This window comes from Globicephala melas, chromosome 14, assembly GCF_963455315.2.
Source record: "Globicephala melas chromosome 14, mGloMel1.2, whole genome shotgun sequence".
Classification (NCBI taxonomy): Eukaryota; Metazoa; Chordata; class Mammalia; order Artiodactyla; family Delphinidae; genus Globicephala; species Globicephala melas.
Window position 1 is genome coordinate 3,203,212 of NC_083327.1, and position 72,089 is coordinate 3,275,300.

The following is a 72,089-nucleotide window of genomic DNA, read 5'->3' on the forward strand; positions in this document are numbered from 1 at the left end:
AAGAAGAGAAATCAAATTACCATATACAATGATTACTATTTTAATGTGCCTCCTCTAGGTTCTTATATTTGTACAATTTTATTTTATTTTTTTAAACCCCACATTTGTTTATTTTTTTGGCTGTGTTGGGTCTTTGTTTCTGTGTGAGGGCTTTCTCTAGTTGTGGCAAGTAGGGGCCACTCTTCATTGCGGTGCACGGGCCTCTCACTATCGTGGCCTCTCTTGTTGCAGAGCACAGGCTCCAGACGAGCAGGCTCAGTAGTTGTGGCTCACGGGCCTAGTTGCTCCGCAGCATGTGGGATCTTCCCAGACCAGGGCTCGAACCCGTGTCCCCTGCATTAGCAGGAAGATTCTCAACCACTGTGCCACCAGGGAAGCCCCTGTACAATTTTATAAACATAAGCAGCACTATATACATGTTTTGTATTTATATCTAATATATCTAATATTACAACATATCCTTGTATAATTTTTAGGTAAATTATGAAGATGTAATTTATTAACACATGTTGGATAAGTTAAAGTTTTCAGAAAAGTTAAATGGTAGCAACTCAGATGAATTTCCATGACTATCTTAAGAAAAAATGGATCTTAGCATAGCATTGATTCTCTTGATTTAGTATACAGACCATTTCTTCACTTGTTAATTTAAAAACTGAATAAATTTTTAAAGGTTTCTATATAATGGCACATTATGTGTCAATTAATCCAGGCAGTTCCTTGTATGGAAGAGAAATTTAGTAAGTGCCCCCTGCTTTCCCCACCCCACCCCCCCTGACTATCCCTTCCTCTTCTAAAGGAATAAACTCTGAGAATTATATTTTTCAGATTAGGAAAATATAATCACCCATGGATTTTTACATTGTCAAACACATGCTTCATAGCTGATCATTTTGTTTTTCTGCCTCTGCAATGTGACAAAAAAAAATAAGTGTTGGATTAAAGAAAATCTCTGGTAATAGAATGATCTATTTGTTTAGCTGATTAGAATCATGAAAAACAGGCAAAACTAAGAATGTAGGAAGGCAAAAAGGACCTCTTATAACTGAGTTTGAGATAAACACTGAAGAAAGCTGCACAGAGACATTTTCAATTGAATATAAATGAAAGAAAATGCTGGTGATAAAGGAGACAAAACATGACCTGGAAAAAGTTGGCCCATGATAGGTTAAGCAGATAATTATAATTATTACCAGTTACTGAGTAACTAACATAAGCCAGGTACTAAGTATATCTCATATATTATCTAATTTAGTCTTTACAACAGCCCTATGGTACAAGCCCTGTTAATCCAAAATTATATGAGAAATGAAGCCTGACAGTAATTTGTCGAAGATCACTGTTAGCATTTAGCAGACTAGGGTTGAAATGTAGGTCTGATTGTGTTAGCAGACAGGTCTCTTAAGCACAGTATTCTATTTCCCTTCAAAGGAGCAATGAGAGTTGGTGTCCCAGGAAAAAAAAACAAGGAGTGATAACAGTAAGAATTGTTACCTGAAACATTAATCGTTGTTCAAAAACATGTTTAAATATAGTTCTATTTAATGTACATTTTAGCTGTTTTCCTAAGTTAAAAAATAACTTCCCTTGTAGCACAGTGGTTGAGAGTCCGCACAAACACGGCTTCGTGCCCTGGTCCGGGAAGATCCCACATGCAGCAGAGTGGCTAGGCCCATGAGCCATGGCCGCTGAGCCTCGCGTGCGTGTCCGGAGCCTGTGCTCCGCAACGGGAGAGGCCACAACAGTAAGAGGTCAGCGTACCGCAAAAAAAAAAAAAAAAAAAAAAATTGTTTTAAAGAAATAAAACAAATATTTCCTCTTCTAAAAAACAGGAGGGATATTGCTCATCTCATAACATTATAGTAAAAATAAAACATGGAAATGGAGGTAAATTGCTAACTCCAAGTCCCAATCCAAACTAAGTACTTACAAAGTCATTAATGTAATGATATCACTGTTATAATTACACTGGCTTTGATACATCAATGACTTTTTGCTGTAATTTTATACAAGTTTGCCTAGGAATGTTTAACTTCTTGAAAACTGAATTGTTCATGAACAAATAAGCCTAGTGTTCTGCAGATGTTTCACAATAATAGATTTTTTATTATATTTCATTTTTTTGGAGATTTGTCAGTTTCATTACATATTTTCCTACACGATAATTTAAATATAAAGGCAGTTTCTTAAGTTATCCCCTCCCCTTTGAAAATAACATATATATATATAGCTCTGTTATTTATACATATTAATATTCTTACTTATGAAACCAAATGCCTCTCATGTATCTACCAATGGATATTTACATTGAAATTTTTACTGACCAATGCAGTCAGTGATTCAAGTTTATACATTATCAAGATGTCATTAGAATATTCCTTATTGTCATCAATCAACAAAACATTAACCTAAATCAGTTATATAGTTGATTTTTGAGATCTTTTCAGGGAAAATAGATAATAAGAAGCAAGCAATTGAAAATTCAAAATGAATTAAGAAAAATTCATTCAAATAAAGTTAATTAAGAAATAGAAAACACCTATGAGAAAAAGTAAATAGAGGTTAAAATGGCAGAGGTAATAAAGACAGGCAAGAACAAAAGTTACGGTCGAAAAAATCAGACAAAAACTAAATTATGTAATTATTTCAAGAGCTCATTTAGAGACAAAGGTTTATATAAGTTCAAGTCAAAAACAACTATAATTTTGAAAATAACTCTGTAAAATAAATTCTTCACCAGAAATAACATTTAGTAGTTAATAATACTACTAAACAAGACTTCCTTCTAGAAACCCATATCTAAGGTTTCTGATCCTTGTGGAGTCTGGTAACTATAGAAACAAATTCATCTAATTTTTAACATTAGATAGCATAAAGTAGGAGAGTTGCCACATAAAATACAGGGTTCCCAGTTAAATATGAATTTCAGATAAACGAAGAATACTATTTTACTATGAGTAAATAGGAATGCACTATGGGGACATATGTAACTGAGTGTACTGAATTTTTATTTGCTATATCCAGCAATCCCATACAAGAGTCAGGCTTCACAGCAGTGAGTTATTTTTGAGTATATATTTAATGTTTAACTAATGGTCAAGAACCATATTGCATTCTTTTTTGTTCATTTTTCACACGTTGCCATCTGAAAATGAAATGAGGCATCATATACTAAAAGTATTGAAGAGTATTAGTTTCCTCTTTACCAGAAAACCTAAACTATATTATTAGGAACCAGATGCATAATATAATTTAGAGAAATACAAGATACCAGAGATTGAGGCCAAATTACATAAGGCAAAGTGAACACTGCTGTGAATATTAGAACTCAAGTCAAAGGGGACCCATATTACATGCTAAGCAAGTTAGGAGGTCAAGTATCAGAGCAGACAGCGAAGCACGAAATACCCACAGAGGGTATGATGAGAAAACTGACTTACTCCACCGGAATGAAACTCCAGAACTTGGGCAAATAAATCAGGCCAGCAAAGTCGTCAGAGCCAAAGGAAGCAGCAGGAATAGCAGGAGTCAACATTGCCGAATCTTGACAATTCCAAACCTAAAACCAACCTCAGGCTATCTGCCAATTGCACTCCCAAGTGAAAGCACATAGGTACAATAATTAGACTTAAGGGCAAGAGTCTGAGTGGTAAAAAAAAAAAAAAAAGAGGTAGAATTCTGAAGGGAAGAATCAGTCCTTACAGTACCAGGATTAAAGTTAACAATTTAAGTTTATGCAGCATAATAGTTTATATCTAAATACAATGACATAATCCAGACTGGAAATATGAAAAATATGACCACGTTTTGAAAGAAAAAATAAATACCAAACCAGTCATTATTTTAAAAATACATAATTTGGTACCAGCTATATTCTGCAAAGGGCTAGAAATATATTGGTGAGCAAAACAAATGTGACCCCAGATTCTATAGCTTACAGCTTAATATTTACAAGCAATAGCAAGTGTCAGAAAGGAAAATTACAGAGTGGTAACTTAGGGTTCAAGTCAGAAGGCTACTATGAGTTGGAAGATAGCAGAGAGGAATTGTGTGTGTGTGTGTGCGTGTGTGTGTGTACAGAGGTCAACATAGGCTTAACCATAAAACATCTTACAGGCCATGCTAAGGATTGTTAAGGGTTTATCCTAAAAACAACGAACGATCTTTGGAGAATGATGAGGAAATTATACATAGTCATATAGAGGTGAGAATCAGAGCTGGAGGGCAAGGGTTTGATCAAATGTGCAGTTTTAAGTGACCAGATATACCTACAGAAACATCAAAAAAAGTATTTCAGGGCTTCCCTCGTGGCGCAGTGGTTGAGAATCTGCCTGCTAATGCAGGGGACACGGGTTCGAGCCCTGGTCTGGGAGGATCCCACATGCCACGGAGCAACTAGGCCCGTGAGCCACAACTACTGAGCCTGCGCGTCTGGAGCCTGTGCTCCGCAGCAAGAGAGGCCACGATAGTGAGAGGCCCATGCACCTCGATGAAGAGTGGCCGCCGCTTGCCACAACTAGAGAAAGCCCTCGCACAGAAATGAAGATGCAACACAGCAAAAATAAATAAATTAATTAATAAACTCCTACCCCCAACATCTCCTTTAAAAAAAAATACTATCAGTTTGAAACAATAGATATAGTTATAAGTCAACATATATGAACCCCATAGTAACCACAAATCAAAAACCTACAATAGATACACAAAAACTAGAAAGAAAGGAACACAAACATAACACTAAAGAAAATCATCAAATCACGAGGGAAGAGACTAAAAGGAGAAAAGAACAGAAAAACTACAAACGCAACTGGAAAATAAATAACAAAATGGCAATAAGAACATATCTATCAATAATCACTTTTATGTCAATGGGATAAATGATCAAATCAAAAGACATAAGGTGGCTGATTGGATTAAAAAAAAGACTAAATCTATATGCTGCCTACAAAAGGATCACATCAGAGCTAAAGACACAACAGACTGAAAGTGAGGTTATGGAAAAAGATATTTCTTGCAAATGGCAATGACAAGAAAACGGGTAGAAACACTCATCAGACAAAGCATACTTTAAAACAAAGTCTATAGCAAAAGACAAAAAATGGCATTATATAATGATAAGGGGGTCAATACAAAAATAGGAAATAACACTTGTAAACATATACACACCTAATATAGGAGCACCTAAATATATAAAACAAACATTGACAGACATCAAAAGAGATATTGACAGCAATACATTAACAGTAGGGGACTTTAATACCCCACTTACATCAACTGTCAGATCATTCAGACAGAAAATCAATAAGGCAACAGTGGTCTTAAATGACACAACAGACCAGTTAGACTTAATAGATACCTACAGGACATTACATCCCCAAACAGCAGAATACACATTCTTTTCAAGTGCACATACAGCATTCTCTAGGATAAAATACATGCTAAGCCACAAAAGTAGTCTAACAAATTTAAGAAGATAGAAATTATATCGAGCACTTTTTTCCAACCACAACAGTATGAAACTAGAAATCAATTATAGGAAGAAAAATGGGAAAAGCAGAAACATATGGAGACTAAAGAACATGCTATTAAAAATCCAGTGGGTCAGGACTTCCCTGGTGGTGCAGTGGTTAAGAATCCGCCTGCCAATGCAGGGGACACGGGTTCGAGACCTGGTCTGGGAAGATCCCACATGCCGCAGAGAAAATAGGCCCATGAGCCACAACTACTGAGCCTGCACATCTGGAGCCCGTAAGCCACAACTACTGAAGCCTGTGAGCCACAACTACTGAGCCTGCGTGTCTGGAGTCTGTGCTCCACAACAAAAGAGGCCGCAATAGTGAGAGGCCCGTGCTCTGTGATGAAGAGTGGCCCCCACTTGCCACAAATAGAGAAAGCCCTCCCACAGAAACAAAAATAAAATAAATAAATAGCAAAAATAAATTAATTAATTAATAAACTCCTACCTCCAACACCTTTTTTTTTAAAAAAAAGTATTTCATACTTGGCTCAAACATGTGCAGGTCCGAAATTATTCTGAAGCCATTTCTCCCTTTCAGTCACTTTCACTGAGGAAGAATGAAGGAAATCCCCCTCAGTGATCACTGGAAGGAGTCCTGCAACTATCTAAATAGAAATATTAGAAGCCATGTGTTATATTGCTTTGTCTGTGTGTGCATAGAACATGGTTTTCAATATTAGAATAAAAATAGAAAACCTTGGGGCTTCCCTGGTGGCGCAGTGGTTGAGAGTCCGCCTGCCGATGCAGGGGACACGGGTTCGTGCCCCGGTCCGGGAGGATCCCACATGCCGCGGGGCGGCTGGGCCCGTGAGCCATGGCCGCTGAGCCTGCACGTCCGGAGCCTGTGCTCCGCAACGGGAGAGGCCACAACAGTGAGAGGCCCGAGTACCGCAAAAAAAAAAAAAAAAAAAAGAAAACCTTTAAGGAAAAAAAATCCATTTTTAGTAAATCTAAACACTTCAGAAGCACTGGTGATATATTAGTCAGTATGATTTTTTCTAAGATACGTAGCGTACTCTGAACACATTTCCTACTCAGAAAAAAACCTACAAATATTAGAGTTTCTTTTACATTCAAATGAGGACATATTTTTCTAAAGGAATTATCACAGATAACTGGTTACAATGAAAAGACAGAATTAGAAAAGCAAGAGAGGGAGGGAAGGATGGAGGCAGGAAGGGTAAAGCATGAGACATTTAAAAAGTATTTGGTTACCTTCCGCTAGTCTAAATGTTGTGCTTTGTTTCTTTCTTTTTTAAGATCTTTCTCCGAGTATAACTGCTTTACCATGTTGTGTTAGTTTCTGCTGTATAACAAAGTGAATCATATATATATATATATATATATATATATATCCCTGTATCCACTCCCTCTTGCATCTCCCTGCCACCCTCCCTATCTCACCCCTCTAGGTGGTCACAAAGCACAGAGATGTTCTCCCTGTGCTATGAGGCTGCTTCCCACTAGCTATCTAAGTTACATTTGGTAGTGTATATATGTCCATGCCACTATCTCACTTTGTCCCAGCTTACCCTTCCCCATCCCCATATCCTCAACTCCATTTTCTATATCTGCATCTTTATTCCTGTCCTGCCCCTAGTTTTTTCAGAACCTTTTTTTTTTTTTTAGATTCCATATATATGTGTTAGCATACGGTATTGTTTTTCTCTTTCTGACTTACTTCATTCTGTATGACAGACTCTGTGTCCATCCACCTCACTACAAATAACTCAATTTTGTTTCTTTTTATGGCTGAGTAATATTCCACTGTATATATGTGCCACATCTTCTTTATCCATTCATCTGTTGATGGACACTTAGGTTGCTTCCATGTCCTGGCTACTGTAAATATAGCTGCAATGAACATTGTGGTATATGACTCTTTCTGAGTTATGGTTTTCTCAGGTTATATGTCCAGTAATGGAATGGCTGGGTCATATTGTAGTTCTATTTTTAGTTTTTTAAGGAACCTCCATATTGTTCTCCATAGTGGAAGTATCAATTTACATTCCCACCAACAGTGCAAGAGGGTTCCCTTTTCTCCACACCCTCTCCAGCATTTGTTGTTTGTAGATTTTTTTGATGAAGACAAATCTGACCAGTGTGAAGTGACACCTCATTGTGGTTTTGATTGGCATTTCTCTAACAATTAGTGATCTTGAGCATCCTTTCATATGTTTGTTGGCAATCTCCTTTGGAGAAATGTCTATTTAGGTAGACATTTCTTTGTATGTCTTCTTTGGAGAAATGTCTATTTAGGTCTTCCTCCCATTTTTGGATTGTGTTGTTTGTTTTTTTGATATTGAGCTGCATGAGCTTCTTATATATTATGGAGATTAATCCTTTGTCAGTTGCTTCATTTGCCAATATTTTCTCCCAATCTGAGGGTTGTCTTTTTGTCTTTCTTATGGTTTCCTTTGCTGTTCAAAAGCTTCTAAGTTTCATTAGGTCCCATTTGTTTATTTTTGTTTTTATTTCCATTTCTCTTGGAGGTGGGTTAAAAAGGATCTTGCTGTGATTTATGTCATAGAGCGTTCTGCCTGTAGTTTTCTCTAAGAGATTTATAGTGTCTGGCCTTACAATTAGGTCTTTAATTCATTTTGAGTTTATTTTTATGTATGGTGTTAGGAAGTATTCTAATTTCATTCTGATTCTCACTGCACTTGGCTAACTCTCATGACAGAGGTTGTTGTATGTCTTAAATTGCAATCACCTATCTCTTGAAGACCTATCTTTGAGAACACGGGACAATTGTGAGAAGAGTTTCTGATAGCTGAGTAAGGGTGAGAATTGGGAATAAATATTTTAATGTCAGAATTTCCAGTGGATATTTCTGCATCTAAATCCAATGAGCTACACCCTAGGCTTGAAGTTTTACATTAATAAGTTTGTATAGCATGCAACCATACAAAAACTAGAACAAATCTAGTAAAATATATACAAGGTAAGTTAAATTGATTACTCTTTTCTCCAAAATGCCAAAAAGTAGAAGTAAACATCAAGTAAAATAAAATCTCCAAAGATTATTTTCTCCATTACATGAAACAAGATTACATAGTAAATGAAAATTAATTACTTGTTTCTTGTGAGATTTTCCCTTATATATAATGTCCTCATTCCTCTCTGCATGTACCAGATGTTCTGTAGACATTTTTCAGGGCTAATGATTTAATAGACCACCTCCTCTCCTGTCAGATGTTTTTACATGATTAGCAGTTATAAAGTGTTATTTTGATTCTCCCCAAATTTACATTTCTCCAATATAGTGGATATTTTGGGACACCAAGTTTCATAAAAACTTGTTCCAATTTTTTTTTTTTTTTTTTCAGTACGCAGGCCTCTCACTGTTGTGGCCTCTCCCGCTGCGGAGCACAGGCTCCGGACGCACAGGCTCAGCGGCCATGGCGCACGGGCCCAGCCGCTCCGCGGCATGTGGGACCTTCCCGGACCAGGACGCTAACCCGTGTCCCCTGCATCGGCAGGCGGACTCTCAACCACTGCGCCACCAGGGAAGCCCCGATTTTTTTTGAAGGCAACCCTCCCGTTCCCTTGATTTTCTAGTTCATTTTTGAAGATACACATTTTAACAGGTAAGTCAAAATGAGAAAATGAAATTAAAAGATAAAATTACGCAGAAAATTTTGGAGTCAAAATAGCATTTATTTTTAAAATGTATGTTGAGTTTCTGGACATCATATTTGACTACTTAAATCTCTAAGTTGCCCTCATCCTTGAAGAAGTAGTCCAGTTTGTACTTTCACATTGCCTGTATAGTTAAAACCTAAAATCTACTGTGAGATATGATTTTGTTCTTAATTTCTGTAAACTGATTCTAAGATTGATGAATTTTTTGTTAAGTTCTTTAACTCTTATATTCATTAGATTTTTTATTAGTGCTACTCAGAGATGCTTTTGCTTTCAAGTTAGTTTAAATTAAACCCTAAGAACTTAAGCAGTGAGACAGTAGAATAAATCTCATGTCTGTTTGGCCAATATTATGTCTCCCTCAGTGGTTCAAAGGAGTATTATAAGGGAGGGGTGGAAATGCTCTTTAAGGAAACATTTTTAGAATTGTAGAGGGTACAAAGAGTTATGCTGTCTCATGAGTTAGTACAGCTTAGTGTTAAGGCTTCATTAATCTATTTACATTTTATCTCACATGAGGTCACATCTTTACAATTAACACAGTGAAGTAGTTTATATTATTCCAATTTGTTATATTATTCCAATTTTGTCTGTATTTTTGCTCTATTCAGACCTGTAACAGATTGAATAATGCCAACTCTATTTGGTGGGGGAGATCTTTATGTAGTCAGCTGATTTAAGTACTAATCTCTTCTAGAAACACCATCACAGACCTGACACACCCAAAATTAATGTTTTATCAATTATCCGTGCATCCGTTAGCCCAGTCAAGTTGGCACATAAAATTAACAGAGCAGTTGTCCAAATTTACGTGGTGTGATGTTATTTATACATTGTATAATCTTTTCAGATTTCTCAATACAATTCTGAAGATAAAAAGCAAAATTCTAAGCATAGCTTCTTTGGGAAACTCTCAACTAATGAATCTACTAATGGATTTGAATGAGACATAAAGGTAGGTCCTATAAATAAATAACCCACTGACCAGAATAGTACAACACTTGAGAAACAGCAAGGAAGAGGTTTAAGCTTACTGCAGACACTATGGTAAAGGAAAACACTAATGACTGGAAAAACGGGCAGTTGTCTGTGTGTGAACCTCCCACCCCACCCCAGTCAGGGACTCTACTACTAAATCCATTCAGAAGGTATCAGAACTCAGCTGAGGCAGAGAAAAGGGCTAAGATATAATGCAGAGATGTGCATTATATCCTGAAATGTGTAAGGCACCTTGGGTAACTGTTACAAGTGGTTTCAGTGACAAAAAGAGCCTGCCAAGAAGCATGGCCAGGAGAGTAAGAATAGTTTTAAATTCACAATAGAAAGATACAGAAAAGAATAAGATTTTATCTCATGTGTTTTAATATAATTAAATAATTTAGTTCTGAAGGGGAAAAAAGAGTCCAAATATATTACAGAGAATATTAAATGAATGGTCATAATACACTAAATATTGGCTAAAATCTGTGCACTGATACTTTTACAGACTGTGACGTACAAGGAAGTATTTCACCAGAAAACCTGTGTGTACAAAGGGATGATAACAACTGTGCTCAGAAAAATATCTAAACCTATTTCTCCTAATTCAAGGGTAAGTAATCAGGAAACAAAACAGCACCTGAAAAAACCTGCAACACAGAAATCTGAGAAAATCCTAGAGACCAAATCAAAGCAGATATCCGGAAATAGTTGTTGCACATAATAGAAGTAATTATTAAAACACCTATCTATATTTGCTGCTTTTTTCCAATATTTAACTAAACTTTATTGAATGACTAACAGTTGATAGATATTGTAGGACACAGTGAGGAAGACCATCTAAATCTCATCCCTCACAGGGCTTACTGTCCAGTATCTCTGTAAGCTCTAGGAAGACAGATATTCCCAAGAAACAAAAGTAAATCCATGGTGAGGAGATGCTAAATTAAAAAGATGGAGATAAAATACTGTCTGGCTCAGTGAGGAGCAGAGAACAGTGAGTTAACATCAGCAAGATGGTAGAATCAGAGGCTCCAGCTCTCTTTCCTTGCCCCCTCTAAAAACACCAATTTTAATAACTGCCGATGAACAAGAATTACCTTCACGGAAGCCCAGAGGTCCCAGCACCTTAGGAGGAAAACATCTGAGAACAGACGCACTGAAGAGAGTAAAGTTTCACTTGGCCTGTGTGACCCCATCCCCCAAGAGCCAAGGAAGGTCTTTTTGGTTCACACTTATTTCCATCTGGAAAGTGAGAGTGAAGTGACCACCCAGCTTCCCCAGCCCTGTGGGACTTTGCTGCATTGGTCCAATTCTGTGTCACCCCACCTAAAATACTAAGCATAACAGAGTAGTCTGGGAACAACCAGAGACAGAGAAAAAGGGCAAAGGCTCAGAGTAGAGAGCACATGGATCTCAACAACTGGCCACAGATCCTACTGACTTGTGGGCTCCCCAGAGAACTGCACATAAATTTCACAGGACCGCCCACCTGAGGATACCTGCAGCCAGCCATCAATCCCCCCAGCATCTTGCACTGCCCACAGTTGCAGTTCGACGCCCGCAGGCTGCACCAGGGCAGCCTCTGCCTAGGCACGCGTGAACTCCTTCAGAGAGCACACGAATAGCACCAGCCAGCTGGACTTTGCTGCACTGGGAGAAGATGCACAAATGGGACACTTCAGGGCACTGACCTAGAGAAAACAAACCAGAGGCTCTCAGAGCCAGGTCTGACTTCACGGGATGCAGAAGAGACGCAAGATCCTAGAACTTCTTCCCCAAGACAAAGAAAGAGGAGCAGAGGGGACACAGCCACAGAAAAGGTCTAAGAGACAAATAAAAGGATTTACCAATTACAAGAGTTACCAAATACTGGGAACTTATGGAGCTCCTACCCTGCTAAGTATAAGCATTGCCTCATTAAGTCTTATCAATAACCTTGTTAAAGTGGCATAATCTGGCCCATCTAATAGATGAACAAAATGAGGCTCACAAAAGTGACCTTACTAGGCAACGGTCACACACCTCAAAAGGGATGGCAAGGAGATTTGAAGACAAAATGTGAGAACTCAAAACCTTTACTTTCAACTTCAGTGACATATATCTTCAGATAATAGTAAATCTATGTTTAAGGAGAGTAGCAAGGAAGAAGACACATAGGGAGTCTCCTATGGTGGGATAGATAGTTTGGAATTTGTTACTCAGACAATAGGAAGTTGCTGGAATTTAAAAAGAGAGAAGACACAATCAAACATGTTAATTAAATGAAATTATATTAAATCACGTGATCATGTTTTCTTACATGTATCAGACCAGAAGTTATTAGGGGCATAAATCACAGAACTGAGAGAAGGAAGGAAAAAAGGAGAATGATGACAGTGGTGTCTGAGGCAGAAGAGATCCCTGGATAGGCCAGGCTGGGGGAAGAAAAGGTGTCTGCTGTCCAGGAAAGGATTTTGCTTTCTGTCATGTAAACAGCTGATTTTTTACAAGACTCCTCTCAGTGATGAATAATGACGCTAGTATATTGTGACCTATTGTATAGGTCTGGTAAATTATTCTTAATTCAAAACTGATAGGGTGGCTTCCCTGGTGGCACAGTGGTTGGGAATCTGCCTGCCAATGTGGGGGACATGGGTTCAAGCCCTGGTCTGGGAAGATCCCACATGCCGCGGAGCACCTAAGCCCATGTGCCACAACTAGTGAGCCCGTGAACCTAGAGCCCATGCTCTGCAGTGGGAGAGGCCATTGCAATGAGAAGTCTATGCACTGCAATGAAGAGTAGACCCGGCTTACCACAATCAGAGAAAAGCCCGTATGCAGCAACAAAGACCCAATGCAACCAAAAACAATAAATAAATAAAATAAAATAATAAATAAAAAAATAAATTTGTAAAAAACAAAACTGATAGGATTTAGGTAAGGAAAGAAAAGAGTAGAAAAGAAAAGAAAGAGTAGAAAAGAAAAATATTACTTCTGGAATTTATCTGTATCTTTTTTTTAATAAATCTATTCTCTGATATTTCCACGACATTTTAAAGTTCTCAAATCCAATGAGTTGGGGAAGTGGCAATATTATGTTATGTACACAAATTTGTTTCCAGGTTCAGTTTCTTACTTGCAATCCTTATTTGACCACTTGCTAGCTGTATTACTTTGATTTTTTTTTTTTTTCGGTACATGGGTGTCTCACTGTTGTGACCTCTCCCGTTGCAGAGCACAGGCTCCGGATGCGCAGGCTCAGCAGCCATGGCTCATGGGCCCAGCCGTAACGTGGCATGTGGGATCTTCCCAGACCGGGGCATGAACCCATGTCCCCTGCATCGGCAGGCAGACTCTCAACCACTGCGCCACCAGGGAAGCCCAGCTGTATTACTTTTAGAAGGTTACAGGATATCTCTAACTTCAGTGAAACCACAAATGATTATTGTGAAGGTTAAATGAAATAGTGTGGAACAAGCACTAAATGTACTGCTGTCCCAGAGTCACAGCCTAAAAATGTTGGAGGTATTCTCAATATGCTATGCACCCTCAATCCACTTTTCTTGAGACCTAATTTATATTGACTTTCATTTCATCAACAACAAAAAATAATGAATTGATTCATTCAACAAATATTTATTGAGTCCCCATATATGTGGCAGCCCCTAGGAACCAAGGAAAATTAGTTTCAAAAACAGAAAAAAAACCCTTGCCCTCATGGTATTATATTTTTTTATTTATTGAGTGTTTTAAAAGTTAGTCACTGGGAAGCACTTCCAGAATGGCATTGTAAGTACCTGCAAAATTCTCCTCCTCTTTAAAAGCAATGAGAAGTTGGCAAAAATGGTCAAAATCAACTTTCAGCACTCTGGAAATTAGCCAAAGGTTTGCAACAATCTGAGAAACTTTTATTAAAGGAAAACAGCTACAAAAAGAAAAGAAAATGTTACAGCGTTTTCAATTGTCCTATTCTCATCCTTCCACTAACAGCCTCATGGTAGTCTCAAAAACAAACAAACAACAACAACAAAATAAACTAGCCTTGCAGTCACAGTAGATGAATACCAACAGTCGAGCACCCTTGGAAGATGGAGAACAGGTTTGGAGCTCCACCAAAAGCCCCAATCCCAAAGAATTGTCAGTACTTGTCCTGTGTGGCAATTCTTTGAAAGTCCCACTTATTGGGCTCATCTTAATTGATCTGACTCAGGTTTTGTTCAATTCAAATAGTCTTTTGCCTAGGTACATCTTAAAATAATCAGCAATTGCCTAACATCACAGATGACTGAGGAGGAGTACCCAAAATGAAAGCCAGAGAAAGAGATGTGCAAATGGGACTCTGAAGTCTGAGATATATCCTGGGAATCTGGAAGGCCAGCGACATGTGCAGGACTGTGTGCACCCCCAGGAATGACCTGAGAAGGCCTGGATCTCTCACCCCTGGCTGATGCTGAGGCTCTGCACAAGCAGGAAGTGAACAATAAGGCCAAGATGGAAACTACCTGATAGAGTCTTGAAGATAGACTCCAAACACACACCACACACAGAGCCCTTCAGAAAAAAAAAAAAAAGGCAGTAGATTAAGACAATTAAGGAAACGTCTGTCCAATCATGACCTGACAATTAAGCCAACTAAGCTGAGACTTCAGTGGTCACACATGACACACAATACAGACCTTACAGACTGCAGGAAAGCTGCTAAAAACAGCAACAAGGGCAAATCTTGGGGAAGAAACTGGAGAATGTGACTTCAAAAGTTCCTAAACTATGCTATTTAACATGTCCAATTTTTAACAAAAATATTCATGTCATGCAAAAGACAGGAAAGCAGGGTCAAAACATAGAGAAAAAAATCAATAAAACTGTTGTTAAGTTGACCAGACATTGCACCTACTAGTAAAAGATATTAAAAGCAAAATTGGGTTATTAAAAGGAGAAATAAAATTAACAAAACTTTATCTTAACAAATCATCTGTTTACAAGAGGAGAATCAAATCACCAAAGTCAATAATACAAGAGGATACATTACTTCCAACTTGGGAAATAGAAGAGATTATGAGAAAACATTATAAACAATTGTATGCAACAAATTAGATAACATAGCTGAAATGGACAAATTCCTTTGAACGAACAAGAAGAAACAGAAAATCTGAATTGACCTATACAATATTGAATTAATAACCAAAAACTTCCCAAAAAGTAAGCCTAATTGTAGATTACTTTACTGGTGAAATCTACAAAATGTTTAAAGGAGAATATAACACTAGTTCTTTACAAACTTCCAAAAACAGAAGAGGAAAAACAAAACAAAACAAAACTTCCTAACACATTCTATGAAGCTAGGATTACCATGGTACAAAAATCAGACAACTACAACCTAAGAAGACTACAGAACATTATACCTATGAATATAGGTACAAAAATTCTAATACTAGAACACTGAATGAAGCAAAATATAAAAAGGATTGAACACCATAATGATGTGGATTTATCGTGCAAAGCTGGTTCAACATTTTTTTAAAAAATATATTTCACCATATCAATGGAATAAAGAAAAAAACCACATGATCATCTAAGAATATGTAGAAAGTGTATTTGACAAAAATTAACTGTAGTCAGCCCTGCAATACACAGGTTCTACATCCATAGATTCTATGAACCTTGGATCAAAAATATTTGAAAAAAATAATTCCAGAGAGTGCTAAAAAGCAAAACTTAAATTTGTTGTATGACAACAGCTATTTACACAGCATTTACATTTTATTTACAACCATTTACAAGTATTTACATTGTGTTAGGCATTATAAGTAATCTAGAGATGATTTAAAGTATATGGGAGGATGTGTGTAGGTTGTATGCAAACACTTAGCCATTTTATATAAGGGACTTGAGCATCCATGGATTTTGGTATCCAAGGGTATTTTCATATCCTGGAACCAATCCCTCATGGATACCAAGGGATGACTGTACCTTTCAAGATTAAAAACTAAATAAAACAAAAACTCAAATAAACTAGGGACAGAATGCAAATTCTCAAACTGATAAACAGCATCTATGAAAACCACACAATTAACATCACACTTAATAGTGAAAAGCTGATCACTGTACCTCTAAGAGCAGGAAGAATACTCTCATGTCTGCTCTCATCACTTTAATTCTACCTTATTCTTGAGGTTCTAGTCAGAAGAACTACTAAAGGAAAAGAAATAAAAGAAATCCTGATTGGGAAAAAAATAAGTAAAACTTTCTTTCTTTGGAAAGGATATGATCTTTTTTGTAGATATTTCTATGGAATCCACAGAAAGATTGTGAACTTATCAAAGAGTTCATCAGAGTTGTAGTATATAAGACCAATATATAAAAATCAATTGTATTTCTATTCATTAGCAAAGAGCAATCCAAAAATGAATTAAGAAAATAACTCCACTTAAAATAACATCAACAATAACACAATGCTGAGGAATAAATTTAACAAATGAAGTTTGAGACTTACCCTGACACCTATAAAACAGCATGGAAGCAAATTAAAGAAGACCTAAATAAGTGTATTCCATGTTCACAGATTGGAAGACATAATATTGTTGAAATGGTATTATTCCCCAAGGTGATCTAATATTCAATATGATACCCTTGAAATTCCAGAGAGCTTTTTGCAGAAATTGGCAAGCTGATCTTAAACTCATATGAAAATGCAAGGGACTCAGAATAGTCAAAGCAATATTACAGAAGAAAAATGAAGTTGGAAGACTCACATTTCTTCAGAACTTACCTTGAAGCTACAGTAATCATGACAGTGTGGTGCTGGTATAATGATATGTAGGACAATGGAATAGATTTGAGAGTTCAGGAATAAATCTACACATTTATGGCCTTGGTACTTGACAAGAATACCAAGACAATTAAATAGAAGAAGTAATTTTTAAAATAGTGTGACTGGGCTTCCCTGGTGGCACAGTGGTTGAGAGTCCGCCTGCCGATGTAGGGGACACGGGTTCGTGCCCCGGTCTGGGAAGATCCCACATGCTGCGGAGCAGCTGGGCCCGTGAGCCATGGCCGCTGAGCCTGCGCGTCCGGAGCCTGTGCTCCGCAACGGGAGAGGCCACAGCAGTGAGAGGCCCACGTACCACAAAAAAAAAAAAAAAAAAAGTGTGAGACAACTGAATATCCACCTGCAAAAGACGGAGTTAGAACCATATCTCAAATCACATACAAAAATTACACATGGAAATTTAACAGGTAAAACTGTAAAGTTCTTAGAAGAAAACATAGGAGTAAACCTTTTAATCTTGGATTAAATAATGACTTCTTAAATATGACATCAAAAGCCCATGTGACACTACATTAAAAAAATGGAACTTCATCACCACTTTTAAAACGTTTTGTTTCAAAGGACTACTATCAAAAAGGTGAAATAACAGTTCATAGAATGGGAAAAATATTTGCAAATTATATATCTGATAAGAGACTGGTATTCAGAACATATACTCATAAAATTACCATAAAAGACAAATAACTCAATTAAAAAAACATGCAAAAGAATTAACAGATATTTCTCCTATGAATGTACAGAAATGGTAAATAGGCACATATGCTCAACATGATTAGTCAGTAGGGGAATGCCTATCAAAAACACAATGAGGTTGTTTTTTCAACCCCAGTAAAGTAGCTAAATTTAAAACGACAGACAAAAACAAGTGCTGATGAGGATGAGAAATTTGAACCCTCATACATTGCCGGTAAGATTGTAAGTGATACACACACTTTGGGAAACAGTTTGACAGTTTCTCAAAATGTTAAACATGACCCAGCATTTCCACTCTTAGGTACATACCAAAAAGAACTGAAAACATATGCCCATATAAAAATGTATACGTAATTGACCAAAGCAACTTTATTCATAATAGCCAAAGAAGTAGATACAGCACAATTGTCTATCAATTGATGAATAAATAAGCAAAACATGGCATATCCATACAATGAAATATTATTCAGCAATGAAATGGAATGTAGTACTGATTGTGCCACAACATGGAAAACCTTACATAATGCAATGTTACAAAATGCATTATGTAAACTGAAGGAAGCCAGTCACCAAAGGCCACATACTTTATAAGTCCATTTAAATGAAATCTCCAGAATAGGCAATCCACAGAGACAGAAATTAGGTTAATGATTTCCCAGTGCTCAGGGGAGGTGGGTATGAGGTGTGATTGCTAATGCATATTAGTTTTTTGGAGGGGCAATTAAAAATATGCTAAAATTAGATTGTGGTCATGGGTGCACAATTCTGTAAATGTACTGAAAAACACTTGGATTGTACACTTGAAAGGGAAAATTTTATGATATGTTCATTACCTGTCAATAGGCCTGTTATCTAAAAAAGTCTCTGTTAGGAAAAGATACCTCTGGGGTCATTTTGCTGTGCATCTTTAATACCTTCAGGATGTGTATTAAAAAAAAAATACAGCCACTACTTATTGCAATGCATTATTTTATAGTGTCAAGTTTAACATTATATTATGTTCCATTTTGATTATAGAGGTAAATGTTATGTGGGAATCTCAATCCTCATCAATATTAGCTGCTCCATCGCCCTCTGATAACCACTTGGGTCATTGATGGATGACTTACAAATTAGTCAATAAATAAAGAAATCCTTAAATTCTTCATTCTTGAATCTGACCATCAAAGGCCACTTGGATCAGAAAAAGAAGTAATAACCAGAGTGCATATTTATTCTTCTAGTTTTTAATTTCTTCTAGCCCCCTTGTGAGGATTTGCACCACAAAAAAAAAAAAAAAAAAAAAAAAAAAAAAAGCAGGTAAAGAGAAGAACCACTCACTGAGGATTAAGAACCTCTATTCCAGACGCTCCATCAGAGCTATAGTTAATGGCCAGCACCTTCCATCACTCAGGGAGCGTATGAGCTCAGCAACTTGGAACTGTGAGGGCAACATTGTGAAGAATCTGGGACAACAGAATGTAGAAAGCAGGCATCTCAGTGTCTTATTTTTGTGTCTATGAATTAGAATATCCTCCCCTGGGACATCTTGGAAATATTAAAAAGTGTGGCTCTCCCATTCACTCCTCCCTAGGGATGAAAATTAAAGATGGTGAGACTGGAAAAGTGATCTGTGCATAGGTTTTCTCTCTCACTTCTGGCTCTATCGTCCTGGGGTCGACACATCCATCTAGTTCTCCTGGCCTCCATATAGTGAGCTCACCAGTTGTGTGCTGGATTCTACTTATTAGAGGCAAGCCAGTAGGCAAATTCCTAATGCTGCACACTGTTGAGTGCCCAAGAGCTACAGGGCAAATATTCCTCCTTACAGTTGCATCTTCTTCAGACACAAACTCTCCCTTATGCAAAATGTCCCAAGATACAAATTGGAGGACCTAAGTTTTTAATAATATGGAGGAACTCCATCTGACCAAACTACTTTCTGTTATAGGAGTAGCAGCAAAATCCTGACCATTGTAATTCTGAATCATGCATCTATGTCTCAAATGATTTTTTAAATTAGGAGGAGGAGGGTGGGTATTATTGAAATTCAAACACTAATTCATTATGTAAATACTTATACTCCCTTATCAAAATTTTTCTCATTATACTATAAAAATACAATTATTGTGGGCTTAACATCTAACTGTGAGATTGAATGTCATTTTTAATTTGCCATCACTCATTTTGTTCCAAGAATAGGCTTGCTTGGCACTTATAGGAAAATTAAGTAAGTTTTGCTCTGTAGCTGAAAATAAGGAAGAATGTTGTCCTGGTTTCTGGTAGCAGTTATTTCGTGACCATAAAGAGAACCAAACTTAGGGTAAAGCTAAAAGTACACAGAGAAATGCGAGGAGATGCTTGGAACCTGGGACCCTGAAGACACATTTGAACCCTGAAGTTTGTCCTCCATCTAAACCTCCCGTCACGTGTGTGATTCTGTCTGCATTACTTAAGATCATTCAGGTGGGGTTTTGTTAATTAAAGTATATATCAGTTGATTCAAAATAAGGTACTATCTTTGGGTCCCTGCAAGGACAGATTCTAAAATATGGAATTACTTGTAAGGAAAAAGTAGAACTTTAAGCAATGAGGTCTTCATAATTCCTGTCTGAGAACTTGGTTGTGAAGTTGGCTAGGCTGCTGTATGTTCTGCATTGTTTCCAGGACAATAGCCAACTGAGACCACAATATTTCTGCAAATTGTAGTCAAATTATAGAATATTGGTGTGTGTTCACAATTTCTTGTGGCCTTTGGCAAGTTTATAAAGGAATAGGCTAGTTTTGTCTGAAGGTGGCTATCTAAAAAGCGAGACTAAATAAGGACAGTTTGGCCGGAGGACTGTTTTGCCTGTGACTTCAAAACAAGCTGCCTGAGATTTCCATAATTTAAAAAACTGGAGTAGAAAAAGCTTGAATCCTCAATGGCTTCTAAAGCAACTGAATCAACAAACATATCCTGAAGTTTGCCCTACTTCTAAACCTTCCAACTGGAGATAATGAGATCATTATTTGCTAGGCTTCTTTGAGATTGGGTTTCTAATCTTTGCATTAGTAAACATCTTAACAAATACAACAAAAGAGCTTATCTGCTTGCATAGCCAAGGTTTAACTTTGGGGTTAGACTTCAAAATAATTGAGGGTTAGTCGTTGCCATATTTGCTTTTTTATTTCCAGTAAGTCACACAATACCTGGAACATGATAACATTCAATAAATATTTGTTTAAAAGATGAATACGGCAAGCATTTAGCAGAATATCAGAGCCTCAGATAAAATGTTGAGGTTCAGTATCAAGGGGAAATGTTGGCTATGATGGAGATACACAGCAGGCTCCACAAGCCCATCTGAGATGCTGTCTGCCCTTTGATGACTGGATTGAAAGCTGGAGATGGGCTTGTGGCATTTAGAACTAATTAGTAGATGTAGTCACAGGACAAGTCAAGACAAAGGCAAGGAAATTGATGAAGTGTCTGATATTCCCCTAATTTACATATGTAGTCCTACAGTTCTGGGAAGCTAAGGGTCATTAATCATCCAAATTAAACTTTGTTGCAAAATAGGCTCTACTGACACTGATGAATAATTAACTCCCCTTAGATGTGCTGCTAGTTGCTATAGACCAGATAGTACCTGATAGCAAGTTTGGCTTCCTACCAAGCAGAGTCCTGAGACACTGACACAGCCTTGGCCATCACCAGTACCATAGTCACCATTTGCGAGACCAATAGGTCTCTCCCGTTTTCCCAATGAGGAAAACACCACTCATGCTCACAGACATAATTGGAACTCAGATATGAAAAAGCCTTCATGGGACAAAAAGCCCAGATATAAAACAATAGGAAAGAAGTCAAAATCATGCTACATCAATTGGCCTTACTATTAGTAAATAGTGTAATATTTAGTGAGTCAAGCAGACAAGGTCATGTGAAATCCAGTCCCATATCCATGAATCCAAATACCTCATCTTTGTATGGAGAGATATGCCTGTGCTTTGCTGTGAGTATAGAACTGTTTCCCTGAACAAGCATAACTGATGGAATGTAATCCTAAAGTGCTTTTCATTTTTAAATTTGGCTGGATTAGTCATTGTTCCCTTGGACTGGGAAGGGGGACATTATCAGGTCCCAAACATTTTTGATAATCCTAAAATAATTCAGGCTCCTCTCATCAGGAATTAAAATGTCTACCCCAACATAGCAGTGAACACTTTGAGTGACTTCATGTCATGGCTATTCTGCTTTCCCTAAACCACTCCACCCCTCACTCAAATGTGAGCAAACTTTGAAAAAGTGTGGTATGTTTCTCCTCCTTTAATTTCTTGCCTATTTCTCCTCCACCCAATTGGATTCTGAACTTGCAGCGCTAGTGCACAGGAACAGTGAAGAGGTAAGTAGGCAGTAAAGGGTTCAGTCAACAGGTAGCATCATACCTATGACTTTGGGAACTGTATAAGCCCCAGTCTCTTACATGACTGTTACCATGCATTCCTCAGATACATGGCTGGGAATCTCTCACCTTCAATTTTGGAGAGTTTCTCCCTGGATCATTGCTTTCTAACATATCTCCACCCCGGTATCTAATAATACCCCTAGGTACTCTGGCAAGATCTGTTCACCTTTGCTCTTAGAAAGAATTCTGTATAACCCCATGCTGACTCTATATCATTTGTGCTTTACATCAGGTTGATAGGCAACAGAAAACATACTGTTTACCTTAATAAAATCTAAAAGTGCAGGATGGTAAATATAGCCCTCCAAATTTGGTTCACCCCTCAGCATCTAGGCAATGCAACTCTCTTGATTTTAGATTTGAAAGGTGAGGACAGACATAGGTCGGCTTCAGGGACAGATTTCAAGCTAGGTGATTCTACTTACTACCTGTTACCAGACCTATAATAAAGAGCAGGAAAGTCAAACCATCACCCTCTTTAAAATGGTGGAGCTCATGGGTCAACAAAAATTAATGTGTTTCTCTCCATGCTTCTTTTCTCAGACTTTCCAAACTCTTTTGAAGCATAGTTGGTTGAGTGTGGAGGTTGGTTGGCAGATTTTCTGTTATTAACATTTTGCTATTCCGGGAGAGTGGTTTTAATGCATTGCCAGTTGTTCTCAAGCCTCAGCTGAAACTGATCTTATGTTTCTAATTACACCTTTTTCTCTTTTTTTGAAGGTGTATAAGTGGGTATCTTCCCAAATATGAAATTCATCCTTTTTGATATGTTTATACTTGAGTGTCCTTAATTACATTCTTTACTGCCAGGCTTCTGATCCACACATATAAAAATAAATACTCAAAGTTTCCAGCCAAGATGGAATAACAGTGATTAGACTTACCCTCACTTTTGAAATAAAAACAAACAAAATGGACAAGATGTCTGAAACAATGGTTTCACGCAATTGTATATCAGGCAACAAAAACAATGATTCCTGAGAGAGAGGAAATAAAGGAGGTGAGCCCTAAAATTGCCAGATCACAGCCTTGAGAGACTGTCCAGGGGCACAGGACAGGGTTGAACCTGGTCAGAGGATGGTAGACTCCCTGTTTTGAGGAGATAGACATGGGGCCCAAGATAGGCCAAGGCATCTTCAGTACACAGGACAGAGTACTAGACGGGAGAGAGCTGCACAGAGAAGAGAACCCTAGAGGTAATCAGGGTGTTCCCCTCAAATCTTCAGCTGACTACTGATGAGCACATATGTGTCAAACGAACTACTGGAGTCCATGAAAAAATATTCAATCTCTAAGAAGGCCAGGATCTGTTCACATTGCTACCAGCCAGGATGGAATGCTTCATAATTCAATACAGTATTTGGGAGAGTACCCCAAAGGATATTGCCTAGGCAGTGGGCAAAACTAGTCTTGAACTGAAGTCTGCCCTGACCTTACCTAACAAAGTATAAAGCAAGATCTGAAATGATCAAATTGTTTTCATGTATCTTAACTGTATTTTAAATAAAATCTAAAGAACATTTGTAGAGAAAGTTAAATGCAGAAGAAATTAAAACAAATAAATAGAATGGGATAGAAAGGATAAAATCAGTCGAGAGTTATGAACAGAACAAGTCATACAAATTATAATCATCTTCATCAGTTCATTCAGTCTCCTGTAACTAATTCTTATTTTGTTACATCTTGGGTTATCAGAGTTATGAATCAATGTTTTCCATTAGAGTTTTAGAAATTCTTACTTAGTTCAGTGTTATGATCTTAGAGACACCAAACCTGTATTCTAGAGTAGTTGCTAGAGTCTTTTCCATGAATCTCTTTGATGATGAAGCATTTTGTGTACAGTTGATTGTAAATGCTTTCAGATCAGAATCAAGAGTAAAACAATAATTGTCTGTGAGCAACAAAAGACATGAAAATAGCTATGGTTAAAGATTTGGTGAGTGTTCACCAAAAAAAGTGAGGCAATTGAGAAGCAAATTGTTATTTTTTTGATATACAGTATTATAAATAATACTGGAACTATGAAATATTACACCAAGATATGCCAGAATTTTAGAAGTTTCGTATAATTTCAAGAACACATATTAATAATGTATACACATTATATAAAATCTAAGACTGTTAAACATTATTTTTTATATGATAATGTTTCCCATGCAATTTAACACATCAAATAAACCTAAATAAATTAATATTTCTCTTTTTATAAGGAAAGAGAACAACTCTCAGATCTTTTGGGGCCTTCTGGACACCTAGTTTGAGGACAAATGGACTTCATATAGAGTTTGATATGGGGAAGTTTGTTAAAAGTGTCAAAAAATTTAAAACACTTGATCAAATAAGACCACAGGTCACTGTGAAACAATACTCAGTTATCCACTCTTCCAAAGTGACAATTAAAAGACTTTAAAAGCAAATACAGAAAGTTATATAGTTGTAAAAACAAACAAACAAAACCTTAAGGTATTTTAATATTGAAAAGACTCAGTTTTTCTAAGTAATCAAAAACCTTATACAGACAACATGAAGCATAAAAATATTTTCATAAGGCACAGAGTCTTTGTTTCCTAGGCAAATTACATTATATGTAAAGAAAAACATTTTATAATATTTTACTAAGATCAGTGCAATAATCTAAGACAATTTATTATTTTAACAGAGAGAAAATTAAACATCAGTTTTGTATCTACACTACTGAACACATTAAAAAAACCTTTATAAATAAACATATTCAATTCTACCTAGCTTTGATGTCATAACATAAAATTTATTTTCCATGATCCTTCTGAAATTTTCTATATCCATTTAGGTCTGTCATTTTTTCTCTTTCTTATTCTGGAAATACCAGTTTCTTTATTTCTTTTTTTTTTTTTTTTTAACATCTTTATTGGAGCATAACTGCTTTAAAATGCTGTTAGTTTCTGCTTTATAACAAAGTGACTCAGCTATACATAAGCATGTATCCCCATATCTCCTCCCGCTTTCATCCCACTCCTACCCTCACTATCCCACCCCTTTAGGTGGTCACAAAGCACTGAGCTGGTCTCCCTGAGCTATGCTGTTGCTTCCCACTAGCGATCTATTTTACATTTGGTAGTGTATATAAGTCCATGCCACTTTCTCACTTCTTCCCAGCTTACACTTCTCCCTCCCCATGTCCTCAAGTTCATTCTCTACATTTGTGCCTTTATTCCTGTCCTGCCCCTAAGTTCTTCAGAAACATTTTATTTTTTTATATTCCACATATATGTTAGCATATGGTATTTGTTTTTCTCTTTCTGACTTACTTCACTCAGTATGACAGACTCTAAGTCCATCCACTTCACTACAAGTAACTCAATTTCATTTCTTTTTATGGCTGAGTAATATTCCATTGTATATATGTGCCACATCTTCTTTATCCATTCATCTGTTGATGGACAATTTAGTTTGCTTCCATATCCTGGCTATTGTAAATAGAGCTGCAATGAACATTTTGGTACATGACTCTTTTTTAATTACAGTTTTCTCAGGATATATGCCCAGGAGTTGGATTGCTGGTTCCTATGGTAGTTCTATTTTTAGTTTTTAAGGAAACTCCATACTGTTCTCCATAGTGGGAGTATCAATTTACATTCTCACCAACAGTGCAAGAGTGTTCCCTTTTCTCTGTACCATTTCCAGAATTTATTGTTTTAGACTTTTTGATGATGGCCATTCTGACCAGTGTGAGATGATATCTCATTGTAGTTTTGATTTGCATTTCTGTAATGATTAGTGATGTTGAGCATTCTTTCATGTGTTTGTTGGCAATCTGTATATCTTCTTTGGACAAATGTCTATTTAGGTCTTCTGCCCATTTTTGGATTGGATTGTTTGTTTTTTAACATTGAGCTGCTTGTATATTTTGGAGATTAATCCTTTGTCAGTTGCTTCATCTGCAAATATTTTCTCCCATTCTGAGGGTTGTCTTTTCATCTTGTTTATGGTTTCCTTTGCTGTGCAAAAGCTTTTAAGCTTCATTAGGTCCCATTTGTTTATTTTTGTTTTTATTTCCATTTCTCTAAGAGGTGGGTCAAAAAGGATCTTGCTGTGATGTATGTCATAGACTGTTCTGCCTATGTTTTCCTCTAAGAGTTTGATAGTATCTGGTCTTACATTTAGGTCTTTAATCATTTTGAGTTTATTTTTGTGTACAGGGTTAGGGAGTATTCTAATTTCATTCTTTTACATGTAGCTGTCCAGTTTTCGCAGCACCATTTATTGAAGTGGCTGTCTTTTCTTCATTGTATATTCTTGCCTCCTTTATTAAAGATAAGGTGTCCATATGTGCATGGGTTTATCTCTGGGCTTTCTATCCTGTTCCATTGATCTATATTTCTGTTTTAGTGCCAGTACCATACTGTTTTGATTGCTGTAGCTTTGTAATATAGTCTGAAGTCAGGGAGCCTGCCAGTCATTTTCTTTTAGGACAAAGTTACTCTCCTTTTTCTCTGACAAAAGCAGATTCTATATTCCTTGCATTCTTTTCATTTAAAAACACATCCTATTTTCTTTCCATATTTGTATGCATATTTGTTTCCCTTTCTTCTTATTGTTCCTAGTGGTTTTATTTTTATATATTTGATTATAAGTTGTGAGTGTTAGTAACCTTTAGTTTCCAGTGAAAACTAGGAAGCAGGAAATTGTGAACTGTCTGTCATATATTAGTATCCTGTAGTAGATTAGCAAACTTATAAATACATAATTATAAACACTTATAACATAAAATTTACATAAGTTTTTCATAATATAATTTTAATGTGGCAAAACATATATTTATTAATAGACCCAAATATCCTTTGTCTCTAAAATTTAAGTCAAAAAGATAAGTTTAAATATGTTTCACAATCAATGTCTCAGTATATTATGTTATTTGGAAATGATCTAGATATTCAAAGAATATCCTTTATTCAATTTAACAGTATAAAATTTTATTTTATTTACATTGAATTAAATTAACTTGTTTTTAACAGTTTTGTTTAGATTAGACATCAAACAGCTAATAAACATTTCATTTTTCTTGTTGACAAATTCTGTGCCACAGGGATCGAATAAGCTTATTTGACTTGTAAACCCAGGTAGAAAAAGTTGTTACGTTTGCATTATAGTTAGTATAGACAACTCTGAAGAAAAAATGTCTGCTTTTACTAAACCAACAAACTTACACTAGCTTTTAATTATCAAAATTTATCATGGGTCATGTGAACTTGAAAAACATTTGGGTTAGTTTTTAGATTTCTGAAAGTTTTAGGAATACTTATTTTATATAAATTCTTAGTTTTCTTTAAGCCAATCAATTAGAGCTCTTCAAAAAATATCACTTATACATAGTATACTTATATACATATGACTATATATATAAACATGTAGACAGAAACTGAATTTATTGCTTCCATTAAAAATTTTGCCATGCTTCAGGTACCATAATAAAAGCTCAAAAAAAAAAAAAAAAAAAAAAAGGATCCAAATTGTTTTTCTGGCATTTGGACTACTTGGACTACGTTAAGTTTACATGTTTAGATGGCCAAAATTTTTTACTAAAGACTTTTTATTTGCATGCTGTAAGGATCCTTTCAGATCTATTTTTAGAGTTGTTTTGTTTTTAAGAAGATTCTGCATGCAGATAAAAGAATGAATTCCATTATCTTTAAGTAGTTTAGGATCCTCTCTTTTCAAGGGTATTTCTTAAGGTGGACTGTATTATCTAAGTTAAATATTCCTCAGTGTGGCCATTACAGTTCTCAATTATCCAAAAGTTCACCCATTTTCCAAGAAGATGCAAGATCTTGGTCCATAGTGGGCATACATATAGGAAGTAGGAGGTTTTTTGGGGGTGGTGGAGAAAGAGTTTTAGACCAGGTCGAACCCATCCTTGCCTTTAGATTTCCTAAGAGATCTTAACTATGAGAGAACTTTTTTTGAACAGCTGTTCCAAAACACAGGGACTCACACATTGCCCCCCATCAACTTTGAACAGAATAGGGTGACTTCAACAAACAAAATACAGGTATTCACAATAAAATCATACAGCTCAAAATGCAGAGAGAGACATACCTTCAAACTCCAGGGTCAGCGAGAAAGCAAGTGAGATCAGTGGGCTCTGTGGGTAAGAGCACCTGGTTTCTCAGTGGCCTCAGAGACTTTGGCAGTCATCTTTGTGTTCCAAGTCTGACACCAGAAACTGCCAAAAACCCAGAAATAGCAAAACTAAAATCACCAAATTAATAAATAGCATTTAGTAAGAGTTTATTGTGCATGTAAGAACAGTTTGGGAACTGGAAGCTTCAAAATCAAAGACTGATATGAAGATGTTCAGGGTTATGAAGTTATAGGACAGCTTATAAAGTGAAATATGAGAAGGTTATTTACCATTTACAATGATTCGTTATTACAATGGAGGTTTCCAGGTGGCAAGGATTGTTTTGAAGTGATTATATTATGTCATTTTTAGAAAGATGACATGTTTCTTTCACGATTATCAGAGGCATTTATAATGAATAACCAAAATTAAGTTTTGCTTATGTTCATGACATAAACTAGATTTAATTTTGCTAACATAGTTTAAATGTCTTTGTCTGCTCAGGGAATTCTCAAGTCCAGTTTCCATTTTGTATTTAATTTTAACAGTAGGGACAATTTTCCTCTATTAGAGGGACAAATGTAAGAGCTTAAGGTGTTCAGCTTCCCCTACTGCACAGCAGTAGTGTAGTTCCCCAGCTGAGGTTTACTTCAGGGTAAGGCCAATAAATAAAAAGGAGAAAAATTAGGGAAATGTCCCTCATCCCCCCAACACACACGGAAAAATGAGGGTTCTTCTCACACACCGGGGCTGGCAAACATTTTGGTTTTGAAGTTCCTTTTATCAGAAAGATGGGATCCTCTCCGTGGGTTTACTAAAATCATCTGCTGTGCATTTCTTGATTTAGTCTGCTCTTATATCAAAACTGGGAGATAATGAGAGAAATGCAACCCAGAAACTCATTGCCACTGATCTTGTCTTGCTGTTTTTCAAATTTTAGCTTCTATTACCAATCTGCCTGCTAATATTTACTTCTCAGAGTCCTTACGCAGTATAACCTCTCATAAAGGTAGGAGAAGTAAATACTTTGGTTCTTCATTAAACATCATTACTACTAGTTTCCTGAGCAAAGACAGGCAATTCAGAAGAATGTGTACTCCAGGACCTTATTTCATGATTTTTCACATCATTCAAAACTCAGTCTACACAAAGGAGCTTCCTGAATAAGGTCCTCTTTCCCAGAAAACACTTTACCTCAGTTGTGGTTGGAGATATCAGCCCATGACTCCAGGAGTGGTGGTTATAAGAGAAGCAAAACACCAGCTATGCTCTGATCCGGTGGCCTGTGCCTTTTGTCTTAAATTTGGTGGTGAGGGAAGATTTCATTCTGAATTGAGTGAGGAAAGGAGATAGAGTGGGCCTGTGTTTCCTAAATCAAAATTTGGATACGTTAAGTATGTCACATGTTGTAAACTACTCTAAGCCTCCTATTCAACTGCGGTATTTCTTGTGCCTTACTATCATAGAAGAAAGCTTATTTCAGCCATTATAAAGTAACTCCTTTGGTTTCTTTTTTTGTTTTGTTTATTTTATATGTATCAGTTTACAGGCTAAAAATGTTTTTGGTTGTGTTGGGGAAAGTGTGGTGATATCTCATTCTGTTATATAGGATTGAAAAAAATATGTGAAAATATGTCTTAAAGTCTGATATATATGAGAGTTCAAAACTGTTACTTCAATCTAGCATGAGAAAACCATGATTTAATAAAATAAAATACATTAACCATGATATTTTCATATCAAAAAACTGTTGCAAATAACTCGAACACTTAAAAATGGGGCTATAAAATTTGTTTCTCTCTATGAAGTTAACATTATATGCTTTTATCTAAAAACTTTTTCGCCGATGGTTGCCAGTGTTTTCTCTCCACATCAGATAATTAACTGATATCTTTGCAGCAGTGTGTTTACTTCTCAGTTACTTTTTTTTTTAATGTTGAAATTTACTTTTTTTTTTTTAACAGCTTTATTGGAGTATAATTGCTTTACAATGGTGTGTTAGTTTCACCTTTATATCACAGTGAATCAGTTATACATATACATATGTTCCCACATCTCTTCCCTCTTGCGTCTCACTCCCTGCCACCCTCCCTATCCCACCCCACTGGGTGGTCACAAAGCACGAAGCTGATCTCCCTGTGCTATGCAGTGGCTTCCCACTAGCTATCTATTTTACGTTTTGTAGTGTATATATGTCCATGTTACTCTCTCACTTTGTCACAGCTTACCATTTCCCCTCCCCGTATCCTCAAGTCCATTCTCTAGTTCTGTGTCTTTATTCCCATCTTACCCTTAGGTTCTTCATGACATTTTTTTTTTCATAAATACGATATATATGTGTTAGCATATGGTATTTGTCTTTCTCTTTCTGACTTACTTCACTCTGTATGACAGACTCTAGGTCCATCCACCTCACTACAAATAATTCAGTTTCGTTTCTTTTTATGGCTAATATTCCATTGTATATATGTGCCACATCTTCTTTATCCATTAATCCGATGATGGACACTTAGGATGCTTCCACCTCCTGGCTACTGTAAATAGAGCTGCAATGAACATTTTAGTACATGACTCTTTTTGAATTATCATTTTCTCAGGATATATGCCCAGTACTGGGATTGCTGGGTCGTATGGTAGTTCTATTTGTAGATTTTTAAGGAACCTCCATACTGTTCTCCATAGTGGCTGTACCAATTCACATTCTCACCATCAGTGAAAGAGGGTTCCCTTTTCTGTACACCCTCTCCATAATTTATTGTTTCTAGATTTTTTGATGATGGCCATTCTGACTGGTGAGAGATGATATCTCATTGTAGTTTTGATTTGCATTTCTCTAATGATTAATGATGTTGAGTATTCTTTAATGTGTTTCTTGGCAATCTGTATATCTTCTTTGGAGAAATGTCTATTTAGGTCTTTTGCCCATTTTTGGATTGGGTTGTTTGTTTTATTGTTATTGAGCTGCATGAGGTGCTTGTAAGTTTTGGAGATTAATCCTTTGTCAGTTGCTTCATTTGCAAATATTTTGTCCCATTCTGAGAGTTGTTTTTTGGTCTTGTTTATGGATTCCTTTGTTGTGAAAAAGCTTTCAAGTTTCATTAGGTTCCATTTGTTTATTTTTGTTTTTATTTCCATTTCTCTAGGAGGTGGGTCAAAAAGGATCTTGTTGTAATTTATGTCATAGAATGTTCTGTCTATGTTTTCCACTAAGAGTTTGATAGTTTCTGGCCTTATATTTAGGTCTTTAATCCATTTTGAGCTTATATTTGTGTATGGTGTTAGGGAGTGTTCTAATCTCATACTTTTACATGTACTTTCCAGTTCAATAGCAAATATAAATAAAACTAAAAGCTGGTTCTTTAAGAAGATAAACAAAATTCATAAACCATTAAACAGACTGATCAAGAAAAAAATGGAGAAGACTCAAATCAATAGAATTAGAAATGAAAAAGGAGAAGTAACAACTGACACTGCAGAAATACAAAAGATCATGAGAGATTACTAAAAGCAACTCTATGCCAATAAAATGGACAACCTGTAAGAAATGGACAAATACTTAGAAATGCACAACCTGCCCAGACTGAATCAGGAAGAAATAGAAAATATGAACAGACCAATCACAAGCACTGAAATTGAAACTGTGATTAAAAATCTTCCAACAAACAAAAGTTCAAGACCAGCTGGCTTCACAGGTGAATTCTATCAAACATTTAGAGAAAAACTAACACCTATCCTTCTCAAACTCTTCCAAAATATAACAGAGGGAAGAACACTCCCAAACTCATTCTATGAGGCCACCATCACCCTGATACCAAAACCAGAAAAGATGTCACAAAGAAATAAAACTACAGGTCAATATCACTGTGAACATAGATGCAAAACTCATCAACAAAATACTAGCAAACAAAATCCAACAGCACATTAAAAGGATCATACACCATGATCAAGTGGGGTTTATTCCAGGAATGCAAGGATTCTTCAATATATGCCAATCAATCAACGTGATAAACCATATTAACAAATTGAAGGAGAAAAACCATATGATCATCTCAATAGATGCAGAGAAAACTTCAAAAAACTTCAACACCAATTTATGATAAAAATGCTGCAGAAAGTAGGCATAGAGGGAACTTTCCTCAACATAATAAAGGCCATATATGACAAACCCACATCCAACATCGTCCTAAATGGTGAAAAACTGAAAGCGTTTCCACGAAGATCAGGAACAAGACAAGGTTGCCCACTCTCACCACTCTTATTCAACATAGTTTTGGAAGTTTTAGCCACAGCAATCAGAGAACAAAAGGAAATAAAAGGAATCCAAATCAGAAAAGAAAAAGTAAAGCTGTCGCTGTTTGCAGATGACATGATACTATACATAGAGAATCCTAAAGATGCTACCAGAAAACTACTAGAGCTAATCAATGAATTTGGTAAAGTAGCAGGATACACAATTAATGCACAGAAATTTCTGGCATTCCTATACACTAATGATGAATAATCTGAAAGAGAAATTGAGAAAACACTCCCATTTACCATTGCAACATAAAGAATAAAACATCTAGGAATAAACTTACCTAAGGAGACAAAAGACCTGTATGCAGAAAATTATAAGACACTGATGAAAGAAGTTAAAGATGATACAAATAGATGGAGAGATTCACCATGTTCTCAGTTACTCTTCATTGAACAATTTTCAAATGCATTCCATTTTTCTTATTGGGATTTGGCAGATTATTCTGTTAAATGTTCTTTCAAAATGGCCTTTATAGGTCTCTGGTATCTCAGTTTCTTTACTGTATCGATTTCAATATGCATTAGTCGAACCTACTATTGCAAACTCATCAAAACACTGTTTTTCCTAGCTTTGCAGCTTCAATTTTGGTATAATTTACAGAAGTGTTTGCACCCTTAGAATCTACTCCAATTGCTAATTTTTTCACGATAACAAGCAATTGTTTCTTGGATCTATTACTTATTTTCTGTTTAGTGTTTATTTTCCAAGTTAACAATCTGGGTGACCTCTTTTAAACAGAGGAAAAACTAAAACTGTGTCAGTCAAAATTGCATTTTCTTTGTTTCTATTAAATCCCGGTCTGAAATTATTTGGGAGTATAATTGTTAAGATTAAATTATCTTCTAATCAGAAGCATAGATTTTTTTTCCTATTACATAAAAATGATTTTTTTAAACTACAAATAGAACTACCATATGACCGAGCAATCCCACTACTGGGCATATACCCTGAGAAAACCATAATTCAAAAAGAGTCATGTACCAAAATGCTCATTGCAGCTCTATTTTCAATAGTCAGGAGATGGAAGCAACCTAAGTGTCCATCATTGGATGAATGAACAAAGAAGATGTGGCACATATATACAATGGAATATTACTCAGCCATAAAAATAAATGAAATTGAGTTATTTGTAGTGAGGTGGTTGGAACTTGAGTTTATCATACAGAGTGAAGTAAGTCAGAAAGAGAAAGACAAATACCATATGCTAACACACATATATGGAATCTAAGAGAAAAAAAATATCATGAAGAACCTAGGGGTAAGACAGGAATAAAGAAACAGACCTACTAGAGAATGGACTTGAGAATATGGGGAGGGGAAGGGTAAGCTGTGACAAAGTGAGAGAGTGGCATGGACATATATACATTACCAAACGTAAAATAGATAGCTAGTGGGAAGCAGCCGCATAGCACAGGGAGATCAGCTGGGTGCTTTTTGACCACCTAGAGGTGTGGGATAAGGAGGGTGGAAGGGAGTGAGATGCAAGAGGGAAGAGATGTGGGAACATATGTATATGTATAACTGATTCACTTTTTTATAAAGCAGAAACTAACACACCATTGTAAAGAAATTATACTCCAATACAGATGTAAAAAAAAAAAGAAAAAAGATTTTTTACAAGCAAGTGAAAGAAAGCAACTCAAAAGACAAAATGACATCAAGTGTGAGTAGAGATATTACCTTCAAAACATTAGTGATAAAGATAAATTTGGAAAATATTCAATATTATCAAAACCTCAGAGAAAGAAAAAAATCTAAAATAGCACCATTTATTATATCATCATTTATTAAAAGTAACAATAAAGTTAGTAATCAGGATGGAGGAAGTATGAAGAAATGAGCACCATTATATACTACTAATGTGAATTTAAATTCTATCAGGTTTATAGACACAATATGCATATACATATGTATATATATAAAAACACCTATTTATATATGTGTGTATAAACACATACACACATATACATAATTCTATATACCTGAATACAATTTAAATTCACATGAGTAGTGTAGAGTAGTATATATTGATATACATATATGAGTATAAATGTAAATTATAAATTGTCTCACAAAAAATCCCTTAAATATGGTGATTATTTTGTTCACCCAATATCCTTCAAGTAATATATCTTCACAAACTGATAAGACACCCATACATATATTTATTTCCAAGGCTGTTCAGTGCAGTTTTATTAAAGGTAAAGACAAATGAAAACTATTTCAATGTCCAATGACAATGAATGGGTTAAGTATGTCAGAGGCTATAGCCATATTATGAACTACTATGAAAATATGAAGCACCGTGTTTTAAATGGTATATAACATATAGTAATAGGTAAAATATTATAAGCAATACATGTATATTGTGTAATCTAATGCACACTAATATAATCACAGCTATATAAATATGTAATAATATTTATTACTCATTAATATTTAAATTTAACAAGGAACTATAATTTTTTTCTAGATTATTTATTTTCACATAAAGTTCTTCTTTTAATTCAGATATAAACATAAAACCAAAAAAGGAGAATAAAATATTGTTACACAGACAAGAAGTTAAAAAATAAGTATATGTTTAGCATAATTCCATTTTAGGTTTAAAATTGTTATATCTGAGGAAACCAAAATGACTTCTAAGATAAAAGGACTAGATCTGTGCAAAAAATAACTGGAGTCCATTAATTATCTGTGCCTAGTTACCGAAGAATTATATACCAGTTTATTTTATGCAGTTATAATAACAGTATATAAAATGTATAATTTGAGAAAGAGCTGATGAAAATTGCACCCTCCTTTTAGCAAACGTATACCATCATTTACATAGAGAAAAGGCAGAGTACACTTTAATTAGATTTCAATTCTGACTTCCTCTGTGGTGGAATTCATCTAATCCTAGATCATGAGTCTAAAATAGGATGCAAGTTGTAGTTTATGTATGTTATTGAAAGAAAGCATTTGAGGGAGTCTCAGACATCTTGCAATTTTTCCAAGCAAGATGACTCTTCGTTCTATATAAGGTTCATTCAGGAGTCAAACCTCTGATGTCTTTTTTTTTTTTTTAACAACTTTATAGGTGTATAATTGTTTTAAAATGGTGTGTTAGTTTATGCTTTAAAACAAAATGACTCAGCTATACATATACATACATCCCCATATCTCCTCCCTCTTGCATCTCCCTCCCATCCTATCCCACCCCTCTAGGTGGTCACAAAGCACCGAGCTGATCTCCCGGTGCTATGTGGCTCCTTCCCACTGGCTATCTATTTTACTTTGGGTAGTATATATAAGTCCATGCCACTCTCTCACTTCGTCCCAGCTTACCCTTCCCCCTCCCCTTGTCCTCAAGTCCATTCTCTATATCTGTGTCTTTATTCCTGTCCTGCCCCGAGGTTCTGCAGAACTTTTTTTTTTTTTTAGATTCCATATATATGTGTTAACATACGATATTTGTTTTTCTTTCTGACTTACTTAACTTTGTATGAGAGTCTCTATGTACATCCACCTCAATACAAATAATTCAATTTTGTTTCTTTTCATGGCTGAGTAACATTACATTGTATATATGTGCGACATCTTCTTTATCCATTCACCTGTCAATGTACAGTTAGGTTGCTTCCACGTCCAGGCTATTGTAATTAGAGGGGCAGTGAACATTGTGGTACATGACTCTTTTTGAATTATGGTTTTCTCAGGGTATATGCCCAGTAGTGGGATTGCTGGGTCATATGGTAGTTCTATTTTTAGGTTTTAAGGAACCTTCATATTGTTCTCCATAGTGCCTGTATCAATTTACATTTCCACCAACAGTGCAAGAGGATTTCCTTTTCTCCACACCCTCTCTAGCATTTATTTATAGATTTTTTGATGATGGCCATTCTGACTGGTGTGAGGTGATACCTCATTGTAGTTTTGATTTTCATTTATCTAATGATTACAGATGTTGGGAATCCTTTAATGTGTTCTGGCAAAGTGTATATCGTTTTTGGAGAAATGTTTATTTAGGTCTTCTGCCCATTTTTGGATTGGGTTTTTTGTTTTTTGACATTGAGCTGCATGAGCTGCTTGTATATATTGGAGATTAATCCATTGTCAGTTGCTTCATTTGCAAATATTTCTCCCTTTCTGATGGTTGTCTTTTCGTCTTGTTTATGGTTTCCTTTGCTGTGCAAAAGCTTTTAAGTTTCATTAGGTCCCATTTGTTTAATTTGATTTGATTTCCATTTCTCTAGTAGGTGGGTTAAAAAGGATCTTGCTATGATTTATGTCATGGAGTGTTCTGCTTATGTTTTCCTCGAAGAATTTTATAGTGTCTGGCCTCACATTTAGGTCTTTAATCCATTTTGAGGTTTTTTTTGTGTACGGTTTTACAGAATGTTCTAATTTCATTCTTTTACATGTAGCTGTCCAATGTTCCCAGCACAAATTATTTAAGAGGCTGTCTTTTCTTCATTGTATATTCTTGCCTCCTTTATTAAATATAAGGTGACCATATGTGTATGAGTTTATCTCTGTGCTTTCTATCATGTTCCATTGATCTATATTTCTGTTTGTGTGCCAGTACCATACTGTCTTGATTACCATAGCTTTGTAATACAGTCTGAAGTTCAGCAGTCTGATTCTTCCAGCTTTGTTTTTCTTTCTCTTGATTGTTTTGTCTATTTGGGGTGTTTTGTGTTTCCATACAAATTGTGAAATTTTTTGTTCTAGTTCTGTGAAAAATGCCATTGGTAGTTTGATAGGGATTGTACTGAATCTGTTGATTGCTTTAGGTAGTATCGTCATTTTCACAGTGTTGATTCTTCCAATCCAAGAATATGGTATATCTCTCCATCTGTTTGTATCATCATTAATTTCATCCATCAGTGCCTTATAGTTTTCTGCATACAAGTCTTTTGTGTCCTTAGGGAGGTTAATTCCTAGGTATTTTATTCTTTGTGTTTCAATGGTAAATGGGAGTGTTTCCTTAATTTCTCTTTCAGATTTTTTATCATTAGTGTATAGGAATGTCAGAGATTTCTGTGCATTAATTTTGTATCCTGCTACTTTACCAAATTCATTGATTATCTCTAGTAGTTTTCTGGTAGCATCTTTAGTATTCTCTATGTATAGTATCATGTCATCAGCAAACACTGACAATTTTACTTCTTCTTTGCCGATTTGGATTCCTTTTATTTCTTTTTCTTCTGATTGCTGTGGCAAAAACTTCCAAAACTATGTTGAATAATAGTGGTGAAAGTGGGCAACCTTGTCTTGTTCCTGATTTTAGTGTAAATAGTTTCAGTTTTTTACCATTGAGAATGATGTTGGCTGTGAGTCTGTAATTTATGGCCTTTACTATGTTGAGGTAACTTCCCATTATGCCTACTTTCTGGAGGGTTTTTATCATAAATGAATGTTGAATTTTGTCAAAAGATTTTTCTGCATCTATTGAGATAATCATATGAATTTTACCCTTCAATTTGTTAGCATGTTGTAGCACATTGATTGATTTGCATATATTGAAGAATCCTTGCATTCCTGGGTTAAACCCCACTTGATCATATTGCATGATCTTTTTAATGTGCTGTTGGATTCTGTTTGCTAGTATTTTGTTGAGGATTTTTGCATCTATGTTCATCACTGATACTGGCCTGTATTTTTCTTTTGTTGTGACATCTTTTTCTGGTTTTGATATCAGGATGATGGTGGGCTTGTAGAATGTGTTTGGGAGTGTTCTTCCCTCTGCTATATTTTCGAAGAGTTTGAGAAGGATAAGTGTTAGCTCTTCTCTAAATGTTTGAGAGAATTCACCTGTGAAGCCAGCTGGTCCAGTGCTTTTGTTTGTTGGAAGATTTTAAATCAAACTTTCAATTTCAGTGCTTGTAATTGGCCTGTTTATATTTTCTATTTCTTCCTGGTTCAGTCTCAGAAGGTTGTGCTTTTCTAAGACTTTGTCCATTTCTTCCAGCTTGTCTATTTTATTTGCATATATTTCTTGTAGTAAATTCTCATGATCCTTTGTATTTCTGCAGTGTCACTGGTTATTTCTTTTTCTTTTCTAATTCTGTTGATTTTAGTCTCTCCTTTTTTTTTTTAAGTCTGGCTAATGATTTATCAATTTTGTTTGTCTTCTCAAAGAACCAGCTTTTAGTTTTATTGATCTTTGCTATTGTTTCCTTCATTTCTTTTTCATTTATTTCTGAGGTGATCTTAATTATTTCTTTCCTTCTACTAACTTTGGGGTTTTTGGTTCTTCTTTCTCTACTTGCTGTAGGTGTAAGTTTAGGTTGTTTATTTGAGATGTTTCTTGTTTCTTGAGGTAGGATTGTATTGCTATAACTTCCCTCTTAGAACTTCTTTTGCTGCATCCCATTAGTGTTGGGTCATTGCTTTTCATTGTCATTTATTTCTAGGTTTTTTTAAAATATTTTCTTTGATTCCCTCACTGATATCTTGGTTATTTAGTAGTGTATTGTTTAGCCTCCATGTGTTTGTATTTTTTACAGTTTCTTTCCTGTAATTGTTAACTAATCTCATAGTGTTCTGGTCAGAAGAGATACTTGATATTATTTGTTTTCTTAAAGTTACCAAGGCTTGATTTGTGACCTAAGATATGATCTATCCTGGTGAGTGTTCCATGAGCACTTCAGAAGACTGTGTATTCTCTTGTTTTTGAATGGAATGTCCTATAAATATCAATTAACTCCATCTTGTTTAATGTGCCACTTAAAGCTTGTGTTTCCTTATTTATTTTCATCTTGAATAATCTATCCATTGGTTAAAATGGGGTGTTAAACTCCCCTACTATGATTGTGTTACTGTTGGCTTCCCCTGTTATGATTGTAGTATTTACCTTATGTATTGAGGTGCTCCGATGTTGGGTGCATAAATGTTTACAATTGTTATATCTTCTTCTTGGATGATCCCTTAATCATTATATAGTGTCATTCTTTGTCTCTTATAATAGTCTTTATTTTAAAGTATATTTTGTCTGTATGAGAATTGCTACTCCAGCTTTCTTTTGATTTCCATTTCCATGGAATAAGTTTTTCCATCCCCTCACTTTCAGTCTGTATGTGTCCCTAGGTCTGAAGTGGTCTGTTGTAGACAGCATACATATGGGTCTTGTTTTTGTATCCATTCAGCCAGTCTATGTCTTTTGGTTGGGGCATTTAATCCATTTACATTTAAGGTAATTATTGATATGTATGTTCCTATTATCATTTGCTTAATTGTTTTGGGTTTGTTATTGTGTGTCTTTTCCTTCTCTTGTGTTTTCTGCCTAGAGAAGTTGCTTTGGCAATTGTTGTAGAGCTGGTTTGGTGGTGCTGAATTCTCTTAGCTTTTTTTTTTTTTTTTAACATCTTTATTGGGGTATAATTGCTTTACAATGGTGTGTTAGTTTCTGCTTTATAACAAAGTGAATCAGTCATACATAAACATATGTTCCCATATGTCTTCCCTGTTGCGTCTCCCTCCCTCCCACCCTCCCCATCCCACCCCTCCAGGCTGTCACAAAGCACCGAGCCAATATCCCTGTGCCATGCGGCTGCTTCCCACTAGCTATCTACCTTACTGCGTTTGTTAGTGTGTATATGCCCATGACTCTCTCTCGCCCTGTCACAGCTCACCCTTCCCCCTCCCCATAACCTCAAGTCCGTTCTCTAAGAGGTCTGCGTCTTTATTCCTGCTTTACCCCTAGGTTCTTCATGACATTTTTTTCTTAAATTCCATATATATGTGTTAGCATACGGTATTTGTCTTTTTCTTTCTGACTTACTTCACTCTGTATGACAGACTCTAGGTCTATCCACCTCATTACAAATAGCTCAATTTCGTTTCTTTTTATGGCTGAGTAATATTCCATTGTATATATGTGCCACATCTTCTTTATCCATTCATCCGATGACGGGCACTTAGGTTGTTTCCATCTCCGGGCTATTGTAAATAGAGCTGCAATGAACATTTTGGTACATGACTCTTTTTGAATTTTGGTTTTCTCAGGATATATGCCCAGTAGTGGGATTGCTGGGTCATATGGTAGTTCTATTTGTAGTTTTTTAAGGAACCTCCATACTGTTCTCCATAGTGGCTGAACCAATTCACATTCCCACCAGCAGTGCAAGAGTGTTCCCTTTTCTCCACACCCTCTCCAGCATTTATTGTTTCTAGATTTTTTGATGATGGCCATTCTGACTGGTGTGAGATGATATCTCATTGTAGTTTTGATTTGCATTTCTCTAATGATTAATGATGTTGAGCATTCTTTCATGTGTTTGTTGGCAGTCTGTATATCTTCTTTGGAGAAATGTCTATTTAGGTCTTCTGCCTATTTTTGGATTGGGTTGTTTGTTTTCTTGTTATTGAGCTGCATGAGCTGCTTGTAAATTTTGGAGATTAATCCTTTGTCGGTTGCTTCATTTGCAAATATTTTCTCCCATTCTGAGGGTTGTCTTTTGGTCTTGTTTACGGTTTCCTTTGCTGTGCAAAAGCTTTGAAGTTTCATTAGGTCCCATTTGTTTATTTTTGTTTTTATTTCCATTACTCTAGGAGGTGGATCAGAAAGGATCTTGCTTTGATTTATGTCATAGAGTGTTCTGCCTATGTTTTCCTCTAAGAGTTTGATAGTTTCTGGCCTTACATTTAGGTCTTTAATCCATTTTGAGCTTATTTTTGTGTATGGTGTTAGGGAGTGATCTAATCTCATACTTTTACATGTACCTGTCCAGTTTTCCCAGCACCACTTATTGAAGAGGCTGTCCTTTCTCCATTGTACATTACTGCCACCTTTATCAAAGATAAGGTGTCCATATGTGCATGGATTTATCTCTGGGCTTTCTATCCTTTTCCATTGATCTATCTTTCTGTTTTTGTGCCAGTACCATACCGTCTTGATGACTGTAGCTTTGTAGTATAGTCTGAAGTCAGGGAGCCTGATTCCTCCAGTTCCTTCTTTCGTTCTCAAGATTGCTTTGGCTATTCGGGGTCTTTTGTGTTTCCATACAAATTGTGAAAGTTTTTGTTCTAGTTCTGTGAAAAATGCCAGTGGTAGTTTGATAGGGATTGCATTGAATCTGTAGATTGCTTTGGGTAGTAGAGTCATTTCCACAATGTTGATTCTTCCAATCCAAGAACATGGTATATCTCTCCATCTATTTGTATCATCTTTAATTTCTTTCATCAGTGTCTTATAATTTTCTGCATACAGGTCTTTTGTCTCCTTAGGTAGGTTTATTCCTAGATATTTTATTCTTTTTGTTGCAATGGTAAATGGGAGTGTTTTCTTGATTTCACTTTCAGATTTTTCATCATTAGTATATAGGAATGCCAGAGATTCCTGTGCATTAATTTTGTATCCTGCCACTTTACCAAATTCATTGATTAGCTCTAGTAGTTTTCTGGTAGCATCTTTAGGGTTCTCTATGTATAGGATCATGTCATCTGCAAACAGTGACAGCTTTACTTCTTCTTTTCCAATTTGGATTCCTTTTATTTCCTTTTCTTCTCTGATTGCTGTGCCTAAAACTTCCAAAACAATGTTGAATAATAGTGGTGAGAGTGGGCAACCTTGTCTTGTTCCTGATCTTAGTGGAAATGCTTTCAGTTTTTCACCATTGAGGATGATGTTTGCTGTGGGCTTGTCATATATGGCCTTTATTATGTTGAGGAAAGTTCCCTCTATGCCTACTTTCTGCAGGGTTTTTATCATAAATGGGTGTTGAATTTTGTCAAAAGCTTTCTCTGCATCTATTGAGATGATCATATGGTTTTTCTCCTTCAATTTGTTAATATGGTTTATCACATTGATAGATTTGCGTATATTGAAGAATCCTTGCATTCCTGGAATAAACCCCACTTGATCATGGTGTATGATCCTTTTAATGTGCTGTTGGATTCTGTTTGCTAGTATTTTGTTGAGGATTTTTGCATCTATGTTCATCAGTGATATTGGCCTGTAGTTTTCTTTCTTTGTGACATCCTTGTCTGGGTTTGGTATCAAGGTGATGGTGGCCTCGTAGAAGGAGTTAGGGAGTGGTCCTCCCTCTGCTATATTTTGGAAGAGTTTGAGAAGGATAGGTGTTAGCTCTTCTCTAAATGTTTGATAGAATTCGCCTGTGAAGCCATCTGGTCCTGGGCTTTTCTTTGTTGGAAGATTTTTAATCACTGTTTCAATTTCAGTGCTTGTGATTGGTCTGTTCATATTTTCTATTTCTTCCTGATTCAGTCTTGGCAGGTTGTGCATTTCTAAGAATTTGTCCATTTCTTCCAGATTGTCCATTTTATTGGCATAGAGTTGCTTGTAGTAATCTCTCATGATCTCTTTTATCTCTGCAGTGTCAGTTGTTACCTCTCCTTTTTCATTTCTAATTCTATTGATTTGAGTCTTCTCCCTTTTTTTCTTGATGAGTCTGGCTAGTGGTTTATCTATTTTGTTTATCTTCTCAAAGAACCAGCTTTTAGTTTTATTGATCTTTGTTATTGTTTCCTCCATTTCTTTTTCATTTATTTCTGATCTGATTTTTATGATTTCTTTCCTTCTGCTAGCTTTGGAGTTTTTTTGTTCTTCTTTCTCTAATTGCTTGAGGTGCAAGGTTAGGTTGTTTATTCGAGATGTTTCCTGCTTCTTAAGGTGGGCTTGTATTGCTATAAACTTCCCCCTTAGAACTGCTTTTGCTGCATCCCACAGGTTTTGGGTCATTGTGTCTCCATTGTCATTTGTTTCTAGGTATTTTTTGATTTCCTCTTTGATTTCTTCAGTGATCTCTTCATTATTAAGTAGTGTATTGTTTAGCCTCCATGTGTTTGTATTTTTTACAGATCTTTTCCTGTAATTGATATCTAGTCTCATGGCGTTGTGGTCAGAAAGGATACTTGATAGAATTTCAATTTTCTTAAATTTACCAAGGCTTGATTTGTGATCTAAGATATGATCTATCCTGGAGAATGTTCCATGAGCACTTGAGAAAAATGTGTATTCTGTTGATTTTGGATGGAGTGTCCTATAAATATCAATTAAGTCCATCTTGTTTAATGTATCATTTAAAGCTTGTGTTTCCTTATTTATTTTCATTTTGGATGATCTGTCCATGGGTGAAAGTGGGGTGTTAAAGTCCCCTACTATGAATGTGTTACTGTCGATTTCCCCTTTTATGGCTGTTAGTATTTGCCTTATGTATTGAGGTGCTCCTATGTTGGGTGCATAAATATTTACAATTGTTATATCTTCTTCTTGGATCGATCCCTTGATCATTATGTAGTGTCCTTCTTTGTCTCTTTTAATAGTCCTTATTTTAAAGTCTATTTTGTCTGATATGAGAATTGCTACTCCAGCTTTCTTTTGGCTTCCATTTGCATGGAATATCTTTTTCCATCCCCTTACTTTCAGTCTGTATGTGTCTCTAGGTCTGAAGTGGGTCTCTTGTAAACAGCATATATAAGGGTCTTGTTTTTGTATCCATTCAGCCAATCTGTGTCTTTTGGGGGGAGCATTTAGTCCATTTACATTTAAGGTAATTATCGATATGTATGTTCCTATTCCCATTTTCTAAATTGTTTTGGGTTCATTATTATAGGTCTTTTCCTTCTCTTGTGTTTCTTGTCTAGAGAAGATCCTTTAGCATTTGTTGTAAAGCTGGTTTGGTGGTGCTGAACTCTCTCAGCTTTTGCTTGTCTGTAAAGGTTTTAATTTCTCCATCAAATCTGAATGAGATCCTTGCTGGTTAGAGTAGTCTTGGCTGCAGGTTTTTCTCCTTCATCACTTTCAGTATGTCCTGCCACTCCCTTCTGGCTTGTAGGGTTTCTGCTGAGAGATCAGCTGTTAACCTTATGGGGATTCCCTTATGTGTTATTTGTTGTTTTTCCCTTGCTGCTTTTAATATGCTTTCTTTGTATTTAATTTTTGACAGTTTGATTAATATGTGTCTTGGCGTATTTCTCCTTGTATTTATCTTGTATGGGACTCTCTGTGCTTCCTGGACTTGATTAACTATTTCCTTTCCCCTATTAGGGAAGTTTTCAACTATAATCTCTTCAAATATTTTCTCAGTCCCTTTCTTTTTCTCTTCTTCTTCTGGAACCCCTATAATTCGAATGTTGGTGCGTTTAATGTTGTCCCAGAGGTCTCTGAGACTGTCCTCAGTTCTTTTCATTCTTTTTTCTTTATTCTGCTCTGCAGTAGTTATTTCCAATATTTTATCTTCCAGGTCACTTATCCGTTCTTCTGCCTCAGTTATTCTGCTATTGATCCCATCTAGAGTACTTTTAATTTCATTTATTGTGTTGTTCATCGTTGCTTGTTTCATCTTTAGTTCTTCTAGGTCCTTGTTAACTGATTCTTGCATTTTGTCCAATCTATTGTCCATTCTATCTCCAAGATTTCGGATCAACCTTACTATCATTATTCTGAATTCTCTTTCAGGTAGACTGCCTATTTCCTCTTCATTTGTTAGGTCTGGTGCATTTTTATCTTGCTCCTTTATCTGCTGTGTGTTTTTCTGTCTTCTCATTTTGCTTATCTTACTGTGTTTGGGGTCTCCTTTTTGCAGGCTGCAGGTTTGTGGTTCCTCCTGTTTTTGATGTCTGTCTCTAGTGGCTAAGGTTGGTTCAGTGGGTTGTGTAGGCTTCCTGGTGGAGGGGGCTAGTGCCTGTGTTGTGGTGGATGAGGCTGGATCTTGTCTCTCTAGTGGTCAGGTTCACGTCTGGTGGTGTGTTTGGGGGTGTCTGTGGCCTTATTATGATTTTAGGCAGCCTCTCTGCTAATGGGTGGGGTTGTGTTCCTGTTTTGCTAGTTGTTTGGCATAGGTTTTCCAGCACTGTGGCTTGCTGGTCGATGAGTGAAGCTGGGTGCTGGTGTTAAGATGGAGGTCTCTGGGAGATTTTCGCTGTTTGATATTATGTGGAGCTGGGAGGTCTCTTGTTGATCAGTGTCCTGAAGTTGACTGTCCTACCTCAGAGGCAGAGCCCTGCCTCCTGGCTGGAGCACCAAAAGCTTTTCATCCACAGGCTCAGGATAAAAGGGAGAAAAAGTAGAGGGAATTAGTAGAAGTATGAGGAAAGAAAGAAGGAAAGGAGGGTAGGAAGGAAGGAAGAAAGAAAGAAAGAAGCAAAGAAGGAAAGAAGGCAAGAAGGAAAGAAGGGAGGGAGGGAGGGAGGAGGGAAGGAAGGAGGGAAAGAAGGAAAAAAGACAGAAAGAAAGAAGATACAGTAAAAATAAAATACAGTATAATAAAGTTATTGAATTAAAAACTTCTTATTTAGAAAAAAAAAAAAAGGGACGGAAAGAACCTAGGACAAATGTTGGCAGCAAAGCTATACAGACAAAATCTTACACAGAAGCATACACATACACCCTCACTAAAAGAGGTAAATGGGGAAAAATCCTAAATCTTGCTGTCAGAGACCACCTCCTCAATTTGGGATGATTCGTTGTCTAAAGGAGGGAAGGAAGGACGGAAAGAAAGAAAGAAAGAACGAAGGTAAAGTATAATAAGGTTATTAAAATTAATTATTAAGAAAAAAAATTAAAAAAAAAAACATGGACGGATAGAACCCTAGGACAAATGGTGGAAGTAAGACTATACAGACAAGATCTCACACAGAAGCATACACATACACGTTCGCAAAAAGAGGAAAGGGGAAAAAATCATAGATCTTGCTCCTAAAGTCCACTTCCTTAATTTGGGATGATTGGTTGTCTATTCAGGTATTCCACAGATGCAGGGTACATCAAGTTGATTGTGGAGCTTTAATCCGCTGCTTCTGAGGCTGCTGGGAGGGATTTCCCTTTCTCTTCTTTGTTCTCACAGCTCCCAGGGCTAAGCTTTGGATTTGGCCCTGCCACTGCGTGTAGATCGCTGGAGGGCGTCTGTTTTTTGCTCAGACAGGATGGGGTTAAAAGAGCCGCTGATTGGAGGCTCTGGCGCACTCAGGCCGGCGGGGACGGAGGGGCACAGAGTGCGGGGCGGGCCTGCGGTGGCAAAGGCCGGCGTGACTTTGCACCAGCCTGAGGCGCGCTGTGCGCTCTCCCGGGGAAGTTGTCCCTGGATCCCGGGAACCCGGCAGTGGCGGGCTGCACAGCCTCCGCGGAAGAGGGGTGTGGAGAGTGACCTGTGCTCGCACACAGGCCCCTCGGTGGCGGCAGCAGCAGCCTTAACGTCTCCCGCCCGCCTCTGGGGTCCGCGCTTTTAGCCGCGGCTTGCGCCCGTCTCTGGATTCCGCGCTTTCAGCCGCGGCTCGCGCCCGTCTCTGGATTCCGCGCTTTCAGCCGCGGCTCGCGCCCGTCTCTGGGTCCGCGCTTTCAGCCGCGGCTCGCGCCCGTCTCTGGATTCCGCGCTTTCAGCCGCGGCTCGCGCCCGTCTCTGGGGTCCGCGCTTTCAGCCGCGGCTCGCGCCCGTCTCTGGGGTTCGCGCTTTTAGTCGCGGCTCGCGCCCGTCTCTGGAGTTCCTTTAAGCAGCGTTCTTAAACCCCTCTCCTCACGCCCCAGGAAACAAAGAGGGAAGGAAAAGTCTCCTGCCTCTTCTGCGGGTGCAGGCTTTTCCCCGGACTCCCTCCCGGCTAGCTGTGGTGCACTAACCCCTTCAGGCTATGTTCAAGCTGCCAACCCCAGTCCTCTCCCTGCGCTCTGGCCTCAGCTCTCAGTCCCGCCCGCCCCGGCGGGTGAGCAGACAAGCCTCTCGGGCTGGTGAGTGCCGGTCGGCACCGATCTTCTGTGCGGGAATCTCCCCGCTTTGCCCTCTGCACCCGTTGCTGTGCACTCCGCAGCTTCGAAGCTCCCCCCTCCGCCTCCCGCAGTCTCCGCCCTCGAAGGGGCTTCCTAGAGTGTGGAAACTTTTCCTCCTTCACAGCTCCCTCCCACTGGTGCAGGTGCCGTCCCTATTCTTTTGTCTCTGTTTTTTCTTTTGCCCTACCCAGGTACGTGGGGAGTTTCTTGCCTTTTGGGAGGTCTGAGGTCTTCTGCCAGCGTTCAGTAGGTGTTCTGTAGGAGTTGTTCCACGTGTAGATGTATTTCTGGTGTATCTGTGGGGAGGAAGGTGATCTCCGCATCTTACTCTTCCGCCATCTTCCGCCTCGGTCGTTCTTAGCTTTTTCTTGTCTGTAAAGTTTTTAATTTCTCTACCAAATCTCAATGAGATCCTTGCTGGTTAGAGTAATCTTGGTTGTAGCTTTTTCCCTTTCATCAGTTTATGTATGTCCTTCCGCTCCCTTCTGCCATGCAGAATTTCTTCTGAAAGATCAGCTGTGAAACTTATGGGGAGTCCCTTGTATGTTATTTGTTGCTTTTCCCTTACTGCTTTTAATATTTTCTCTTTGTATTTAATTTTTGATAGTTTGATGAATATGTGTCTTGACATGTTTCTCCTTGGATTTATCTTGGATGGGACTCTCTGTGCTTCCTGGACTTGATTGGACTATTTCCTTTCCCATAATAGGGATATTTTCAATCTTAATCATTTCCAATATTTTCTCAGTCCCTTTCTTCTTCTCGTCTTCTCCTGGGACCTCTATAATTCAAATGTTGGTGCATTTACTGTCCCAAAGGTCTCTGAGACTCTCCTCAATTCTTTTCATTCATTTTTCTTTACTCTGTTCTGTGGTAGTTTTTTCCACTTTTTTATCTTCCCAATCACTTTTCCGTTCTTCTGCCTCAGTTATTCTGCTATTGATTCCTTCTAGAGAATTTTTAATTTCATTCATTGTGTTGTTCATCATTGTTTGTTTACTTTTTATTTCTTTCAGGTCCATGTTAAACATTTCTTGTATTTTCTCCATTCTATTTCCAAGATTTTGGATCATATTTATGATCATTACTCTGAATTATTTTTCAGGTAGACTGCCTATTTCTTCTTCATTTGTTTCATCTAGTGGGTTTTTATCTTGCTCCTTCATATGATGTGTATTACTCTGTCTTCTCATTTTGCTTTACATCCTGTGTTTGAGGTCTCCTTTATGCAGGCTGCCAGTTTGTAGTTCCCATCATTTTTGGTGTTTGCCCCCAGTTGGTAAGGTTGGATCAGTGGCTTGTCTAGGCTTCCTGTTGGAGGGGACTAGTGCTTGTGTTCTGGTGGATGAGGCTTGTCTTTCTGGTGGGCAAGACCACATCTTGTCGTGTGTTTTGGAGTGTTTGTGAATGTATGATTTTAAGCAGATTCTCTGCTTATGGGTGAGCTTGTTTTCCTTTCTTGCTTATCATTTGGCAGGGGGTGTCCAGCACTGGAGCTTGCTGGTCATTGTGTGGAGCTGGGTCTTAGCCTTGAGATGGAGATCTCTAGGAGAGCTCTTGCTGATTGATATTATGAGGGGCTCGGAGGTCTCTGGTGGACCAAGGTCCTGAACCAACCTCAGAGGCTCAGGCCTCACACCCAGCCAGAGCACAAAGGCTCTGTCAGCAACACTGCTCAGAATAAAAGGGAGAAAAGAGAAAAGAAAAAGAAGGAGAAATATAAAATAAAGTTATTAAAAATATAGTTTTAAAATAAAAAAGTAATTATAAAAAAAAGGAGAGAGCAACCCCACCAATAAACAAATCCACCAATAATAACAAGCACTAAAAACTATACTAAAAATAATGGACAGATGGAACCTTAGGACAAATGGTAAAAGCCAACCTATACAGACAAAATCACACAAAGATGCATATACAATCACAAAAAGAGAAGAAAAAAAAAATATATATATATATTAAAAAGGAAGAGAGCAACCAAATCAATAAACTAATCTATCAATGATAATAAGGTCTAAATACTAAACCAAGATATACATAAATCTAGAAACAAATTAGGCACAGAAAGCAGACCACAAGTCTACAGTTGCTCCTAAAGTCCACCATCTCAGTTTTGGGATGATTTGTTGTCTCTTCAGGTATTCCACAGATGCAGGGTACATCAAGTTGACTGTGGAGATTTGGTCTGCTACTCCTGAGGCTGCTGGGAGAGATTTCGTTTTCTCTTCTTTGTTCGCACAGCTCCTGGGTCTCAGCTTTGGGTTTGACCCTGCCTCTGCTTGTAGGTCACCCTCTGGCATCCATTCTTCACCCAGTTAGGAGGGGGTTAAAGGAGTGGCTGATTAGGTGACTCTGGCTCATTCAGGCCTGGAGGAGGGAGGGGTACAGAATGCGGGGCGAGCCTGCAGTGGCAGAAGCCAGCATAACGTTGCCACATCCTGAGGCACACTGTGTGTTCTCTTGGGGAAGTTGTCCCTGGATCACGGGATCCTGGCATTGGCAGACTGCACAGGCTTCTGGGAGGGGAGTTGTTGATGGTGACCCGTGCTTTCACACAGGCTTCTTGGTGGCTGCAGCAGCAGCCTTAGCGTCTCATTCTTGTCTCTGGTATCCACGCTGATATCTGCAGCTTGTGCCCGTCTCTGGAGCTCGTTTAGGTGGTGCTCTGAATCCCCTCTCCTTATGCACCCCAAAACAATGATTTCTTGCCCCTTAGACAGTTCCTGACTTTTTCATGGACTCCCTCCTGGTTAGCTGTGGTGCACTAATCCTCTTCAGGCTGTGTTCATGCCGCCAACCCCAGTCCTCTCCCTGGGATTTGACCTACAAATCCCGAGCCTCAGCTCCCAACCTCAACCCTCGGGCTGGTGAGTGCTGGTTGGCACTGATCCTCTGTGCGGCAAACTCTCCACTCTGCCCTCTGCACCCCTGTTGCTGCACTCTCTTCCATGGCTCTGAAGCTTCCCCCACACCACACCCCATCTCCACCAGTGAAGGGGATCCTAGTGTGTGGAAACTTTTCCTCCTTCACAGCTCCCTCCCAGAAGTGCAGGTCCCATCCCTATTCTTTTGTCTCTGTTTTTTTCTTTTTTCTTTAGCCCTACCCAGGTACGTGGGAAGTTTCTGGCCTTTTGGGAAGTCTGAGGTCTTCTGCCAGCGTTCAGTAAGTGTTCTGTAGGAGTTGTTCCACATGTAGGTGTATTTCTGATGTATTTGTGGGGAAAAAGGTGATCTCCATGTCTTACTCCTCCACCATCTTGAAGGTCCTGCCTAGATAATTTTTAATTTCAGTTTTCATGGCTTCTACTTCACCGTAGATGATTCATAAAAATTTAAATAAAGCAGCTCTAAATATATACACACAAATTTAAAAATGCCAGAGTTATTTTTTTTCTTGTTCACATAATTCTACTCTTAATTTTATCTGTATTTTGGATACATATAATTAAGAAATAATATTCCTAGGATAGGAAGTTGCCTTGCCTTCTTTTAATAAGCAGAACCTCAGCTCTCTAGTTAGGAGAGGAAATCCTTCCCCAAGGAAATATTCCCTCTTGTACATTGATATTTTTAGCAGTTTCTGAAACCCATGATTATACCAGTTAGATAAAGCAGCGGCTAGAATTTTTAAAAGGGTTAGTGTCCTTTAAGGTGGAATATGCAAGATAGTAAATGTCTTTTATTTAGTGTAGCAATGCTTTATTATAACAAGAATTGCAGCTGAGAGGGTTGCTGAGTGTGAATGAGTGGGGTAACAAAAGTGAACCAGTTTCTGAGAGAAGACACCACATTATATTACTCAGAGTTGGAGGATTTCAATATAAAATCCATTAATGCAAAAAGCAAAGGTGGTGTCTGCATTTTGAAGTTGTGTCATGTGTCACTAAATAAAAATACAAATTTGTACATAAATTGTAATATGAGTTCAAGGCAAAGTGAGTGTAATAAAGTCTGTACTGTCTCATTTAGTAGTTTGCACCTTGCAAACTCCTAAGGAATTATTCATCTGCCTGTATGTGCATTTTTGGCATGTCATATGTATATATTCATAAAAAGTAAATCTTTGAGTCCCCAAAAATCTTAAAATTTGTGTGGTCAGGTAATTTAAGACATGTTATTTGAAACAGCGGTTAAGTAGTAACACATATTTGTAAAGTAGAAATTTAAGACAGAATGAAAGAATGGACTCTAAGTATTGGAATTAACTTCAATTTAAAAATTCATATTTTCCTTTTTCTATGTTTTATAAACTATCTACAATAAACATATTTTGCTTTATATTATCAAAAAGATAATGCTGGGCTTCCCTGGTGGTGCAATGGTTGAGAGTCCACCTGCTGATGCAGGGGACATAGGTTCGTGCCCCAGTCCGGGAAGATCCCACATGCCATGGAGCAGCTGGGCCCGTGAGCCATGGCTGCTGAGCCTGCGCGTCCGGAGCCTGTGCTCCACAACAGGAGAGGTCACAACAGTGAGAGGCCCGCGTACCACAAAAAAAATAAATAAATAAAGATAATGCTTATTAAAAATAATAAAGACATATATGGATCAAATTGCAAAATTATTAGCCCTAAATCAAAAATTCATTTTGGAGCAAGGAGAGGCAGGAGAAAATGATATTAAGTATGTCATCCTCATTAGTTCTTTATATTTAAGTTCAGGGGTGCTATGGATAGAGATTCCTCATATGATATGGATAGCTTCACTCTCAGTTCTGATCGTTCAAGGTTTTCTAAAACTAGCTTAAATAATCTCAAATATGTGGCAATAATTTTAGGAAAGCAGGGAATATTGTCTAATAAAATATATATTAACTGAAACCCACATTTAAGTGACATTTTGACATTAAGTGACAAAAAAAAGCATTTTTTTAAAAAGGAAAAGATGGTTGGTAATTACTTTTCTCCCCAGCTATATTGAGATATAACTGACACATAATATTGTGTAAGTTTAAGGTGTACTACGTGTCCACATTGATTTTATACAATTATATATTTAAAATGATTAATACCATAATGTTAACACCGGATACCTGAATCACACCCTATAATTACCATGTCCTTTTTTGTGGTAAGAAAATTTACAATGTACTCTCTTAGTGATTTTCAAGAATATAATACAGTATTATTAAATAGATCATTGTGCTGTACATTAGATCCCCAGAACTTATTAATCTTATAATTGGAAGTTTGTACTCTTTAACTAACTTCTCCCCATTTCCCACATCTCCCAGCCCCTAGTAACCACACTTTACATCCCTGTTTCTTTGCGTTCAGTTTTATTTATTTATTTATTTTAGATTTCACATATAAGTGATGGCATACAGCCTTTGACTTTGTCTGACTTAACTCACTTAACACAATGTCCTCAAGGTCTATCCATGTTGTTACAAATAGCAGGCTTTCCTTCTTTCTCATGGCTGAATAATATTCCACTGTGTGTGTTTGCATGTGTGTGTGTACCTCACCTCTATCCAATCATTGATTTACACTTAGGTTGTTTCCATATCTTGGCTATTGTGAATAATGCTGAAATAAAAATGAGAATGCAGGGCTTCCCTGGTGGTGCAGTGGTTGAGAGTCCGCCTGCCGATGCAGGGGACGCGTGTTCGTGCCCCGGTCCGGGAGGATCCCACGTGCCGCGGAGTGGCGGGGCCCGTGAGCCATGGCCGCTGAACCTGCGCGTCTGGAGCCTGTGCTCCGCAGTGGAAGAGGCCACAACAGTGAGAGGCCCACGTACCACAAAAAAAAAAAAAAAAAAAAAAAAAAATGAGAATGCAGATATCTCTTCGATATCCAATTTTTATTTTCTTTGCATATATACCCAGAAGTGGGATTGCTAGATCATATAGTAGTTCTATTTTTAAAGTTTTGAGAAGCCTCCACACTGTTCTCCATAGTGGCTGCACCAACTCACATCCCCAGCAACAGTGCACAAAGTTTCCTTTGTCTCCACACCCTCTCCAACGCTTATTTTCTATCTTTTTGATGATAGCCATTTTAACAGGTGTGAATAGCTCATTTTGGTTTTACATAGTATTTCCCTGATGATTACTGATATTGAGCACCTTTTCATGCACCTATTGGCCAATTTGATGTCTTCTTTAGAAAAAAATGTCTATGCGGTTCCTCTGCCCATTTTTTAATCAGGTTTTGGATTTTTTTACCATTGAGTTGTTGTATGAGCTCTTTGTATTTTGGGGGATATTAATTCCTTTTCAGATATATGGCTTGCATTTTTTTTTTTTCTTATTCCATAGGCTGCCTTTTCACTTTGTTGGTGGTTTCCTTTCCTGCTCAGAAGAATTTTTTTAGGTGACAAGCATTGTTTTTAAAGAAAAGTGTATACTACATATATGTATATATATTATATATATGTATTTTTATTTTTTTAATTTTAAAATATACCTAGCTTATCATAGTTTATCCTTAGACTATAATTTATATTTATTTTATAAATGTTGATAAATTGTGAAGATATTACAGAGTGTCTATATAAACTGAAGCCAGTTTCCCCTATCATTGGTACCTTAGATTAAGTTGATTCATTTGTTACATTTAATGAACCACTCACTACTGATGTTAACGTCTCTAGTAGCAGCAGCAGCAGCAGGAGTACTAATTAAATCCACCATTTATCAAGATATTCTTAGCTTCCATCCACTATCCTTTTGCTGTTCCAGGATCCTAGCCAGGATACCTCATTACATTTAGTTATAATGTCTCCCTAGACTCCTCTTCTCTGTGACAATTTCTCAGACTTTCCATACTTTTTATTAATTTGACTGCTTGAGAAGTATTGGTCAGGTATTTTATTGAAAGTTCTTCAATAATCATTTCAACTTCTTTTACACAAGATATTTTTCTCTTCTACACCATTTGTTTGTTTGTTTATATCAGTATTAATTCATGGATATTCATTTAACATATTGAGTTATAAACAAATAATGCTGTATTTAGTTGCTAAAATTGTTGTAGCCTTGGACATTGGGACTCTTTCTGTTTACTCCTGTGTCACTTTGACATACCCTCACCATGCGGGTTGCTATTTTTAGTTGAGCACATTTTACTTTCTGGAACCACAAGATGATCTAGGCTAATTTGTATATTGCCTGCCCCAGTCCTAGAATCAGCCATTTCTCCAAGGACCTCTGGTTCCTTTAATGGAAGAATCTTAACAGAAGCCTATATTAGGCTCTAGGTGTGCTCATTATTACTGGGATAGTAATTGGATCCAGACCCTCTCAGTGGAGGGAAAAAGAGAATATGTGTGTACTTCCCTGGGTATATTTGCATATCTGTAAATATTTCTGTATGTAATCCCTTGTACCTACATTACGCTAAACTTGAGTTGATACTAATATCTCCAAATCTAAGTCCATAGAAAATGGATTAACATACACTCCTCCCCTGGGTTATTTGTAACATTCAACTCAACAATAAGAAACCTGGCTCCCACCATAAATAATTGCTCACTTTCAATATACATGCATTGTGCTTTCAGACTTTTTAACCCATATCTTTGCTTTTGATAAAGAAAAGAGCTTTATCAACTAGAGTACAGCACTGCATACAATTTCCTTTAGTGGTATTTTTTTTTTCTTTAATCCTCTAGATTCCACTCACTTCCAAAGTAACTAGGTCAGCAACTTTTTTCCCTAATCACCTTCCATGGAGTCATTTCATACGTTTCTAATACAGTTAGACTGTGTTAATTACAATTACAGTTAAGTAATATATTCTACATTCTATCTTGGGAATCCTGGACCACCTAAATGACTTTCTAAGATTTGTTGCATTAAGTTCCTTCTTTGTGCTGTAAAGCTCTGTGCATTTAGATGAATGAATAGTGCTATGCACCCTTCTTTATAGTATCATACAGAATAGTTTCACAGACTTACAAAGTTCACATTTATTTCACCTACTTAAACTTCCTCTCTCCAACCCTGGACCCCTCAAAACCACAGATTATATTTACTCTCTGTATAGGTTTGCATTTTCAGAGTGCTATATATGGAAAGGTTACAGTATGTAATATTTTCAGATCAGTTTCTATCACTTAGGAATATGCAATTAAAATGTATCCTTGTCTTTTCATGGTGTGATAGCTTATTTTATCACTGAATAGTATCCCTTGTTTTAATGAATCACACTCTTTATTCATTCACCAACTGAAGGACGTATTGATTTTTCTAGACTTTGGCAATTTCAATCAGTTGTAAAATTACCAGTGTGTGGAATTACTGGAGTATTTTTATAATTTTGTATGAAATTGCTAAACTGCCTTCCAAAGTACTTGTACCATTTTACTTTCTCACCAGCAATTAGTGATCCAGTTTCTCTGTGTGCCTGATAATGTGGTAGGTTACACTGATTTAGTTTTGAGTATTGGACTAGACTTTGAGACCTCTAATAAATGCCACTTTTCATGGACTATAATTCTTTTTATACATTTTATTTGATTTGTTAATATTTTGTTGAGGATTTCTTTTGTTTTCTTTTGGAATTTTCTTTTATTTATTTTTTTATACAGCAGGTTCTTATTAGTTGTCCATTTTATACACATCAGTGTATACATATCAATCCCAATCACACAATTCAGCACACCACCATCCCCACCCCATCGCGGCTTTCCCCCCTTGGTGTCCATACATTTGTTCTCTACATTTGTGTCTCAATTTCTGCCATGAAAACCGGTTCATCTGTACCATTTTTCTAGGTTCCACATATATGTGTTAATATATAATATTTGTTTTTCTCTTTCTGACTTACTTCAGCCTGTGTGACAGTCTCTAGATCTATACACGTCTCAACAAATGACCCAATTTCATTCTTTTTATGGCTGAGTAATATTCCATTGTATATATGTACCATATTTTCTTTATCCATTTGTCTGTCAATGGACATTTAGGTTGCTTCCATGAGCTGGCTATTGTAAATAGAGCTGCAATGAACATTTTGGTACATGACTCTTTCTGAATTATGGTTTTCTCAGGGTATATGCCCAGTAGTGGGATTGCTGGGTCCTGTGGTAGTTTTATTTTTAGTTTCTTAAGGAAACTCCATACTGTTCTCCATAGTGGCTGTATCAATTTACATTCCCACCAACAGTGCAAGAGGGTTCCCTTTTCTCCACACCCTCTCCAGCATTTATTGTTTGTGGATTTTTGGATGATGGCCATTCTGACCAGTGTGAGATGATATCTCATTGTAGTTTTGATTTGCATTTCTTTAATAATTAGTGATGTTGAGAATATTTTCATGTGATTCTTGGCCATCTGTATGTCTTATTTGGAGAAATGTCTATTTAGGTCTTCTGCCCATTTTTGGATTGGGTTATTTGTTTTTTTAATATTGAGCTGCATGGGCTGTTTATATACTTTGGAGATTAATCCTTTGGCCATTGATTCATTTGTAAATATTTTCTCCTATTCTGAAGGCTGTCTTTTCATCTTATTTATGGTTTCCTTTGCTGTACAAAAGCTTTGAAGTTTCATTAGGTCCCATTTGTTTATTTTTGTTTCTATTTCCATTACTCTAGGAGGTAGATCAAAACAGATCTTACTCTGATTTATGTCAAAGAGTGCTCTTCCTATGTTTTCCTCTAAGAGTTTCATAGTGTCCAGTCTTACATTTAAGTCTCTAATCCATTTTGAGATTATTTTTTGTGTATCGTGTGACAGAGTGTTCTAATTTCATTCTTTTACATGTAGCTGTCCAGTTTTCCCAGCACCATTTATTGAAGAGACTGTCTTTTCTCCATTGTATATTCTTGCTTCCTTTGTCATAGGTTAGTTGACCATAAGTGTGTGGGATTATCTCTGGGCTTTCTATCTTGTTCCATTGATCTATGTTTCTGTTTTTGTGCTAGTACCATATTGTCTTGATTACTGTAGCTTTGTAGTAGATAGAGTCTGAAGTCAGGGAGTCTGATTCCTCCAGCTCCATTTTTTTTCCCCTCGAGGCTGCTTTGGCTATTCGGGGTCTTTTTTGTCTCCATACAAATTTTAAGATATTTTGTTTTAGTTCTGAAAAAAATGTCATTGGTAACTTGATAGGGATTGCATTGAATCTGTAGATTGCTTTGGGTAGTATAGTCATTTTCACAATATTGATTCTTCCAATCCAAGAACATGGTATATCTCTCCATCTGTTGGTATCATCTTTAATTTATTTCATCAATGTCTTATACCTGCACACAGGTATTTTGTCTTCTTAGGTAGTTTAATTCCTAGGTATTTTATTCTTTTTGTTGCAATGGTAAATGGGAGTGTTTCCTTAATTTCTCTTTCAGATTGTTAATCATTAGTGTATAGAAATGCAAGAGATTTCTGTGCATTAATTTTGTATCCTGCAACTTTACCAAATTCATTGATTAACTCTAGTAGTTTTCTAGTGACATCTTTAGGATTCTCTATGTATAGTATCATGTCATCTGCAAACTGTGACAGTTTTACTTCTTCTTTTCCAATTTGTATTCCTTTTATTTCTTTTTCTTCTCTGATTGTCATGGCTAGGACTTCCAAATGTATGTTGAATAATTGTGGTGAGAGTAGACATCCTTGTCTTTTTCCGCATCTTAGAGGAAATGCTTTCAGTTTTTCACCATTGAGAATGATGTTTGCTGTGGGTTTGTTGTATATGGCCTTTATTATGTTGAGGTAGGTTCCCTCTATGCCCACTTTCTGGAGAGTTTTTATCATAAATTGGTGTTGAATTTTGTCAAAAGCTTTTTTTGCATCTATTGAGATGATCATATGGTTTTTATTCTTCAATTTGTTAATATGGTGTATCACATTGATTGATTTGCATATATTGAAGAATCCTTGCATCCCTGGAATAAATCCCACTTGATCATGATGTATGATAGTTTTAATGTGTTGTTGGATTCTGTTTGCTAGCATTTTGTTGAGGATTTTTGCCTCTATATTCATCAGTGATATTGGTCTGTAATTTTCTTTTTTTGTATTATCTTTGTCTGGCTTTGGTATCAGGGTGATTGTGGCTGCATAGAATGAGTTTGGTAGTGTTCCTTCCTCTGCAATTTTTTGGAGGAGTTTGAGAAAGATGGGTGTTAGCTCTTCTCTAAATTTTTGATAGAATTCACCTGTGAAGCCATCTGGTCCTGGACTTTTGTTTGTTGGAAGATTTTTAATCACAGTTTCAATTTCAGTGCTTATGATTGGTCTGTTTATATTTTCTATTTCTTCCTGGTTCAGACTTGGAAGGTTATACCTTTCTAAGGATTTGTTCATTTCTTCCAAATTGTCCATTTTATTGGCATAGGGTTGCTTGTAGTACTCTCTTAGGATGCTTTTTGTTTCTCCAATGTCTGCTGTAACTTCTCCTTTTTCATTTCTAATTTTATTGATGTTAAGTCCTCTCCCTCTTTTCCTTGATGAGTCTGGATAAAGGTTTATCAATTTTGTTTATCTTCTCAAAGAACCAGGTTTTATGTTTATTGGTCTTTGCTATTGTTTTCTTTGTTTCTATTTCATTTATTTCTGCTCTGATCTTTATGATTTCGTTCCTTTTGCTAACTTTGGGTTTTGTTTGTCCTTCTTTATTTAGTTCCTTTATGTGTAAGGTTAGATTGGTTATTTGAGATTTTTCTTGTTTCTTGATGTAAGCTTGTATAGCTGTAAACTTCCCTCTTAGACCTGCTTTTGATGTAACCCATAGGTTTTGGCTCATCATGTTTTCATTGTTGTTTGTCTCTAGGTATTTTTTGATTTCCTCTTTGATTTCTTCATTAATCTCTTGGTTATTTAGTAACGTATTGTTTAACCTCCATGTATTTGTGTGTTTTACATTTGTTTCCCTGTAATTCATTTCTTATCTCATAGCGTTGTGGTCAGAAAAGATGCTTGATATAATTTCAGTTTTCTTAAATTTGCTGAGATTTGATTTGTGACCCAAGATGTGATCTTTCCTGGAGAATGTTCCATGCACACTTAAGAAGTGTAATCTGCTGTTTCTGGATGCAATGTCCTATAAATATCAATTAATTCTATCTGGTCATTTAAAGCTTCTGTTTCCTGGGCTTCCCTGGTGGCGCAGTTGTTGAGAGTCCACCTGCCGATGCAGGGGACACAGGTTCTTGCCCCGGTCTGGGAAGATCCCACATGCCGCAGAGCAGCTGGGCCCATGAGCCATGGTCACTGAAGCTGTGTGTCCAGAGCCTGTGCTCCACAATGGGAGAGGCCACAACAGTGAGAGGCCCGCATACCGCAAAAAAAAAAATTTCTGTTTCCTTATTTATTTTCATTTTGGTTGATCTGTCCATTGGTGTAAGTGAGGTATTAAAGTCCCCCACTGTTATTGTGTTACTGTCAATTTCCTCTTTTATACCTGTTAGCAGTTGCCTTATGTATTGAGGTGCTCCTATGTTGGATGCATATATATTTATAGTTGTTATATCTTCTTCTTGGATTGATCCCTTGATCATTATGTAGTGTCTTTACTTGTCTCTTGTAACATTCCTTATTTTAAAGTCTATTTTATGAGGATTTCTAATATATATATTTAATGCTCTAAATTACAGAAGGACAGCTGTAAAATCCCCTAAATGTTTTGTGATTAAACAACACACTTTAACAATACATAGGTGTAATAATAATCCTCAAAAGATATTTAAAAATATTTTGGACTAAATGAAAATTAAGCTACAATTTATCAAAATTTAGGGGATGCAATAAAAGTAGTGCTTTTAGTGAAATTTACAGCATAAATGTATACATTGATGTTAGATCTTTTCCAATCTAAAAACAATATTCTATTCTTCCATTTTAAGAAACAGAAAAAAGAGAAATCTAAGCATACTGTAAGCTAAAGAAAATAGTTAACAAAAATTGAAGCATAAATTACTGAAATTGAGATGGGAAAACAATACAAAATTAATGAAACCAAGAGTTGATTCTTTGAAAGACAAATAAAATTGATTAACCTCTGGTCAGGCTAACCAAGAAAAAAGAGAAGACACATGTGACCAGAAATGAAGAAGAGATCATTAATTCTGGTCTTACAGCCATTAAAATTATAATAAAATAAATTATGAACAACTGTATTCCCATTAATTTGGTATCTTACATGTAATGGAACAATTAGTTGAATAACACATACTACCAAAATTCATAAAAGAAGAAATAAATAAGTTGAATAGGACTATCTCTATAAAATATATTGAATCACTTATAACTTTCTGAAAAAGAAATCACCTCACCTAGATGATTTCACTTGTGTATCCCATCAAATATTTAAGAGAGAAATTTTAGTATTTCTTCTCAGTCCCTTTCCGAAAATAGAAGTAGAGGGCATACTTCTTAACTCTTTCCATGAGGTCATTATTATGGTAACATTAAAACTAGATAGGGCTTCCCTGGTGGCGCAGTGGTTGAGAGGCCGCCTGCCAATGCGGGGGACACGGGTTCGTGCCCTGGTCCGGGAAGATCCCACGTGCCGCAGAGCGGCTGGGCCCGTGAGCCATGGCTGCTGAGCCTGTGCGTCCAGAGCCTGTGCTCTGCAATGGGAGAGGCCACAACAGTGAGAGGCCCGCATACCACAAACAAAACAAAACAAAATAAAACAAAACAACAACAACAACAAAAACTAGATAAAGGCACTGCAAGAAATGAAAACTACAGACCAGTATCTTTCATGAACAAAAATACTCAAGAAAACATTAGCAAACTGAGTCCAACAAGGTATGAAATTTTAATATTAAAGTTATTTCTGTGTTTTACAATCCCTTCCTTATATCTGCCTGTTTTCCAAGAGAATTTTAATTCCTCCAGGATTAAAAAATGAATCTTCTTGAGCTAACTTGGCTATGATTCTGCCCTCATGCCCCCATATTGCCAGACAACTTGAAAGTTTGGTTTGTAACAGTAGTCTGAAAACTGTGTAGAAAACTTGGAATTGTACAACCACCACCAAATCACCATGTCTGACACCTTGGAAATTAGTAAAACAGCTTAATTTTAAACATTTGTTACTGGATACTGTTTTCTAATTTTTGTTTCAACTCCAATTTCTCCTCTTTGCTGCTTTCTCTTTTTCATGTCTATTGCTAAGTTTTGAGATGTTTTGAAGCCAAGACCTTAATATGATGTCATCCCATTTTATTCCTTTCCTTAAGATTATCCAAAACAGTAATTTAATGTGCTATTCTAGAATTTTCCCTTTACTTTGATTACTACTAGGGGCTTAACAGCCTGCAGCTTTCCAAAACCTTATTTATCTTATTTTTTTTTAATCTGCCATTTTTAGTTTTCTGACATTTCTCCTTCGCTTTTGCAATCTCAAATATTTCAGGGTTTTGGTGATCATATCAGAAAAGCCTGTTTTTGGTCTGTTGAGACAGCTGTTCTTATGAAAGCTTTTCTTGTTATAATACATAATCAACATAGAAACTTTTTATTTCTATGTTGTTCACACTTTCGAATATATTTAATATTACTCTCTTTGATTTATGTCACAGGTATCCTTTAAATTTTTGAAAACTAATTTTTGAAGTCATAATTTTATTTTCCAAGTTAAAGTTTCTCTGGTGTTCTATTCACCATTGACTCAATATTTTTTTCTTATTCTTTTTTTTCAAATTATACCACATGCATGTATACACAGACAACACAACCAACTTGATCTGGATGACTTTTGTAAGTTTGCATTTGATAGCATATCTGGAGAAATTTAAAGAATTGTCTTGTGCAAGACAACTTTTGTTGAGTTAGTCTCTTATTAATAGTTTCTTTTCCTGAAGAAGTCAATTGTTACCTATATAATGAACCCAGCTTCTAACACTTTGAACATGAAAGGCCTCATGTTCTTCCCTGAATGCTAAAGGCCTGCCTGTTCCTGGACACACTGCTGCCTTGCCAACAGTCTAGCAAACATTTATTTACAACTGACAACAGGCACATCCCTCCTGCTGATTTTGCCCAAAGTGTTTTCAATCCTTTTGACATTCAACCTACGAAGTATACAATTAGAAAGCAATATAACAATTAAGAATTATACTCTTTCTTAATCTCTCCAAACTTATTCCAAAAGAAATGCACAGAAAATGTTCTGTCTTAATATTTATAATTTCAAATGCTTTAGTGTTGTGTAATTATTCCTGGGAGGTACAATGTGTGAGCTATTTACATGAGATGAATAGGTCCATGAATTTATAAGTACATGCTCCATCACACTCAAAGTGTATTACTTCTTAATTTACATCTTGCTTTGGGCCATGCAGAAGATTATTCTGACAATTTTTAAAGAGCTGTTCCAAAATCTGTAGATTCATCTCCCAAGGCTATTTTTTATTTTCTGATTTGAAAATCATTTGGTGGGTAGAAATTTCATCATGCATTTGTCAGATAAATTTCACATTGATCATATTTGGCTTATGGCAATATGGTGGTTTCAGAAGAAGAAGAAAGCATACAGCCCATGACTTACTCTAGTGGGACAGGGAAATATAGAGCTAGAATAGAAAGAATATAATCACATTCTTATGAGCAATCATGTAACTATATTACTAACAATGTTCTTTAAATAGCACAGTCAAATGGAGAAAGAAGAAAAAGCATCAGAAGCCAGACTAAAAAATCATTTTATCTGACTTCCAGACTGCTCTAGCTAGCAAGTTGAAAGCATCAACTTTATGTGTCTTCCTAAAATGCAGCTGGTTTAATTAAGGATATCATTAACCAGGATCTTGCTAGAATAAATAAATAAATAAAGATTAAAACTTTTGAAGCTTGAGGGACTTCCCTGGTGGTCCAGTGGTAAAGAATCCACCTTACAATGCAGGGGACACAGGTTCAATCCCTGGTTGGGGAACTAAGATCTCACATGCCATGGGGCAACTAAACTGGCACACCACAACTACTGAGCTCATGTGCCTCAACTAGAGAGGCTGCATGCTGCAAACTACAGAGCCCATGTACTCTGGAACCTGCATGCCACATCTACAGAGCCCTTGTACCCTGGAACCTGTGCACCACAGCTAGAGAGAAGCCCGCACAGCACAAGAAAGTATTTCACATGCCTCAACGAAGACTTCATGTGCTGCAACTAAGACCCAACACAGCCAAAAATAAATAAAATAAATAAATAAATCTTAAAAAGAAAAAAACTTGTAAAGCTTGAGAAATAAATGTTGCTTCTAAACAAAGTGAATAATTTATTTCAGAAGAAAATGAGATTTCATATACCAAAAGTAGCATGTTTGTCACTGAATTCATCATTTAAAATAATTCAAAATAATCACCATTTTCTGTGAGAGAATGGGAGAAATACAGTAGTTATGATTCTTTCTTATTTATTGTAAATTCATTAATTTGATAAAAATTTAGGCAGCACTTGAATGAAAAATTGGGAAATGACACTAAAAACCTGACTTTTTCACATATTGGTTATATATCTTTGGGAAACCCTTTTAAGCTTTCTCTGTGTCACCTATAAAATAAGGTAGGTATAATAGCAGTGGTCAGAAGACCATCCTTGGAACTTCAGGATTTTGTTTCTAACGTGCTACCAAGCATATTCTTTGTAATTCCCTACAGAAGAACAATAGAATTTTCTTTCTAGTTAACAGACTTTCAATTCATTGTATAGAAAATAAGTGATTGAATGCTTACTCTTTGATCATTAAATCAATAGTTTCCATACAAGAAAAATGCCTCTTTGAGTGTCTGAAGGAATGTTTCCCAGGTTACACATGCTCCCTGCCCTTATCCACATTTGTGAATCCCAGAGATGCTCTTGCGTTGAGGAGGTTTGTGGAAAGCAAAGATGGTGAAGCAGTTGATGGCCGTGTGTATTTTGAAAATGTCACAAGGTATCTAACATGAACCTCTTCCTAACCCAGTTGAATAATACTTTTTTAGATTTAACATTTTTAATTATGTTTTTCTCTTTTTTAACCTGTATATTATTTTTCGTATTCTTTTCCATTATAGTTTATTACAAGATATCAAGTATAGTTCCCTGTGCTATATAATAGGTCCTTGTTGTTTATATATTTTGTATATAGTAGTTTGTATCTGCTAATCCCACACTCCTAATTTATCCCTGCATCCTCCCCTTTCCTCTTTGATAACCATAAATTTGTTTTCTATGTCTGTGAGTCTAATTTTGTTTTGTAAATAAATTCATTCGTATCATATTTTATTTTTTGTTTGCTTTTTCCATTATCTCACACATACATGTATAAAATACATGTATTTTAGTAGGGATTATTTTTATTTTTTTTTTGCTTCACAATGTTGTGTTAGTTTCTGCTGTATAACAAAGTGAATCATATACATGTATACATATATTCCCATATCCCCTCCCTCTTGCACCTCTCTCCCACCCTCCCTCTCCCACCCCTCTAAGTGGTCACAAAGCAACGAGTTGATCTCCCTGTGCTATGCAGCTGCTTTCCACTAGCTATTTTACATTTGGTAGTGTATATATCATATTTTAGTTTCCACATATAAGTGATATTTAAATTTTTATATGCTTTTTAAAGGTTACTTTACATTTACAGTTACTACAAAATATTGGCTATATTCCCCATGTTGTACAGTACATCCTTGAGCTAATCTTACACCCAATACTTTGTACCTCTCACTGTCCCACCCCTATGTTACCCCTCCCCCTCAGAGAAAGACAAATACTGTATGTTATCACTTAAATGTGCAATCTGACAAATACAACAAACTACTGAATATAACAAAAAAGAAGCAGACTCAGATATAGAGAACAAACTAGTGATTTAACATTTTTTCAGAGTATATGTAGCTGTATGGACTGTTTTCTTGATCCTCCTAAAGCCAGAATATTAGCCATATATACAAATTCACAGATTTTTTATGTGTGAACATTTGTACGTGCACTTCTTGAAATTCAATCACTTTTTATTATGGCTTTCGTGAATCATCACTCTTGAACTTGAAAAATAATAAGCATTAAGGCTAACTTGAACTGTTTGCCCCCCATAATTATGGATATGTCATACCTCTACATTATACCCAATAATTTCATGTCATAAACACTCATTAAATATTTAGAATCTCTTCAACACATAGGACCTTTTACTACATACACTTGTCTTCTTCCTCCTTTCCATGTTTGTGCATATAAATCATGGGAGGAAGGTGTTCTCTAAGAAGAGGTTCACTGAGGCTATGGAGGGCTCATTGCAGAGAAGCCAAATGAGATGGCCCAGGGCTTTTGTGCCAGCACAGATGTTTATCCTTATCAGGGCCCTTATCAGGGCTACTGATACCTGCAACACAGGACAGAACACTCATGTGTGTCCATAATCAATCAGTTTTTCTCCCTGTAGCCAAAGTACACGGGCAACCAAATCATGACCAAAGTTTTTTGGTGAGCATGGAATGAGAGCAAAGTGAGTTTAATGAGTTAATGTCCAACCACTTCAAGCTAATGTCGTATAACAGCAGTATCACTGGTTATGTCCCAAACATAGAAGCACACATCTCTACAAGTTCCCATAGAAACCACTGTTGGAAGGAATTGCATTTATATTAAATATTCATATCTATAGATATAAATATAGATAGAGATACATAGCACATGGAATATTTTGTAATATGAACAACACAAGGTAAAGCTTTCCCAAATCTTTCTCCACCTCAGATATGAATATATTGATCTAAAGGCTATATTGAAAAACATCTATATGTATTGAATATCATACTAATTTAAAAAACTCCAGGCTCTTGTTTCATCTCTCCAACCATAAAACTCTTTTTGCAGGTGCTTAGAAGTTTTCATCTCTCCTGCCTCTGATCTTTTAGCACACTAACCTCTTACTGGAACACTTCTATTTCCACTTGGTTTTCCAGCTAAGTCCTATCCATATTTTAGCAGATATTTTAAGTGCTACTTCTCCAGGTGAAATCTTCTATCATCTTCTCTATCCACACCCAGTGCTTACTCTTTGTTAGAACAGTGGTGTTTGATACCTGCAAAGACATGTGATATATTTTTAATAAAAGAATTAATGAATAAATGATTCCTTTTCTATGCTTTTATTGAATTCTAAACTTATTTTAGAATAGTACATTTCAAATAAAATCTAGATAAAGTAACATCAGGTTAAGCCCTGTTCCGAAACCTTCTTTGCCTCTTCCAGGTGACTTTTCATTATTAGTATTTTTTAAAACATATTTACTTTAGTATTTTTAATCCCATTTTAAAGTAACAGATTTACAGAACAGCAAATCTACTCAAATATGTAAGGACTGACACTGAATAGTAAGTTTTCATATTGTTTCTTTTTTCCCATTACATTTCCTCTTTCACGATGATATCTAACTCTTCAGGTTCCTGGCCCAGCTCCACTTCCTTCTCTGCTCCACAACACTTAGTATTGAGCTTTTGCTCTCCATCCTTGCTGTCATCACATCATCTTTATTCCTCACAGGGATGGAGCAGTAAAGGCCCTTCTGGAGGAGGCCCATTATTACAGATATATTCTTAACAGCAGCTCTGAGATGACTACAGATATTATCCTTCTTCTAAAAAATTAATGGCCTCAGACAATCTCTAAAATGACATTTTTTTCTAGCAAATATTAGAAGAATTGAATCCAGGAAGCCTTCAATTGGGCCTCTTCTATAATTGGTGTTCAAAAAACATGTGTTTCATGGTGCAAGATTGCAAGAGTAGCCAATAATCTCTGTGTGTATTCATGATATGTTAGTATTAATGCACTGAAAAGCTGCAAACATCTTGAGATAGAGGCACTGGACAGATCTTTAGTCAGTGTACTTTCAAATCTGCCCAGGAGAGAGGTTGCCAATACGGGCAAACATAATTATCAATAACCATACTCATTATGATGCGGATAACTATTTTCCTTTCTCTGAGCTAACATACTTTCCTTGTGGCAATGCCATCCTTATTCTACTACTTTTTAAATTTACTTATTTTATTTTTGGCTGTGTTGGGTTTTCGTTGCTGTGCACAGGCTTTTCTCTAGTTGTGGAGACCAGGGGCTCCTCTTCATCATGGTGCATGGGTTTCTCATTGCTGTGGCCTCTCTTGTTGTGGAGCATGGGCTCTAGGCATGTGGGTTTCAGTAGCTGTGGCATGCAGGCTCAGTAGCTGTGGCTCATGGGCTCTAGAACACAGGCTCTCCATGGCCTGTGGGATCCTCCCGGACCAGGGCTCAAACCCGTGTCCCCTGCTTTGGCAGGTGTATTCTTAACCACTGCGCTACTAGGGAAGTCCTCTACTATCTTAGTAGCTTACTCTAATAAACAATTAATGTGAAAATTGGTTATCAGTGTATACATCTGCATTTCTCTTGTAATTTAACATTTTCTGGGCTTTATAGTAGTCATTTGTTTGACTAATAGTTTATATCTTTTGTTAACAAGTAAGTAGTTCCATTTTGTTAATAACTAAAGGAAATAGCTGTCAACTATATCTGGATTTTCTTAAATATAAAAAAAGTACAAAAAATACTATATTTGTAAAATGGCACCTATTTTGCAAGTATTAAAAGACTAGTCAAGAAATAATCATTGTTTTAGAAAATAATTTGATTATAAGAAAAAAATTAAAAATGTATTCTTTGAAAACATTTGATAATGTAGCCCTTTATGTTATGGTTTTTATATACATTCAAATAAGTGACTTCTCTTTCTCTTGAAAAAAAATCAGTTTGATTTGATGATTAATTTTAAGAAAATTAGATGTTTCTCCTTTTGAGGTTTACAATAAATATAATGGAACTTATATATAAATAGAATATGAGTAGAATTATGTCTCCTTTTAAAAAGATAAACTAAGAATTTTCAGCAAAAACAAAGAATTGATCAAAAGGGATTCATTTTGACACTTGACCCAGGTTGATCCTATTCAATTATTTTTCAGTAATTTAAATAAGAAACACAGAAAAGAGTAATTCAACTCTTAAGTCAGACATTGGAACAGTAACATTAAGTGGAACCAGGCTGGAGTAGTCACCATTGTATGCCAACCTTGCACAAGCTCAGTGTGGATAAGCAGAGGCCAATCACTGAGGAGAACTAATGCATTTAGGAGAGCAGTAAGTAGTATTTCTCTTTTTTTTATTATATAAATTACAGGTGTACAATATAGTGTTTCATAATTTTTAAAGGTTATGCCTCATTTATAGTTATTAAAAATTTTGGCTATATTCCCCCTGTTGTACAATATATCCTTGTAGCTAACATTACATGTAGTAGTTTGTACCTCTTAATTCCCTCCCATTTTGTCCCTCACCCCTTCTCTATCCCCACTGGTAACCACTAGTTTGTTCTCTGCATTCATGAGTCTGCTTCTGCTTTGTTATATTCACTAGTTTTGTTTTTGTTTTTTCTTAGATTCCACATATGTGTGATATTATACAGCTGTTGACTTTCTCTGTTTGACTTATTTCACTTAGTATAATACCCTTCAAGCTCATCCATGTTGTTGTGAATGGAAAATTATCATTTTTTTTATGGCAGGGTAGTATTCTATTGTGTGTGTGTGTATACACATCTATCTCATCCATTCACCTGCTAATGGACACTAAGGTCACTTCCATATCTTGGCAATTATAAATAATACTGCTATGAACATTGGGGTGCATGCATCTTCTCAAATTAATGTTTTTTTGTTTTTATCAGTTATATACCCAGGAGTGGAATTGCTGGGTCATAAGGTAGCTCTATTTTTAGCTTTTTGGGAAACCTCTGTACTGTTTTCTACAGTGGCTCCATCAATTTTCGTTTCCACTGACACTGGAAATGTAACATAGAAGTAGTATTTCTATAGTGAGAAATAGAAAATAGAGACCATACAACCCCAGACATTAGGACAAGATCAGCCAAGACAGTTTTCCTGAGATTTAACTGTGCTGCCTAAAATTAGGTACCGGGAGAGTGCTCTGTGTATTCTCAATGAGCTACCTTTGGAACCTGGGCTTATATGAAAAATTCTTCAGTTCTTCAAACTAAATATTCCCCAGCTAAAACAATCTCATACTAAATGAGTTAACTGAGTGTATACATATAGTCCAATATTTTAAATTGTACATAGATAACCTAAGCAGTTTAAATTTGGATCCATGTAATATATAGCAAGGATAATTCTTCAAAAGGTATAATCAGGGGCTTCCCTGGTGGCGCAGTGTTTGAGAGTCCGCCTGCCAATGCAGGGGACACGGGTTCGTGCCCCAGTCTGGGAAGATCACACATGCCGCTGAGTGGCTGGGCCCGTGAGCCATGGCCACTGAGCCTGCACGCCCAGAGCCTGTGTTCCACAATGGGAGAGGCCACAACAGTGAGAGACCCACGTACCGCAAAAAAAAAAAAAAAAAAAAAAAAGGTATATTCAGGAATTGGCTCCTTACTTTGTAATGTTCACTGTAATTATCAAATTGTCAAATGTTCCTTTCTATGCTTTTATTATATTAAAGATTCTTCAAATTAAAACTTCATAATTATGTTAAAAATTTGAGAATGAACAAAACTTACTGCATAAAGAGAAATGTTAGTACTTTTTCTCTAACTCTATAAGTAAATATGTCTAATAAAGTATAGTTATATTAGAAATTGTAGAAAGGGGATATGAGTTCTAGTTTATCCCAACAGAAATTCCACATTAACCCTTCATAAGAGTTTTGACCAAGAGGGCCAGCTTTTTTTTTTCCAGAAATTACTCTGCATTTCTTACATAAAAGTGCCTTAGAAGAGACTACTACAAACAACTATATTCCAATAAGATGCACAACCATGAAGAAGTGAACAAATACTTGGAAAGGTACAATTTTCCAAGACTGAACCAGGAAGAATTACAAAATATAAACAGACCTATCACAAGTAATGAAACTGAAAGCATAACAAAAAATCTTCCAACAAACAAAAGTCCAAGACCAGATGGATTCACAGGTGAATTCTATCAAACATTTAGAGAAGAGATAGCACTGATCCTTCCCAAATTCTTTCAAAAAAATTGCAGGAGGAGAAACACTCCCAAATTCATTCAACAAAGCCACCATCACCCTGATACCAAAACCAGAAAAAGATATCACAAAGAAAGAAAATTATAGGCCAATATCACTGATGAATATAGATACAAAAATCCTCAACAAAATACTAGCAAACGGAATCCAACAGCACATTAAAAGGATCATACACCATGATCAAGTGGGATTTATCCCAGAGATGCAAGGATTCTTCAACGTATGCAAATCAATCAATGTGATAAACCATATTAACAAATTAAGGAATAAAAACTATATGATCATCTCAATGGATGCAGTAAAAGCTTTCAACAAAATTCAACACCCATTTATCATAAAAACCCTCCAAAAGATAGGCATACAAAGAACTTACCTCAACATAATTAAGACCATATATGACAAACCCACAGCCAACATCATTCTCAATGGTGAAAACCTGAAACCATTTCCATTAAGATCAGGAACAAGACAAGATGTCCACTCTCATCACTCATATTCAGCATAGGTTTGGGAGTCCTAGCCACAGCAATCAGAGAAGAAAATGATATAACAGAAATACAAATTGGAAAAGAAGAAGTAAAACGGTCACTGTTTTACTGATGACATGATACTATACATAGAAAATCCTAAACGTGCCACCAAAACACTACTAGAACTAGTCAACGAATTTGGTAAGGTTTCAGGATACAAAATTAATGCACAGAAATCTCTGGCATTCCTATACAACAACGATGAAAAATCAGAAGGAGAAATAAAGGAAACACTCACATTTACCATTGCAACAAAAGGAATAAAATACCTAGGTATAAACCTGCCTATGCAGGTGAAAGATTTGTACTCAGAAAACTATAAAACACTGATGAAATAAATCAAAGATGACATAAACAGATGGAGGAATATGCCATGTTCTTGGATTGGAAGAATCAATATCATGAAAATGACTATAATACCCAAAACAATCTACAGATTCAATGCAATGCCTATAAAACTACCAATGGCATTCTTCACAGAATTAGAGCAAAAAACTATACAATCCGTATGGGTATACAAAAGACACAGAATAGTCAAAGCAATCTTGAGAAAGAAAAACGGAGTTGGAGGAATCAGGCTCCCTGACTTCAAACTATACCACAAAGCTACAGTAATCAAGGCAGTGTGGTACTGGCACAAAAACAGAAATATAGATCAATGGTACAGGATAGAATGCCCAGAGATAAACCCACATGCACATATGGGCACCTAATTTACAACAAAGGAGGCAAGAACATACAATGGACAAAAGACAGCCTCTTCAATAAGTGGTGCTGGGAAAACTGGACAGCTACAGGTAAAAGAATGTAATTAGAACACTACCTAACATCATATGCAAAAATAAACTCAAAATGGATTACAGACCTAAATGTAAGGCCAGACACTCCAACCTTGTAGAGCAAAACATAGGAAAAACACTGACATAAACCTCAGCAAGATCTTTTTTGACCCACATCCTAGAGTAATAGAAATAAAAACAAAAATAAACAACCACAGTTTTAGGTTTGGAATATCAAAAAGTTTTAGTTTTATCCTAGTGTAATGATAACTTAGCTTCTGAAGAGATTGGCGCTCTTCTTTCTGCTATTGTAATTCTGGACCGCAAGTGGATAATGGATTAATTCCGGTCCAGTTTGTTTATGTTTTGTGGGCCCAAATTTTTGCTATCCCAGGTACCCTGTGAGATCTGCATTTGGCTTTATGGCCCTTACTTCCAGGAGTTCTTGGTGTCTGATAAGGCACAAGTTCAGAGGAGGGTCTTTCAGTACCTCACGTCAGTCACCTGAATGCTCTGGAAGACTATACCTATTTTTCCCTAGTGTTCTGTAAAATGTTAGCTGGATGGTGCTTCAGCCTTTGTCCTTCTGTGCTACAGTGCCTCTCCAGCCATTGTGGT